The 68450-nt window shown below is 46.5% G+C and overlaps 4 protein-coding genes across 4 annotated transcripts in view; 2 read left to right on the forward strand and 2 right to left on the reverse strand.

Moving 5' to 3' along the window:
* The window catches only part of Pigt (phosphatidylinositol glycan anchor biosynthesis, class T), a 10717-nt gene extending 8082 nt beyond the window's left edge, over window positions 1-2635 (forward strand). Inside the window, exons 10-12 of the mRNA XM_013011002.1 lie at window positions 1013-1178; window positions 1291-1374; window positions 1992-2635. Coding sequence (XP_012866456.1) covers window positions 1013-1178; window positions 1291-1374; window positions 1992-2244 — 503 coding nt within the window. The 3' untranslated portion in view covers window positions 2245-2635. The remainder of the gene's footprint in view (window positions 1-1012; window positions 1179-1290; window positions 1375-1991) is intronic.
* Window positions 2636-36240: 33605 nt separating this feature from the next.
* Wfdc2 (WAP four-disulfide core domain 2) lies at window positions 36241-43004 on the forward strand. Its single transcript, XM_013010615.1, has 4 exons — window positions 36241-36388; window positions 36827-36964; window positions 40120-40266; window positions 42853-43004. The coding sequence occupies exons 1-3, from the start codon at window positions 36241-36243 to the stop codon at window positions 40263-40265; spliced, it is 432 nt and encodes a 143-aa protein (XP_012866069.1). The 3' UTR covers window position 40266; window positions 42853-43004.
* On the reverse strand, window positions 41521-59357 carry LOC105981531 (WAP four-disulfide core domain protein 6A-like). Its single transcript, XM_013010722.1, has 5 exons — window positions 59237-59357; window positions 58071-58202; window positions 57325-57492; window positions 48586-48604; window positions 41521-41629 (listed from the first exon to the last, which is right to left on the reverse strand). The coding sequence occupies exons 1-5, from the start codon at window positions 59355-59357 to the stop codon at window positions 41521-41523; spliced, it is 549 nt and encodes a 182-aa protein (XP_012866176.1).
* Window positions 59358-64163: 4806 nt separating this feature from the next.
* Window positions 64164-68450, reverse strand: part of LOC105981602 (eppin-like) — a 7158-nt gene continuing 2871 nt past the window's right edge. Inside the window, exons 2-4 of the mRNA XM_013010813.1 lie at window positions 67978-68109; window positions 64947-65114; window positions 64164-64217 (exon numbers count right to left, since the gene is read on the reverse strand). Of these exons, the coding sequence (XP_012866267.1) occupies window positions 64210-64217; window positions 64947-65114; window positions 67978-68109 (308 nt within the window). The 3' untranslated portion in view covers window positions 64164-64209. The remainder of the gene's footprint in view (window positions 64218-64946; window positions 65115-67977; window positions 68110-68450) is intronic.

Genomic DNA, 68450 nt, shown 5'->3' on the forward strand with positions numbered 1-68450 from the left:
TCCCTTCCTCCCCATCCCTTCCTTTCTCTTTTCTTCCCTGTTCTTATACTGGGGATTGAACCCAAGGCCTTTGCTAGGTACGTTTGCTATTCCATAACTATATCCTCAGTCAGAAGTCTCTTTTAATCTATAACAGTTCAGTTCACATGCTTTTTTTTTTAATGTGCTATTTTATTTGTTGAAGAAAATGGGTCATTTATTGCACAGAATGTTCTACTTTCTAGATTTGTCTTTGTGCTAGTGTTTAATATGTCCCTCATTCCCTTGTATTTCTTGTGTATTAGTGGTTAGATTTAGAAACTTGATTAGATTTATGTTCTTTATTTTTGGCAAGAATTCCCAAGTGATTCTGTGAACTTCGTCTTGTGTCACAACAAGCACTTGGTGACTGGTGCCCCAGTTTCAGCAATGTGAAGATCGATTAGGTAGCCTGCAGTGGTTTTTTGTTTTGTTTTGTTTTCTGTTCTGGGGTTTTGAACTCAGGGCTTTGTAATGCCAAGCAGGCACTCTTTCTGCCAAACCATGCCTCCAGTCCTGATTTTTGTTCATTTTCTAAATAGGGTCTCACTTCTTGCCAGGGCCTGCACGTGGGCTTGATCCACCTGTGTTAGGCTTCCTTATAGCTAGGATGACAGGTATGCACTGTCATGTCAAGCTCATCATTGAGAAGGGGTCTTACAAACGTTTTTCTACCCAGGCTGCCCTTGAACTCTGATTCCAATGGTCACATCCTGCCGAGTAGCTAGGATTACCGGTGTGAGCCACAAATCCCGAGTGTCTGTTGTATTCTTCACAAGTCTTTCTTTACCTGGGATTGCTGGTTCTGGGATTGCTGCCCTGGAAACATTCTCCCTTTTCTGAGACCCTGCTTCTTTCCCTAGCCAGCCCTACCTCCTATTGTCCAAAGTCTACCCTGGTAGACAGCCAGGTTGTGGCCTCCAAGGAAAGTGGTAGGAAATATTGGTTGTCTAGTCACAGAAACAAAGTCTGGGTGGCCCTTACCTGCTTCCAGGTTACATCCACTACCAGCCCGCTCAGGATCGGCAACAGCCCCATCTCCTGGAGATGCTAATTCAGCTGCCAGCCAACTCAGTTACCAAGGTCTCTATCCAGTTTGAGCGAGCTCTGCTCAAGTGGACCGAGTATACTCCAGACCCCAACCACGGCTTCTATGTCAGGTGGGATCCACCCCCAGATGCCCTCACCCTTGTGACCCACTCAAAATCTGCTTCTTGCCCTCTGGCTAGGAAGCCAGTGAAGAGCATAAGCCTTTTGTTTGCTTCTCTGCAGCCCTTCGGTCCTCAGCGCCCTTGTGCCCAGCGTGGTGGCAGCCAAGCCTGTAGACTGGGAAGAGAGCCCTCTCTTCAACACCCTGTAAGTGTGAGCACACCCTGCCTGCTGGGCATTACACAGATGACTGGGCCTCTGCAGGGTAGGTTGATGGAGGTGTTACCTCTTCCAGTCCTAATAGAGCTCCTGGTGACCTATAAAATTTGTGGTGATTTGCTAAAATGATTCTGAAGTGCTTCTAGAATAAGTAGGTGAGAATCACAGTATTGATGGCCTAAATTTACTCACGGATCCTCTTAACAAATAATCACGGAGTACTTAGTACATTGTGGGGACTGCAGAGAACACCAGACATAGTGTGTCCCTGATCTCTCTGTGCTAACTGTCCAGATATCAAACTGTTGTGGAGGGAAAGTTGTGAGTAATTGGGGATTGAACCAGTAGATTATTTAGGAAGGCTTCTTTGAGGACTGAGAAATAGGCAGCCAAGTGAAGGCTTCAGTTGGCCACAGCCCATTCTGTGGTCTGGCGTATGTGTGTATTGAGCTTTCCTGTAAGATGCCTTCTTTGAAAGGTTTCGAGGCTGGGAGAACTCTGGGAGCCCTTTGAGTGCAGCGTGGGTTCAATGCAGCTGTACAGCGAGGTTGGGGTGATGGGGTGAAGCAGCCCCCATGCCTCACCACAGGCTCTCCACTCACCAGGTTTCCAGTCTCCGATGGTTCCAGCTACTTTGTGCGGCTCTACACAGAGCCGCTGCTGGTGAACCTGCCCACGCCAGACTTCAGCATGCCCTACAACGTGATCTGCCTCACATGCACTGTGGTGGCCGTGTGCTACGGCTCCTTCTACAACCTCCTCACCCGAACCTTCCACATTGAGGAACCCAGCACAGGTGGCCTGGCCAAGAAGCTAGCCAATGTCATCCGGCGTCTCCGTGGTGTCCCCCCTCTCTGAGACACTCCCTCTTCAGCAGCTGCAGCTGGACCCCTCCCTGTAGAGGGGCGGTGATGACTCCCAGGGCTCTTCTGTCCATTTTCTCTCCAGAGTTGGCTTTCCAACCAGCTACCCCTGGACCGGACAAGGCCTAGAGTTGTGTGGTCCAGCCTGGTAGTCATGAGCCACATGTATTTAAATTTAAATTAACTTAAAAGTGTATTTCCTCTGCTGGCCACACTTGAAGCACTCAGTAGCTGCTTTGGATAGCCCAGAAGGATATTCTCATCGCTGCACGAAGTTCTCTGGGGAGCACTGAGCTGGGTAACTGGGTGTGTGGAAGAATTTGTATCACTGTGGTGGGTGAGATTTACTTGTGGAATAAAAAGTGGCTGTTGGGGCTGGGAAGGTGGCTCAGTGGTAGAGTGTTTGCCTTACATGCATGAGACCCTGGGTTCAGTTCCTCAGCACCACATAAGAAGAAAAAGCCGGAAGTGGTGCTGTGACTCAAGTGGTAGAGCACTAGCCTTGAGCTGAAGAGCTGAGGGACAGCGCCCAGGCCCAGAGTTCAGGCCCCATGACCAACAAAAGAAAAAAAAAAGTTGCTGTTTTCCTGGTTCTTTGCCTCTTTCCATTGAGGTCTTGGAAGTTAGGGACGAGGGCCTGTTTGCTGGGTGCCCCTCTGTTTTTTCTTCCTACCCATTAGAAATCCCTTCTCCTCATCTCCTGCTCGCCTTCTTGCCCCACCCTGCTCTAATCATAGTTCCCAGCACTCCCTGGGTTTGGCTGTAATCCTAATCCCTTACCTTGGAAGTGAATCCTGCTTTTGGAGGGCCCTGAAAACCAGTCCCCTTCCCCCAGGAGAAAAGGGAGAGGCAGACGTGGTTCTCTAATTGCAGTGTGTATCAGAATCACTTGGTCTCTACTGTGTGCTTGCATAAATAATGTGGCCTGGTCTTTGAATGTTTAACAGGCTCATCAGGAGCCTGGGTTGTGGGTGGTCTACCCACAGGACCACCCACAGGCTTCTAAGCCGGGCCTTTGGATCAAACCTGTCCCTACCCACCTTCCCTGCTTATTATATAACCCCAGATTCCTGTGAAATTGGTCTTCAGGCAGGCCTCCCCCGCTTTCATCTTGTCTTTTCCTGGCATGCTTGGCATCAACTGTGTAAGCTAACGATGGCTCCCCTCCACCATGGCGTCCCTCCCCCCACCTGCCTGGCTCACTCTTACTTACAAAGCCAGGTGGGATGTTGTGTCCTCTAGGAAGTCCTCCCTGACACCCTGGGCTGTTGGTGTCCCCTCTGCTCCCACAGCCCCTCTGCAACCCCCCTCCCCCCCCCACACACTACTTTTCCATGCTCCTTATTACCTGGTGTCACTGTACTTGCATTGACTTTGTGTTCCTACATGCTCGGGCTGTTTCATCAGGACCTGGCCCCGCTTCAGGATGTGCTGCCAGTGCCATCTACGGCGGCAGCCATTCTGCCTTAGGATCTGAGATCCAGGGTGGGAAGAGGGCAGGGGGCACCCCAGTGTGTGCACAGCAGTGTGACATAAGGTTGGAAGCGGTGTCTTTGTGGCCCCTGTTTGGGTCACTAAGGCAGTTTCTATGAGCCCTCAGAGCTGAGAGGATGTGTGTGCATGCCTGTAGGTGAAAGATCGTGAGCGAAAGCAATGTGGCCAAGATGCTTTTCTGTGAGCGTTCTCCCCAAGCAGTAAAGAACAGGCTGTGAGTGTGGCAAGAATGCAGTGGCTGGAAGAGAGGGCTTATCTAAGTCAGGTCCAGGATGGCTTTTATGCTCCCCAATTCCCCACTACCTCCCCTCCCCCACCACCTTAGCCCCTAGGATCCACCTCTACTATCACGTCCTAGGTATCCACACACTGACGGTACCTGTCTCTGTTCAGACCCCCTCTCTGATTTCTGCCAATGGCCTACTTGGCACCCACATTTGGGTAGCTATAGGCACCTCGGGGTTTAATGTCTCTAAAACTGAACTTTAGGCATTCTCCATCCCCACCGCAGCCACTCATCCTATCTTTCCATCGCCCTGAGCCCAAACCTTTGAGCATTCTTGATCCTTCTCTCCCACACCTTACCACCTCCTATCCGATTTTTAAATAGGTCTTCCCTGGCCCTACCTTGTTCCTAACTGTTCACAAACGGCTGCCTTTGCTGATTGTTTTCCTCTACAGCGCTTATCACCAAGGAACATACTGTGTACCTAAACTGTTAATAACTCCTCCTCCCTGAAACACAGCTCTGTGAGGGCAAGGATTTTTGCCTTTTGGAGCTGCAGTGTATGGAGCAGTCCCTGGCATATAGTTTGCATTCCAGTAGCTGAAGACGGAATGTGAATGGTGCATGAGTTCACACAGTAAGTTTGCTGCTAAGTAGGCCAGGCCACCAAACATGTAGGTTGTGAGCCCTGCAGTTCTTGGCTGTGTCGGTACTGGGGCAGTCTTTTATTCCTGCACCCAGGGCTAGGGTGCTTTTTATTTTTTTTAATGTTCATGGAGATTTTACCAAGTGAAAGCCTGGCCTGGGCCAGAACAGGGCTGGCACAAGGCAGTGGCCTTGGGAAAGGACCAGAGGAACAGGCTCAATTGCTCCTTGATGTGTCATGGGCTGGGCTGGGTTCCCCAGGTAGAATGTGGGTCCTGTCTTCATCTGGAGGCAAGGGGGCTGGGAGGGCCTGTGGAGGAGGGGGTGAGGCCTGCAGATTTGGTAGGCCATTTCGGGCTCCTGAGAGCCCCGGCTTCTTATAAGCAGTTCCGCAGGCCAGACCAAGGGCTCTTCTGGGAAGTTTTGGGTACACCAGCCTTGATGCCTTCCCAGGCCAGTCCTGGAAGGATGAAAACATCGGTTCAGAACAGGGCCTCAGAGCAGGTAGGGTAACAACCAGATTTCAGTTGCAAATCCAGGACGGTGTGAGCCTCATCCTTAGCCGCTCTTTACTTTGGTGTCCGTGGAGAGGATGGACAGTTAGCTTCCCCTTGATGGGCTTTTTGGTGTCCTGAAGCCAGAGCCATCAGGCTAGAATGTTCATACTGTGGGCTCCTCATCTCTATCTCCTGGTCACAGTGACTTTCACCATCTCTGCCCACATCACCGTCTTCTGTGAACACCACCTGGCAATCTCCACCTCTGCTGCCACCTGCACATTTCATTTTTGTTTTTGAGACAGGGTCTGGGTTCTATAATCCAGGCTGGCTTCCAGTTCTCCATCCTCCGGCACTGACCTCCAAAGTGCTGGGATTGTAAGTGTGCACCACCATGCCTAGATTCCACCACACATTTAAATGGCCTACTTAGCATAACCCATAATGCTTTCTTCCTTACCTCCATATCACCACCCAACCATGGTTTGCCACCACAGCCCTCACCCACCATCGCCACCTTCGTAATATAGCACCAGCTCCCAAAGGAGTACCACCTGCTTCACTACCACCACCTCAACAGCCTTCTGCCTTCACGCATCCACCAACCTGTCACCATGGCTACTCTTCCTGTTTCTATAAGAGAACTCGCTGGGAGGGGGGAGGCCTGCAAAACTGCTGGCATTGCCCTGACAACTACCCTACATGAAGCTTTTACACTCACTGGATGTCAAGTCACATTATCAGTGGAGAGAGCCTTGTAGGGCCTCGCTTAAGCAGCTGACACAGGCAGGGACCCCGTGATTTCTGGTGTGAGATTGGCTATGGGGTAAGGAAAGAGAGTATCACGGGACCTTTTTTCATTAACCGGTATTTTTTCCTGAACATCTCTTCTATACCAAGCCCTGAGTTAGGTGTTTGCCATACCTTCTCCACATACAAAGCTCAGAGAAGTGTGTTCATTTTCCAAAACATAAGTTGGGGACTGTGTGGTAATCCAGACACAAGTTCAAAATCCTAACCTCTCAGCTTATTTGAGGGCTTTTCCTAAGCTTTGTCACACACACCAGACCACGCACATGTTACCGCTAGCTCTGGGATGCCAGTGGCTCAAGTTTCCAAGCTAGGGCCTCTGCCTGCAGCAGAGAGCAGAGCCAATCCCCTGGGCTGAGGACATGAGCTCAGAGGAACTGGACTCCTTACATGGAGGTGGACCGGCGATCCTCAGCCTCATGGGGTCGTGAACATGTCCCCAAGTCAACACCGCTGCCTCTTCTGGAATACCAACCCGTATTCAGCCTTGTCTACCACAGACTTGAGTCTGGGCAAGCTTGCATTGGTGAGTGACCCCTGGGCCTCAGTTTCCCTATTTGTACAAATGAATGGGGTGGACAACATGGGCCCTCAGGAAGAACAAAATATCTGTTCTCCTTTTTGTTATTGTTGGTTCCCATCCAGAGCCACCCAGTTTGTTGTTTTAACATCCCAGGAGAGAAAACAGCCCTTTGTGTGTTGGTTTATTTATTTAATTTAGAAATACTGAGCCTCTTGTTTTAAATGAATAGTCACGCTTATTTTAAAAGGGCCGAGCTTATACTGGAGAGTACAAGCCAGACCACGAACTGTGCCGCAGCTCATACCTTCTTTTATTTTGCTCACGCTCAGTGTGAGCTTGGCCCTGTCCTTTCCTTCTTCCAATTAGTGTCCACATATTCTCTTTCATTTCCTGCTCACTGAGAGTTGTTATTGGAAGGACAAGCTCCTGGAAATGACTTTTAATTGTTTGGAGCCATCTGGGTTTTTATTGTTGTCAGTTTGGGTTTTGTTTTGTATGGTTCTGGGGATTGAACTCAGTGCCTTGAGTTTGGTAGGCAAGTGCTCTACCACTTGAGCCATACTCCTCATCCGTTGGTTTTTAGCCCGTTTTTCATATAGCCTTACACTGTTGCCCTTAGATCATGATCTTCCTACCTATGTCTCCAAGGTGGCTGGGATCACAGGCCTGAACTACCACACTCAGCTCGTTTTTGAGATAGCATCTTGTTAACTTTTTCCTGGGGTGGCCTCAAACCTATCTCCATGATAGGACATATGTACCATGTCAACATTTCTGCCAGAACCCCTGAGCTAACAAGCCAGGAAGTCCTACAAGCCAGAGGCTACTATGATTGGAGGAAGTCAACACTGGAAGGCGGTGGTCAGGTGTTCCTGGGAAAGGGCCTTCTAAGGACATTTATTTATTTTTGTGCTGGGGACTGAGCTAAGCATGGACGCCATCTCTGTGCGATACTCCAGCCCTCAGCTTACGATCCTAGAGCATGCTTTCTAGCCTCACTATTAACAACTAGATTTGGAAGGAATCACATGTATTCCTCCTCATGGAGGGCCCTAAAAAGAGATGTGCCAATCTCAGAGATTTTTGGTTGTGGTTTTTGCCTAACGGAATGAAATTCAATAAGATTCATAAAAACCCGCAGAGCTATTAGAACTATAGACATGAACTAAAAGAGCAAAGTCCGAAGAAAATGAAAGGAGGCTTTGGATCCTCCTATCCAGTTCTATAGAAACTGAAGAAGGGACATTTTGTGTGTGTGTGTGTGTGCGCGCATGTGTGCATGTGCACACGCACCCTAGGGCTTGACTCAGGGGCCTAGGCACTGTCCCTTAGCTTTTTGCTTAAGGATGGGGCTCTGTCATTTGAGCCATAGCCCCACTTCTGGCATTTTACTGGTTAGTTGGACAAAAAGAGTCTGAGTTTGTCTGTCTGGGCTAGTTTCAATCTAGGACCGTCAGGTCTCAGCCTTGTGAATAGCAAGGATTACAAGTGTGAGCCACAGCCACATGGCAGAAACATTCTATCATGAGACAATTCTGCTATGTGCATCTTTGTCCATAAATCTTTTTTTTAAATAAAAACTGCATTTTAGGAAATACAAACATTTTAACTTTTTTTCATTTTCCTAATCATAAAAAGAACTCAGGTAGCTGGGTGCCAGTGGCTCATGTCTATAATCCTAGCTACCACAGAGGCTGAGATCTGAGGATTACAGTTCAAAGCCAGCCCAGGCAGGAAAGTCCGTGAGACTCTGATCTCCAATAAACCACAAGAAAACTGGAAGTGGCATTATGGCTCAAGTGGTAGAGTGCTAGCCTTAACTGAAGAGCTCAGAGACAGTGCCCAGGCCCAGAGTTCAAGCCCCACGACTGACCAAAAAAACAAAAAAAAAAAACTTGGGTAATCAAATAAAGAAGTTTTATATATATATATATATATATATATATATATATATATATATATACACACACACACACACAAATACAATAACAAAACTTTTCCTTCCCCCAAAAATTTTTTTCCTCTGGTGAATTCCTCCTTCCCCGCAAATAAGGTTGTTTTTGGTTTTTTTTTTGTCAGTTGTGGGGCCTGAACTCTGGGCCTGGGTGCTGTCCCTCAGCTCTTCAGCTCAAGCCTAGCGCTCTACCACTTGAACGACAGCACCACACTTCCAGCCTTTTCTGTTTATGTGATGCTGAGGAATCAAACCCAGGGCCTTATGCATGCAAGGCAAGCACTCTACCACTGAGCTACCTCCCCAGCCCCCCAAATAAGTATTTTTTAATTAAGCCGAGCCACAAATAATTATTGTTTCTATAGGTGCTCTACCAAGTGCTAGGGATATACTATGGATGAGCAGGTATCCCCTAATTCTTTCTGATTGACAGTCTAGCTGGGGAGGTCATTTATCAATTGATGATGAATAATATGCATCTAAATACAAATGGCAGAGATACAAAGATAAAAAGAGGACCCTCGGGGGAGTGATTGGGTTATAATTTAGACCAGGGCTCAGGGACAACCCGTGAGAGGGTGTGAGCTCCCGGGTGGAGGGAGCTGGGCGGGGGCGGGGAGGAGGCTGCTGCTTTGTGGCCCAGGCCAGCATGGGGGAAGGTGGCACAGGGACCTCAGGAGGGCCAGGCTGGCCCCAAGTGGTAAGGAAACCAGGTTCACCCAGTGTGCAAATAACAGGAACATAGAGTTCACATGGCAACCCGGAGTGGCACAGGCCCAAAGCAATGTTTATTTCTTCAGAAACAGTGGGAGACTGACACCCCAGATACAGGCAAGCCAAGTCTTCAGCTATCTTGAAACAAAAGCTGCTGGCTACGAGGACTTGTGCAGGAGTTGTGTTTTCTCACTGGAGACAGCCATTCTTATACCTGTGTCCTGGTGCTCGGGGCCTGTCTGGGATCCTGCAAATGTCGTATCTGGAAGGCTCTGACTTTGAGGAGTTCTTGCATGCGTGGGTGAAGGCTTCTCCTTTCTGCCCTTCCAGCTCCATTTTGATAGGATTTTACATAGCGCATCTATTTTTATACTAATTTAACACAAGAAGCAGCCACCGAAAAAGAAACATTACCCTAATATGTAACATTTGCAATGCTCTATGCAGGGTGTAAAATGCCTTCATAACTGTTGTCCTCTTGGATCCACAGCTGCTGAGGGGCATGACATCAGGCCTTAGAACCGCCCCAGGTGCCATGACCCCTGCCCTCTGGGAAATAGAAGTCAGCTCTGCAGGCAAACGTTTGCTCTTCCCTAACCACCCCAGAGGAGAGGTCAAGGCTGTCCAGGTGAGCAATGTGACCCCGTCCCAAGCAGACGCTTTCAGTGTGTGACACCTCCAACAAGTCCCAGGCATCAGAACATATGGCTCTGTGGGATGGAGGCTGTCCAATCGGAGGGGCTTTTCCGCCCCCGTGTGGTCGGACTGGGAATGACAGCTGCCCAAACTGCCTGGTGCACCAGATGTATCTGCTTCAGTCCACTGGCTAGGATGGTCATGGGCTGGTCCCTTCTTCTCTGGACCTCAGTTTCCCCGTATATGACAGGAGCCCCACCCTTTCCATCCATGGGTGATTCATTGGCAATGACAAGGGATAGAATAAATAGGAAGAGGAACTTGGATCTGGGCCAGCGGTGGTGGGCTCAGGAGACAGGCATGGACAGGGTCTGAGTGCTCCCGTTCCTATGGGGGTCTGTAGAGAAAGGGTCCAACAGTGAGTTACGGAGTGTTTTCCATTTCCACCGCAGCCCTCGACATTCTTTAGCCTCCAGTGCCACTCCCCACATTCCTAAGAAATGGGTGTTGACTTTATAAACAACCTCATTTCACCAGTCTAGGGAACTGGGACCCCAAACACTAACCATGCAGACTTAACTATAACAGTCCTTTGCACACCCAGCTGAGAGTTTGTAGCATGACATAGGAATTAAGGTCTCTCTTTCTCTGTCTCTGTCTCTCTTTCTTTTTTTGTTTTGCTGGTCATGGGGCTTGAACTCTGGGTCTGGGCACTGTCCCTCAGCCCTTCAGCTCAAGGCTAGCACTTTACCACTTGAGCCACAGCATCACTTCTGGCTTTTTCTGCTTATGTGATACTGAGGAATCTAACCCAGGACCTCATACATGCAAGGCAAGCACTCTATCACTGAGCCACCTTGTCAGCCCCAAGCTGTTATCTTAGTGACTTGTTAGTGGATCTTGGCAATTTAGACACATCAAGGCTTGAAGAGGCCACGTGTAGAGACACACACTTGTGTCCCGGCTATTCAAGAGGTAGAGGCAGGGGGCACATTGTTAGACCTTGTCTCAGCACACATACACACACACACACACACACACACACACACACACACACACACACACACGAGGGTCTTGAAGGTAGCTGACTGGGTGACATTGTAGTGGCCACTGCCATTAACATGTGTACACAGTGTAGGGAGAGCTAAGTGCACTGGAATCCAGGCAACCACTTAATTCTCTAATGGGGGGCGGGCAGGGAGATCCTGTTTTGTCAGTCATGAGGCTTGAACTCTGGGTCTAGGCGCTGTCCTTCAGCTCTTCAGCTCAAGGCTAGCACTCTACCACTTGAGCCACAGCACCACTTCCAGTTTTCTGGTAGTTAATTGGAGATGAATCTCACAGACTTTCCTGCCTGGGCTGGCTTTGAACCGTGATCCTCAGATCTCAGCCTCCTGAGTAGCTAGGATTACAGGTGTGAGTCACCGATGCCCCACGATGCTCTCACTCTTCTAGAAGTCAATTGATTGAGGATTCAAGGAGGTGTAAAGATGGAAGTTCAGGCAGAGGGATGTAGCCGTGGGAAAGAACTCAGCTTGTGCTGATATTGCCTCCTCTGATGCTTTCCAGGTCCCACAACGCCCCCCCCCTTCCAGGTACCTTCTCTCTTTAACCTCCCAAATGAGGTTTCTTTCTGTCCTGCACCTAAGATATGGCTCTGGTCAAGTTTATGTGAGAGAAAACGGGCTGGGGAGGTACCTGCTGGAAGGGCTGAAGCTCTGTTCTCACTCACACCTGCCCGGCCCGAACCTGCATTTGAACAAGAAGGGCTGTTGCTCAGCCTTTTGGCTCCAGATAGGGGACACGCAGGGAGATCATGCAACAGATGGTTCTGATCCCAACTCTCCTGTACTTCCCTTCTCTCACGTCAGTTCCTACCTACCTCCCACCATCCCAGTTTAGATCTGGAAAGTTCCATCAGCCATCCTGATCTCCGAATCAGGAAAATTAACTGCCTCTGCTCTCTCTCTGCACAGAGTGGCCTCCTGGCCACCCTAGTGGCCTGTGTCTGACCAGATGACAGTGTCTAGGGGTTTGTCCACACGTCCTAATCAGAATTTTTTTTTATTATTCCTTGGCAATAGCCAAAATCTGCATGAGACTGAGTCTGGCTATGCAGCCCAGCTGTCCTGGAAGCCCCGGTCCTCCTGTCTCAGCCTCTCAAGTGATGGGTTACAGGCATATGTCACCATACCTGGCTTCTCTCTGAATTCCTCCTAGGAAATTAGGCAATTGTAACTCGAGGGACATTTTATGATTCTAAAGAGTTTATCAGCCGGACGCCGGTGGCTCATGCCGTCATCCTAGCTACTCAGGAGACTGAGATCTGAGGATCACGGTTCAAAGCCAGGTTGGGCAAGAAAGTCCATGAGACTCTTATCTCCAATAAACCACTAGAATACTGGAAGTGGTTCTGTAGCTGAAGTGGTAGAGCACTCGCCTTGAGCTGAAGAACTGAGGGACAGCGCCCAGGCCCAGAGTTCAAGCCCCATAACTGACAAAAAAAAAAAGTTTATTATATCAAATGCTCAGCAGACAGCATTGGGTCCTGATTCCCATCTTTAGGGAAATTCTTGGTTCTTGTCTATTCCTGGCCTTAACCCTTTTCCTCAACCTCCCTGAGATAATATAAAAAAGAAATGATTGGCCTTTATTGCCTATTCCTGGAATGGCAGCCTGGAATTCCCAGCATCTGCTGGCCTTCCTGTGCTAAGGAGCTGACGCAGTGTGGTGCTGAGAGCTTTGGCAGGTCCTGGCCCCTGGCCTTCAAGGAGAGGAGGGGGCCCCTCACCCCTCAGACTGAGTTCAATCACTCCGGTGGCCAGTGATCACCAGGCACGTCAAGGTGATGAGGCCTCAGTGGCCCCCGATGGATGGGTTTGGACAGCTTCATGGTTGGCGAGCCCAGCCCTGTGCTGGGAAGGAGCCATGCTTGGAGGTGAGTGCAAGTCCTTCTCCCCTTCACCCATGCATCTCTTGATTTGGGGTGTTCCTGGGTTGGGAATCCTTTCTAACACACTGCAAGCAAAGAACCTTCTTGAGTTCTGTGAATTGTTCTGTAGGATTAGTCAACCAGAGATAGGTTGCAGAGCGCCACAATTTAGGCAACCAGTCAGTCCATAGTACACGTAGACCCTGGAATGCATGACTGGTTTCTGGTAAGTCAGATGGCTCAGAGTGGTTAGTTCTTTCTACCTAAGGTCACACAGCCAGCGAATGGCACTGTAAAGACCTTAGACAACATGTAATATAGTGGTTTCCAGGGTGTTTTTGAGGTCCAGAGGTACAGGGTGGGAGCGCTGGGGGAGGGGCTCTGGACACCACATCCGAGGACCTACCAAAGCAACTTTCTTTTGTTAAGGCTGGGTGTGGCAGGCCCTGCATAACTGTAATCCTAGCCCTGGATGGGCGTCCAAAGTCAGTCCCAGGCCCCCCCCCCCAAAATCTTGAATCACTATCTAAGAAAATAACAAAAACACAAGAGAATTGGGAGTGTGGCTGAACTGATAAAGTTCCTTCCTAGTATTTTAAACACCACTACTCACTCTCTCTCTCTCTGTCTCATCTCTCTCTCTCTCACACACACACAGACTTAGAAGATTTTACTTAAAAGTGAAATCTGTAGCTAAAAATGATTGGCAGCCATACTCTTATCCCATGGATGTTATTCTTTACAAAAATGGATGCCGCTGGACAGAGTAACCTGCCTTTCTCTACATTGCAGCCATTTTCCAATGGCGATAACTATTCTTCTAGAATATTAAGTTGCAAACGTAGTGTGTCTTATAACAAATATTTATCCTTTGAGCTGTGAAAGCACTATATGTTTATTATAACGGCTGGGAGGCTGGAAAGATGTAGAAAGGAAGTTTAAAGGCAACCCTAGCCTCAACCTTCTACCTCTCCTCTTGAGTAACTGGGATTACAGGCATGTGCCACAACCTTTTATTGTTTGCTTTTAAAGAGAGACTCAGGCTGTGTAGCTCAGGCTAGTTTTGAACTCCTTGCCTCAGTCCATCCTCTGTCTCAGCCTACCTCCGAGACTATGAAGAAGGGGAGGATGCAGGTCTCTGGGCATGCTGGGAGATGAGGGGGATGTGTGTCTCTGGGCATGCTGGGAGATGAGGGGGATGTGTGTCTCTGGGCATGCTGGGAGGTGAGGGGGATGTGTGTCTCTGGGCATGCTGGGAGATGGGGAGCACACATGTCTCCTAGCCACAGATGTCATTCCTAATCAGTGCTGGTGTTAGTTCCAAGAAATCCACTGTCTTGGTTAGTTTTGAGAGCTGCATTGATTATGGCGCACAAGTGTGTTGCACAAGCACTTTCCTCAGAAGCTTTATATTCTTAGTTTGCTTGGCTCCTGTCTTCTCAATATCTTGTCTGTTGTTGTACTACATACAGAGCAAGTTCCGCCCCGCCATGTTTTTTTTGTTTCGCCTTCTGGTGGTCAGCCCTGGTCGGCTCCTGGTGCGCCAGCAGTGTCACAGGCGCTCTTCTATACGGCGAAGCTAAAGCCCTATTGCTTGAGCGACCCAGTCTCTGGGGAAATCCACAGGTCCTACCCTCTGCGATCCTCTGTCCTCTCAGAATTGTGGTAGGGAGGAGATTCTCTGGGGACCAATAGTACTTCTTCAGAACGTGTGTGTGTGTGTGTGTGTGTGTGTGTGTGTGTGTGTGTGTGTGTGTGTGTGTGTCCATGCTTGTATGCTAGTCCTGGGGAGCTGTCCCTGAGCTTTTTTTTTTTTTTTTTTACCCAAGACTAATGCTCTATCACTTGAGCCACATTTATACTTCTTCTTTTTTTGGGGGGGGTGGCTATTGGGAGTTAAGAATCTCATAGACTTTCTTGCCCTGGCTAGCTTTGAAATGTGACTCTCAGATCTCAGCTTCATAAGTAGTTAGGATTACAGGCATGAGCCATTGGCTCCTAGATATAAACCATTTTTTCTTTTTTTTTTCTTTGCCAATTCTGGGGCTTGAACTCTGGGCCTGGGCGCTGTCCCTGAGCCACTTTGTGCTCAAGACTAGCCTTCGACCACTTGAGTCACAATACCACTTCCAGCTTTTTCTGATTAATTTATTGGAGATAAGAGTCTCACAGATTTTGCCGCCCACACTGGCGTTAAACCACAATCCTCTGATCTCAGCCTCCACAGCAGCTGGGATTGCAGGTGTGAGCCACTGGAGCCTGGCTTTAAAAAAAAAAAGAAAAGAAAGTCTCTGTCTGCCCCCTGGTGGCAGTGTCAGGAAATGAATTTCTCCCTTCACCCATTACAAAATGCTTCCCATGACATTGAAATACTTGAATTTTGGGGTACTAGCTTTTTAAATCTCCCTTTCTCCTTTCACCCGCCTTTGCATTTCTCTCTTCCCCTTCCTGCTCCTCTTCAACTTCTCCCGCCCTCCCTCTGTTAGTGCTGGGGATTGATTTCAGGGCTTCATGCATGCTAGACAGGCACTCTGCCACTGAGATGTGTCCTCAACCTTTTTGTGTGTGTGTGCAAAAAGTGAGCTTAAAAGTTTCAAATTAGGAGGAATAGTTAATATAAATATGTATTCCATCTCTGCAGTAACAGGGCAGACACAGGCTCTGCTCTCCTGGAGTGCCCTTTCTTGCTGATAGAGACCATATGACTAACAGACACACTGACTGTGGCTGGAGAGGGCTGCAGGGGTGACAGGAGAGTTAGCAGCGGCCCTGGCTGCTGGGGGGGAGGGGGATAGGGCATCACAGAGAAAGAGATTCTGCCTGATACCTGCTGCTTGAGTAAGAGTTAACAAGACGATTGGGGGAGCAGGGGTGCTCTACATGTGCAGAAAAGTCAAAGAACTAGTTTAAGCAGGAGGAGAGGACATGTGGGAATGAATGGGGTGATGACACGGGATGTAGAAGTGGAGGGCAGCTATGCAGAGCCTTTCTGGACAAGCTGAGGATGTAGGCGTGGCCTAAGGGAAGCGCTTGGACATCTTCAGAGGATGTCTTTGGTAAGAGGTGGAGGGGAAGAGGTGGGGCTTGAGGCAGGGGTGGCCATGGCAACTGTCCAGATGTTGAGAAGTCACCATTTTTGACTGGGCAGGAAGCAGGGAGAGAGGTGAGAGGATAGAATGAACAGGCTTTGCTAATGTATTGAAGAAAAGAAGGATCGCTGGGGGCCGGTGGCTCACACCTGTCATCCTAACTACTCAGGAGGCTGAGCTATGGGGATCATGGTTCAAAGCCAGCCCAGGTAGGAAAGTCCATGAGACTCTTTACCTCCAATAAATCACTAGAAAACTGAAGTGGTGCTGTGGCTCAAGTGGTAGAGCACTAGTCTTGAGCTGAAGAGCTAAGGGACAGCGCCTAGGCCCAGAGTTCAAGCCCCATGATGGAAAAAAAAAAGAAAAGAAAAGAAGGCTCAAGGCAATGCAATGGGCTTTCTGGCCTAAGCAACTGGAAGGCAGGTGCAGAGGGAGGATCAAGTCTTGGAGGAAAGTTGATGCATTCGCGACTATCGATGTTGCGTCTGAAGCACCTGGGTGCCGAGGAGCATCTAGACAGAGCTGTTGAGTAGACTGACTCACACGCTCAACAGACCTGAGGGGAGTTTGGAAGCACAGCCGTGCTGGTGTGGTGGTGTGCGCCTCCCATCCCAGCTCCTGGGGAGGCTCACTTAATCCTAGGAGTTCAAGACCAGCTCAGACCAGAGACAGGAAACAAAAGCACGAGCTAGACACCAAGGATTCAGATCTGACCTGGCAAGCTACTGTCAACACAGGCAAGCCCCTTCATTTCTCATCTCCTGAGTCACCTGGAGAGTGGACGCAAGGATGACAGCGTCTGTCACGTTAGACATTCATGAGGACCAAAGGGTGAACACAGGTCGGGAAAGCCTGCACCAGCGAGGACACCAGCACTGTGCTATAGCTGTGAGAACTTATGTATGCACTAGGCACTGGTCTGTCCTGCTCCCCCCCCCCCCCATCCTGAGGCTGACAAGAGCCAAGACACAAAGGGCTATTTTAGGTAGGAAGCTCTGAATGGAGTGAGGATGACTCTGAAGGAGTCAGGTGAGGGTCTATGAGGTGTGGAAGGGAAGATGGATGCAAAGGCCCCTGGAAATCCTTTCCCTGCATGGTAGAAGATGAGCAGAGCTAGAACTTGAGCCACACTTGGTGTCTGATGATCATTCCAGATAACCAAGAAGCTACTGGGGACGTGGCAGTAGCATAGCCAGGAAGAGAGTGAAACACATCCAAACTGGAAAGAGGTTGGAAATGGAGCATGAACCAGGTGGTTTAGGTTTGGATTTCCCACTCCACAGTCCAAGGGCCCTAGGGAATCTGAGATTTCCCACCTGGATAGAAAATGGCACGTCCTATGCCGTGGATGACAGGACTTAGGGAATGAGATGACGCCAACAATAGGAAGAGGCAGCTGTCCTTGACTTACCTTGTGACCCTGGAGATGTCCACCTAGACTCTCCTTTGCAGAGGTGGTGCTGGTGTGGTAACTTTTTGTTTGTTTGTTTGTTTGGTTGGTCGTGGGGCTTGAACTTGTTCTGGGCGCTGTCCCTGAGCTCTTAGCTCAAGGCGAGCGCTCTACTTCTTGAACCACAGCGCCACTTCCGGTTTTCTGGTAGTTAATTGGAGATAAGAGTCTCATGGACTGTTTTTGCCTGGGCTGGCTTTGAACCTCAATTCTCAGATCTCAGCCTCTTGAGTAGCTAGGATTACAGGCGTGAGCCACTGGCACCCGGCTTGGTGTGATAACTTTCATTTTGTTGCACTTGTGTGATTGTCTTATAATGATGCCAATGAGTAAATGCCACCTTACAATCTGTTTTACTGGTGCACTCTGTAGACTCATGCCATTCCCCTGTACTGCTGTGAGTACAGACCGCCCCACGGGCTGTGTGAGATGTCTCATCTGGGGGTGTCACTCAGGCCTGTGTATCTCTGCAGTGTGGAAATGATATCTCTTCTCTTAGTGCTTAAAAATGCAGAGTGTGCCAGGCGCTGGTGGCTCACGCCTGTCTTCCTAGCTACTCAGGAGGCTGAGATCTGAGGATCACGGTTCAAAGCCAGCCTGGGCAGGAAAGTCCATGAAATTCTTATCTCCAATAAACTACTCAGAAAACTGGAAGTGTCGCTGTGGCTCAAGTGGTAGAGCGCTAGCCTTGAGCTGAAGAGCTGAGGGACAGTGCCCAGGCCCAGAGTTCAGGCCCCACAACCGGACCCCCCCCCAAAAAAGCTCCGGGACAGTACCCTGGCTCTGAGTTCAAGCCCCAGTAACAGCACAAAAGAAAAACTTTAAAACACATTGATATTATTATTATTGTTATTATTATTATTTACTGTCTCTTTGTCACTATTTTTTGCTACTTGTTCTTTGTCCTTCTTATTATCTGATTTCAGTTGAAATCATTTGCCTATCTACTCAAATTTCATGTCCGTTCTTACCTAGCTCCCTGTTCAAATGCAAAAAATTTCTTATCAATCCCCTACCTAGAGAGCTTCATGCTCAAATATTTCTCACATATAAAATCTAATTAATATTTGATGTCTTTTTAAAGTTTTCACTTTTACCAAAATGTACTTTAAATTTGTAAGGAGTCAACGAGCTCTGGAGGATTTCCTTTAAGAAAGCATAGATTTCTGGCTTGTCTCTTCCATTTCCTCTTCTTCCAAACTAGATTTGGTTTTTTTTCTTCTCAGCTGCACCTAAATTGCCAGCTTGATTTTCCAAAATGAAGACTCCACTTTCTTTCCTACCTGCCTCCCTCATTTTTACCCTTCCCAGCCTTCTTCCCCTATATGGTTCTGGCATAATATCAGTCCTCTTCCAACCCTGCCTTCCAATCCTGGACTTGCCCCGCCCCACACCTGTGAATCTGGCGTCAGGCACTAGAAACATCTGGAAGTGGAGAGGCAGCACACAGGCTGGGTCCCACCTCCTGGGGGGAGGGAATGCAGTTCTACAAGGCAGAGCAGGTGGGGAGCATGAGGCCCAGGTGTCACAGCAATTCCTGGCTTTTCTGGCGCTGGCTGAGAGGAAGGAAGATTGCTCCTCAGCTGCCATATTTTCCTCTTCCTGTAAGGAGTGGGGTTGCCTGGGTGGTTGTGTCTGAGCTTCTTAGGCAAGTGCCTGCCACACGGTGAGCATTTGATTAAAATCAGCTCTTACTTCCCGCCCCCATGCATCAAGGAAACTCTATTGAGAGAGAGGACTGAGTCAGTACAGGCCAGTCTCAGTCCGTGTTACACATTCCTGCAACACAGAAGGAAATTGAGCAATCACAGTGGTCCAGCAGCTTGCTGAGATCACACAGTGACCGAGGAGGGTGGATTCCTAGGAGCTGGAATCCAGGGAAGAGCAGCTCAAGGTCCTAGCCAGACGGCTCACAAACAGTGTCTTGGTTAGGGATGGGAGCTTTCTAGCTGGCTGAGCCTCCCAGGACAGAGACTCAATATCATGCTGAGCTGGGAGTACTCCTCACACCTCTGACCTTGAGCTGGTCTCCTGTGGGTTTTTTTCATTATTTAGAGAATACTTAATTAGTTTCTGTAAGCAAACCCAAGTAGATAAGATCTGACATATTTAATACAGTGCATTTAGCCTTGTACAAATGGAAAAAAAATCAAGTTTAACATTTCTAGGCCAATATGGCTATTAATCCTGTGGGTTTTGAGCTCCACTGCATACTAGAAATATGATTTGAAAAGCCTCACAGTGCAGATTCAGTTTAAAGAGGTCCTAGGTTGAGGTGTCTCTAGATAACTAGGCAGAAAGAAAGTATCTTTGGAGGAACCTGTCCTTTAGATTGCAAAGAAGTCATACAGAGAAAGATCAACAGAAGCCTGAGGCAGTCAAAGATTATTAAAGAAAGAAAGAAAAAAGAAAGAGAGAGAGAAAGAAAGAATGAGAGAGAGAGAAAGAAAGAAAGAAAGAAAGAAAGAAAGAAAGAAAGAAAGAAAGAAAGAAAGAAAAAGAAAGAAAGAAAGAAAGGTATTGCCAGTGTCTTGTGCCTACAACCTTAGCCACTCAGGAAGCTCAGAGCTGAGTGCTGCAGTTCAGGGCTGCTGACAGAAAAGTCTGTGAGACTCTTATCTCCAATTAACCACCAGAAAACCAGAAGTAGAGCTGTGGCTCAAGGATGGTGCCAAGGATCTGAGTTCAAGCCCCAGTACTGATGAATACACACACACACACACACACACACACACACACACACAATTATAAAAAGGGAAACAAGGCCTGATTGAGAGTCAGGTGAAATGACCAAGTGAAATGAAATCTACAAATACTTAAGATTTTGGAAGGATTAGACAAATGATTAAAAAAATCAGACTTTCAAACAAGCAGGTTAAATATTATGCAGGGATAAATATACAGGTAGTTAAACTATGAGGCCATGCAATGACCCAGCAAGCACAAAATTCAAGTTGTGTGCTCGTCTGAGAGGGAAGGAAGGGGAAACAGCAGGAGAGGCATGAGGAGGCTTCAGAGATCTTACTAATGTCCTTCCAGCAAACACTCATCCACCCACCTCCCACACTGGTTTCACAAGGCCTTACTGCATTGTTATTTTTATATTTTCAGCCTCTCTTTCCAAATGCTACTTTGCTGTCTAATATTTAAGAAAAGCAATAGCAACGCAGCATGAGGCTGCAATTGCATGAACAAGTCTCCTTAGTACATGGGATCCATGTTGGGTAAATACCTGCACAATCTCTCTTCTAAAACATTTTTTTAGCCGGGTGTTGGTGGCTCACACCTGTCATCCTAGCTACTCAGAAGGCTGAGATCTGAGGATCACCGTTCAAAGCCAGCCCAGGCAGGAAAGTAGTCCATGAAACTCTTATCTCCAATGAATCACCAGAAAACTGGAAGTGGCACTGTGGCTCAAGTGGTAGAGTGCTGGCCTTAAGCTGAAGAGCTGAGGGACAGGGCCCAGGCCCAGAGTTCAAGCCTCACAACCGACCAAAAAAACCTTTTGTCCCTTCTAATCTGTTAGAAAAATGTCTCCCCCTCTTGTCCCCAAGTATCTCCCTATTTTTCCAAGGAGTTCAGTTTTTATTTCCTGTCTGCACATCCCCAGGCATTGGGAAGAGTTCCCTCTGGTAGATACCTACAGCACTTCTACAAACCAATTTCACCTGGGCTGCTTTTCCTTATCTCCTTCTCTTCCTGGAGTCTTTGTGCTAGCAGGGCCAGGCCAGATTTTCTCCTGTATCACACCTGGGTGTTTAGCCTTTCTGTCAAAGGTGTTGAAAATAGATGGCTGATTGTTGTTTTGGTGGACCTGGGAACTCAGAACTCTTGCTAGGCAAGCACTCTACCACTTGATTCACACCCTGCAGTCCTTGTTGTTTTAGTTATTTTTCAAATAGGGCCTCCTGTGTCTACCCAAGGCTGGCCTTGACTGTGATCCTCCTATCAATGCCTCCTGAATAGCTGGGATTTATAGACATGAGCCACTATACCTGGCTTATTGGTTGAGACAGGGGTCACACATTTTGCCCAGGCTGTCTTCATCTTTAGCCAGTGATCATCCCCATCTACGCCCCTAAGAAGCTGAGAGGTGTAGGATAGCACTCCTGACGTAACAATTACTTTCTAAAATCTGTGGCAAAGACATCTTTCCTTGTATAATTCTTCCATATGACCTAGCTACTCCCCTATTGAAACTTAACCTCTCTATTCCAATCTGGGCACATCTTCTGACTGGAGTTATAGAATATGGAAGAGGTAACATTGACCAGTTTTGGAGTAACTCTGGTAGCTTCTATTTCTGCACTTGGAAGAGCAGTGCTCCCTCTCAGTGCCCAGCCACCATACCATTGGATGCCAAAGGTGCCCCCAAGGTCCCCTATTATTAGCTCTAAGGAGCCTGAGTTCACAGTCAAAAAATGGTAGCCGGGCCAGGCACCAGCGGTTCATGCCTATAATCTTAGCTACTCAGGAGCTGAGATCTGAGGTTCACGGTTCAAAGCCAGCCTGGGCAGGAAAGTCCATGAGACTCTTATCTCCAATTAATCACCAGAAAACCAGAAGTGGCACTGTGGCTCAAGTGGTAGAGCGCTAGCTTTGAGCTGATGAGCTCAGGGACAGTGCCCAGGCCTAGAGTTCAAGCCCACAACCGACAAAAAAATAAATAAATAAAGGTAGCTGGACATTGGTGCTCACGCCTGTAATCTTAGCTACTCAGGAGGCTGAGATCTGAGGATCTTGGTTCAAAACTAGCCTGAGCAGGAAAGTCCAATTTACCTCCAGAAAACCAGAAATAGCACTGTGGCTCAAAGTGGTAGAGTACTAACCTTGAGCAAAAGAGCTCAGGGGCTAGCGGGCCCAGGTAGCTCATGCCTGTAATCCTAGCTACTCAGGAGGCTGAGATCTGAGGATCATGATTCAAAGCCAGCCCAGGCAGGAAAAGTCCGTGAGACTCCTATCTCCAATAAACCACCACGGCTCAGGGTCCGTGCCTGAGTTCAAGCCTTACAACTCTCAACCCCACCTTTCTCTCTTTCTCTATTTTTCTCTTTCTCTCTAACTTTCTCTCTCTCTTTGCCTCTCTCTCTCTCACACACACACACACAAATTATAAAAAGGTGCCTCAATGTCTGCAATCCTAGCTACTCAGCAGGCTGAGGTTTGAGGATCACAATTGAGCTATGAGCTCACTGCCAGTCTTATGAGTCAACTTTTTGCTCAAACATAATCAAGCCCTCACAGGACAGCAGTCCCAGCCCCCCTCCGACTACAACCTCACAACAGAACACACACAAGCACCACCCAGCACTGCACCAGACCACTGTAAGTTCCAGGCTCCAGGGCCCTGCTAGGCTAGCTCAACAGTCCTTTCCCTGGAGCCACCGTCATATGACGATCTACCAGGACCTCACCAGCAGACACGTTCTCTGACATTTCCAACCAGCTGTGCCTGGAGATTCAGGAAGCAATGGTGGGTAGGACAGAGAGTAACCCACATACTAGAGGAAATGTTTCTGGGGAAAGCTCTGAGGGAGAAGATCCTAAAATACAGCCATCACAATTGTGGCTATCTCCATGAGCTATCACTTGAAGGAAATCAGCGTCACAAAGCAGGCTCACCAAGAAGCACAGCAGAGATCACGCACCATCGGCCAAGGCAAAACTTGAAGAACACAGGTTGGTTGGAAAGAGCAAAATCTTTTGACAGTAGCTATGGACCAAATCTTGCTAATTCCAAAAAGGAACAGATCTTTCCTGGTGAAAACACATCCAGATGGTACATCACAGTTGCTCTACTGGACAACTCTAAATAGGATTCTCTAACTAGGATTCTCTTTGATGGTTTCGGAGTGGAAAGGTGCTGACAGATCTGGAAATTGCATTGGACCTAACATCTGTTGTCTTAACTGCCGGGTGCTTGTCCTACACACCCTCAGGACTAAGACAGATTCTCTATTGTCACCTAGAAGTCTTCATTTATTTTTGTGGTGATTTGATGGGAGTGGAAGCATTTCATGGGGAAAAAGAATGTGCCTACAAAGAGAACACGTTTGATAGAATGCTTGGTAGTTTAGTGCATATGTGAACTCAGTCCATCCTATAGCATTCCTGGAGAAGCCTGAGCTTCTATCAGCAGAGCAGATGCTGTACTACCAGGATGCATACAATGGTTGTTCAACCATGTTCCCACACTCCTAGCTACTCAGGAAGCTGCGATCTGAGGGACAAGGTTCAAAACCAACTTGGACAGGGAAGTCCATGAGACTCTTAGCTCCAGTGAATCAAAAAGCCATAAGTAGAGCTGTGGCTCAAGTGACAAAGTGCCCTGAGTTCAAGCACTACTCCTGGCACAAAAAAGAGGAAAAAAAAAAAAAAGGCTGCTATCCTGCTAACTTCTTCTTTTTTTTTTTTTTTTTTGGTCCGGTCGTGGGGCCTGAACTCTGGGCCTGGGCGCTGTCCCTCAGCTCTTCAGCTCAAGGCTAGCACTCTACCACTTGAGCCACAGCACCACTTCCGGCTTTTTTCTTTTTGCTTATGTGGTGCTGAGGAATCGAATCCAGGGCCTCATGCATGCAAGGCAAGCGCTCTACCACGGAGCCAACTTCCCAGCCCCCCTGCTAACTTCTTCAGTGCAAACTACTTCTGGGACTAGAACATAATTAATTGCATTCTGAGCTTTAGTAAAAGGAAATACCAGCCGGGCCCACGCCTGTCATCCTAGCTACTCAGGAGGCTGAGATCTGAGGATCACGGTTCAAAGCCAGTCTGTGAGACTCAGTTACCTCCAATAAACCACTAGAAAATCAGAAGTGGTGCTGTGGCCCAAGTGGTAGAGCGCTTTCCTTGAGCTGAAGAGCACAGGGACAGCGCCCAAGCCCAGAGTTCAAGCCCCAGGATGACAAAAAAAAAAAAAAAAGAATTCACTTGGAAATACAACTAATAAATTGTTGTTTAGAGTCACTAAATTTTGAGATGCTTTTTTACTCAGCAATAGTTGACCAGAGAAGTGAGAAAGCAAATGAATACAATCTTGAATCTCATGTTCTAGGAAAGAAAATAAGCAAACAGACTGGTAAGTAGCAAATATCATTGCAGATGAGGATAAAGATCATGAAGAAAACCAAGGAAGTGGTGCCACTTGCTCAAAGTGGTAGAGCACTAGCCTTGAGCAAAAGAGCACAGGTACAGCTCCCAGGCCTGAGTTCAAGTCCCATGACCAAAAAGAAAAAAAAAAAAAAGGAGAGTGAACCAACCAAGGTCATATCATTATAAGCTGAGGGGGAAACAGGATCAAATTCTCAAATGTGCAACACTTATCCATACAACAATCTGGGGTCTGAATGCTTCAGGCATGAAAAGGTTAAAACCAGCCCAACAGCTTCAAGGCAAGAACAAGCCCGCAGAATGCCAAGAACAGTCAGAAAACCAGTGTAGTTGGAACAGAGCAAAAGGAGATGAAATCAAAGGCAGCCCGGATGTCAGGTCAGGCCTGCAGGCCAAGGTGAGCAACGCAGGTTGTCTCTTAAGTACAGTGGGAAGTCGTGGGCTCGTTATAGCTGGGAGGTTGATTTGTCTTTGTTGCAGGCTCCTCTGGCTGCTCCGACGAATGGATTTTACGAGGGCAGCTGCAGAAATTGGGACCACAGTAAGGGGATCTTTGTGGTTCTCATAGCAAAAGATTAATGGTAATGACCTCTTGTATTTGGCGAAGGATCATCAATAACTTGGTACTGGTTAGTCCATTACATTAGGAAAACAGCTTTGGTTTATCAGCCTTGCCAACAAGATAAAAGTCACAGCTATGTGCTCACCAAATTCCTCTGATAGCAGGAGGCCAGTTCCACAACTGTTGTCCTTCCTGTGATAGAAAGGAAAGGGACTCACAACGGCCATGAAATCTATGTCTACCCTGCTGGGAGCATAGGAGGGAATCCATGAGATTTTTACTGTTCTGAGGTTGAGTGATGTGGCAGGTTTTTTGTGCATTTTGTTTGTTTGTTTCCTTAATACTGGGGTTTGAACTTAGGACCTCATACTTGCTAAGCAGGTATTCTACCATTTGAGTCACTCTGTTGTTTTTGAGATAAGGCCTTGTTTTATGCCCAGCTGGCTTGGACGTGGATCACCTCCCTCTGTCACTGGGATATCAAATGTGAACCACTGTGACCAGCCATTGGTTGAGACAGAATCTGGTCAACTTTTATGCCTAGGCTGGTCTTGAACTGTCATCTTTTGATCTCCACCTCCCAAGCAGATGGGATTACAGCCCTGAGCCACTATGCCCTGCTCTGAGGTGCCAGTTTCAAAAAGATGACTACAAATGTCTTGACACTCCTCCTATTGAGAAGTGGAGTCTATGTCCCCTTCCCTTGACTCTAGGCAGGCTTGTGATGGCTTCAACTCTGAGTGTAGTGGAAATGATGCTGTGTGCCTCTCAAGCCAGCTTTTAAGAGGTCATTCAGGTCTACCCTTTCCTTTGGAGCATCAACTCCTGGAGCCCTATGCTAAGCTTTCCAAGCAAGAAGTTTGGCAATCCCAAAGCTGCCATGCTGTAAGGAAGCCCAAGGCACATGGAGAGGCCATGTCAAGGCTCCAGTCAACATCCCAGCGAAGCCCACACTTTCAATCTTCCCAGCCCCATTCTAGTCCCATCTACTGAGTCATTCCATGATGTCTGGGTCTTTCTAGCTTCAGAACAAGGCATCACACAAACAGTGACAAACTATCTGCATGTGCCCTGACCGAAATGCTGGCCCACAGAATCCATGAGCATAATAAACTGGTTTCTATTTCACACTAGCTTTAGGGTGACTTTCTATATTGCAATAGTAAGAACTCATGGAATATTGATGTGGTTTGGGTTTTTTCCTATTGGACTTCTGAGTAGACTGCAGAGAAGTAGATAAAGTTCTGTAAAGTTCTGATGTTGATCCTCAACAATTCTTCTGAAATAGAAATAAAGAAGAGACACTACCCAGCAAATAGTTTCATTATGTTATATTTTTCCCTACTGTCCATCTCAGGAGAATAGTGAAGGTCCTGAGGTTTGGAATGAAGAAAACCTTAGCGTCCCAGATCTACCACTCCCTAGGTCTGAGATGTGTGGCAAGTTATTTTACTTCCCTGAGCCTCAGTTTCTTCATTTCTAAAATGAAGAGAATACTTCTAGCTTGATAAGATCAATATAATTTGGGAGAATATTTTTTTTCACAAAGCAGTTAAGACTGTGCCGAATCCTTGATTAATATCTTCTGTCGAATTTCCCTGTAAAAGCCATAGATTCTCTTCCTGGCGGTGCTTCTTCCCTCGATGCTGTCATCTACCTGTGCTTTCTGCTAGCCTCAGGCCTGGCCCTGAGACATCCTGTGCCGTCACTCCTCATCGGTTTACGTTGCCCGAACTCATGTGGGTGCAGTCAGAGGAGAGCTTAATTGGGCTTGACTGATTCTGTCTCAAAAATCATATTGACCATTGGCCTGAAGTTCAATTGAGGCTGCCAAGGGGAACACACATATGGCTGGCGCATCTCACAGCATGGCGGCTGGGTTCTGAAAAGGAGCACTCCAAAACCTGTGGCTCCAAGATGCAGGAAATGGAAACTACCAGAGCCCTCCACAACTAGCTGGATTTTTGTTTTTTTTTTTCTCTCTCTTGGTCATAGGGTTTGAACTCAGAGCCTGAGTGCTATCCCTGAGCTGCTTTTTCTAAAGCCTAGTGCTCTACCACTTGAGCCATAGCTCCACTTTGGGCTTTTCTGGTGCTTTATTGAAGATAATAATAAGAGTCTCATAGACTTTCCTGTCCTGGCTGGCTTTGAACCATAATCCTCAGATCATGGGATCCTCAGATCACTGTTAAGTAGCTAGGATTACAGATGTGAGCCACCGGTGCCGGGCTTCCTTCTGCCATATTCTAATGGATCCAAACAGCTAGAAGACATAACCTCGACTGGAGAAGAAAGTCCCACTTGTTAAAGAGGAGTAGCAGGATCTCATGGCAGAAGAGCCCTGGGGTAGGAGTTGCCGTTGCCACACTTTTTAGAAACGTGGGTCTGCCACGTTGTAGTTTCAGCACCCTCAATGGGGTCAGAAGTGTCAAGGACACAATAAGTATTTGTTTAATGAGCAAATCAAATGGGAGGGGAAAATATTCCACAGAAGAAACTACCTAGTATACAAGTTGAGACTTTTACTTTCTTTTATCCTAAACTTCAGAGTCAGATTTAAAAAAAACAACCACAGAATTTAACCGTTGTACATTGCATGGATTTTGCTCCACAATGGACTTTTCTTATGTGCTGTGGGGAAACCTGACTCTAAGCTGCTGGGGACCTGAGGGGAAGTAGATTCCTGGGCCGGCTGTGGGATGGAAGGGTGAGAGGTCTGTGGGACACAGAGCAAAGATGTGGCTGAGAACAAGACCATCACACGACCACACTAAGGAGCCCCTCTGGTAACAGAGGGCCAAGAAAGTTCACACAGAGAGAATTCACACCTCGAGAACTATATTCTAGGGAGATTGCTTAGTTTAGGGGCTGGAGTCAACAGACGGCCTTTAGAACAGCTGAGAGAGCCGGAACTCCTTTTACATCTTAACACTGTCACCTTCAGGATCAAATCTTTCTGTTTCTCTGAACCTATTTTCTTGCCTTCGTGAAGCAGGGAAGAACGGTCACCTGGAGCTTTGCAGTGACATGATCTTCCCCAAGTGGCGAGTCAGAGGAGGAACTTGGTACAACGAGAGTTATTTTTAGAATGAGTTATTCCACTCATTCATTCCACAAATATTTACTGAGTGCTTATCACCAGGATGCACCAGACACAGTGAGGGATATAGCAGAGAATGAAAGGAACATTCCAGCTGCTATAGAGCTAAGGCAGAGACAGCCAACTCACCAATAAACCTACAAGATATAGAGATATGTTTATTTAGTTATTTATATAGCAACTGGTGGTAAGTGCTTTGGAGGAAGAAAAGCAGGTGTTGCTATTTTACATACAGCCATCACTGAAGGCTTTATTCTGGCTTCTGCCAGAATAAAAAATAGAGGTAAACTAGTGGTTGTCTGGTAGGAAAGAATTGAAGGCAGAGGGAGCAACAGATGCAAAAACCCTGTGGTGGCTAATGTCAAATAAGGGTGTGGAGATGTGCAGAGCTGTATGAAGGAAGCAAAGGTGAATGAACTTGGGAACAGAGTTCGAGAGGTAAACAGAAGACATGCTAGATGGGATCTGTGGGCTGAGATTGGGTGGGACTTGGGATCTTATTCTGAATGCAATGAGCAACCATCGAAGGGTTTGAGCAGAGAGGTAATGCAATCTGGTGGTAGCCTCCAGCCACCCTGTGCATCAGCCCTGGGATCGGGCTCTGTACAGTCTAGATAGGAGCGGCACTCGGTGGGAGATGGCTTATTCGCTTCTGCATCTCTGCTCTCTCTTTTTTTTGGGGAGTCTGGTTGTGGGGCCTGAACTCTGGGCCTGGGCGCTGTCCCTCAGCTCTTCAGCTCAAGGCTAGCGCTCTACCACTTGAGCCACAGCGCCACTTCCGGCTTTTTTCTTTTTGCTTATGTGGTGCTGAGGAAGCGAACCCAGGGCCTCATGCATGCAAGGCAAGCGCTCTACCACTGAGCCACCTTCCCGCCCTCTCTGCTCTCTTTCTAGGACCCAGGAATATACTCATGAACAAAACAAAATGAAACAGACCTCCTGCCTTGTGGACCTTTCATTCTGCAGTAGGATGCAGCCAAATGAGCGGATAAACCAATGCCTGCTACTTCACCATCAGATGGTTATAAGTGCTGAACCAAAGATAAGCATGGAAATATGTAGAATGAGGGGTGAGGAAAGCTATATTGTGTGTGTGAGGCCGTCCTGGGTCTTGAACACAGGGCCTGGGCGCTGTCTCTAAGCCTCTTTTGCTCAAGGCTATCACTCTACCATTTGAGCCACAACTCCACTTCTGGCTTTTTGGTAGCATATTGGAAATAAGAACCTCATGGGCCTTTCTAGCCTGGGCTGGCTTTGAGCTTTGAGCCTTCGCTCTCAGCTCTCAGTCTTCCTGCGTAGCTAGGATTACTGGCATGAGCCACTGGTGCCTGGCTTGAGGCTATACTTTTCAATTGATTTGTCACAAAAAGCTTTGCTGAGGATGTTTGAACAAGGATGCAGAGGAATAAGCCGTGACAGCTTTGTTTTGTTTTGTTTTGGTGGGAGGGGGTTGGAAGTATGTCAGACAGAGAGGAAAGAGCAGGTACAGAGGCACTGAGGAGGAGTTCTTAATGAATTTTGAGAAGGACAAGGCAGCGGGTTCAGCTAGACAGTGTTGTAGGGGGACCTGGCAGCAGATGAGGTGAGAGATGAGCAGAGGTCAATGGGAGGGGACATAGGGTGCTTACCGTGAGAGAGGTGGGAAGCCCCAGGACTTGGAAGGAACCTCATGGCTGCATGTGGAGAACAGATGGAAAGGGGTCATATTATAGTCCTTGAAGGGGATGGTGGAAGAGGTGAGAAGTGCATTCTGGGAGTATTTCTGCATCTGAAACCAGAGCCAACAGGGCTTCAGATAGATTACTGTGGGCCAAGAGAGAAAGAGAATAGGTGTGGATGGCTACACGGCTTTGGCCTGAGTGGGAGAGATAAGTTATGGCCGTGGTGGGAATCAAGAGCACCGTTTTGGAGCAGCATCCAGGATGCGTGTTGGACATTGCAGTGAGGATACACAATGGTGCATAGTAGGGAAGGAGGTGGGGACAGATAGGAAAGCAGAAGAGACGGGGATGGAAGGTTCAGACAGAAGATCAGACTTAGGGACGCTTGATGGGGAGCGAACAGAAGTCAGCAATGGCACAGTTATTATGGCCTACTTACTCTACAAGAAGAGGCAGGAGCTATAACCAGTCTCATGGGTGAAGGTGATGAGTACATGCAAGACCTGAGTGGAATAGTCTATCCCAGGTAATGAGCAAAGCCAACAACTGAGGATGGAGAATGGAAAGAGAGACTGAATGTTATGGACTCAGGGCAGTGGTTAGGGATGGAAATAGACATGGATTGAGCACCTACTGTGTGTCTGACACATTGCTAGTGCTTTATGTTCACCATCACAAAGAACTCCTCAAAGGTGCCCACTGCCAGATGAGGAAACAGGGATTGCAGGATACTTCAGACAGACAAAAAAGCATCCGAATGAGTTCCCTGCCCTGTCTGTAGCGGCGGGCAAAGTCAGAGTTGATGAGAATCTCAGAAGGGAAGAGAGGTATGATGTATCAATGGTCATCGTCACTTACTGAGCTTGTGCCACGTGCCAAGCATGAAACGTTTGTTTTCCTCTCAATATCTCAACCCCCTGGGAAGTTTTGTTTCCATATGAAAATCAAATGAGTTGCAGCTCAGAGGTTAATCTCTTCTTTGAGGTCACATTGCCAGTAATAGAGTTGGGATCCAAGCCTGAAGCTCTCTGACTCTAAAGTCTGTTATCTTAAATAAAAGGTTTTAGACTTGTGCTTTTGGGGTTGGTTGTTTTTATTTGTTAGTTTCTTTCCTTTCAGTTCCTTTTTTCTTTTTTGCCAGTACTAGGGCTTGAACTCAGGACCTGAGCACTGTCCCTTAGTTTTTTTGCTCAAGGCTGGCACTCTACCACTTGAGCCACATCTCCACTTCCAACTTTTTTGGTGGTAAGTTGGAGCTAAGAGTCTCAAAGACTTTCCTGCTCAGACTGGCTTTGAATGAAGATCCTCAGATCACAGTCTCCTGAGTAGCTAGGATTATAGGAGTGAGCCACCAGCTCCTGGCTCTAAACTTATGCTTTTAAAAGGCTTGGAGACTCATAAGAAAGGATGCAGGGAAGTAGAGGAGCTCTGTTTTTGTGGACTTTTACACTAAAACCATGTAGAAAAAAACTTTTTTTGTATAAAGAACTTAGTTTTATTATTTACTGTATTTATGCCATAAAGATCTTAATCGTGAGTTAGATGAGAATAAAGACTGTAAGGAAAACAACAACAACAACCTGAATTTAGAAGTTAGGAACTCAAAGATGAGCCCAGCATAGGGTGCTAGATCACTCTGGTTGCTAGCAACAGAAAACAATTCTAGCTCTCGTCAAAGAGAGAAGGTGTGAAAAAATAAAGGAAAATTCACAATGAAAACAACACTGAAGGAGCTTTTCAAACTACGGTTCAGAAGCCAAAAAGGAGTACAACCTAGGTACTTTTCAAAAGTCTCCCTAAGAATGTGAACTTTGGCCACCTTTCTCTTTTGACCACAGGCTTACACAGAACTGATGATTAAGCTGAGCCCAGCGGCTTAAGATGCATATCAGGAGATTCCAGGACTTCTGTTTTCTGGGCAGTTTTACCAACCACATTCTTTTCTTTATCGTCCATGGATTACAGAACACCTGTCATTCTGCACCTGTTCTCTCCCCCCCCCCATTTCAGTGGAAGTTTCCTACATAGGACTTTCTCTTTGTACCACTTCTCCAGGAAAGCCCCCACTTGTCTATGAAAGGCCCCACTTGAGTTCTCTTACCCTGGGTGTCCTGGATTGCAATTCCTCAGCCTCCTCCATCCTCTATAAAGTCCCTTTACTCTTGCAGGTTCTGAGTTTGGAATGGTTGACAAAGAAATATATGGAAATGGTCTCATGGGGGGTGGGGAATGTAGTGGGTCCATTCTCCCTTTAACTATTCAGGCTTAAAAACCCAGGGTCAGCTTCTAATTGGTCAGATACTTCGCAATCCTTCCACCCGACTTATCCTGGTGTAGGAGGAGCCATTCCCTCAAACCCAAATCAGAATGCTTTATCAGGGGTTGGAGGCGTGGCTTAGTTGTAGAGTGCTAGCCAATGAGTGAAAGCCTTAGGTACCAAGTTTGAGCTGGAGTCTCAGCCCTAAAAAAAAAAGAAAAAAGAAAAAGTGGATGCTATATCAGAAAAAGGATAAACAGATGGTTGGAAAGCCAAACAAAATAGCCAATATACTCAGAGAGAATGCCATAAAATGAAAAAAAGTTCAAGCAGATACAGCTCCAATAGATAGATAGCTAAAGTCATTGTTTCCTCACACATACCCTGGGGAATTTTCAGATCTTCACCATTATCTGGTTTACAGTCACTTCATAGAGAGCATGTCTACAGATGACTAACCTTTCCTTCCTTCTTTCCTTTCCCTTCTTCCTTGATAAACAGTAGTTCACACTCATATAGCCTGTCATGTCCAAATTTTTAGATGTGTCATCTATTTTTACCTCAGATGTGCGTGTGACAAAGAGAGATACTGAAATAACAGATCTCATGAGCAAACACTTTAATATTAGTGTTTTCCTTCTGACTTATTGGCTGCATTTCTTTGCCTAGCTAAGCCTGTTTCTTCATCTGTAAAATGACCCAATCTATAAGTCATATGACCTAATCTATAAAGTTGGTCAATAAAGTCAAGCTACTTTTCACTGAATACATCCTATATACCTATTCCACAAGTCACAAACTGCAATGCCCTCCAAAAGAAATGGACAGGTGAGTTGCTAGAGTGGAAGTCTTTGGGGGTGGGCATGTGGGACAATAAGAAATGGCAGGGATTGTGGGAAACTAGAACGAATATTTCCCCCATAAAAAGATAGTACCCAGGCACTGGTGACTTATGCCTGTGATCCTACTCAGGAGAGGGAAACTTGAGGATCCTGATTTGAAGCCAGCCCAGGTAGACAAATCAGAGACTCTTATTTCCACTTAACCAGCAAAAAAGCTGGAAGTGGAGGTGTGGCCCAGATGGTAGTGAACCAGCCTTGAGTACCAGCACAAAACATACATACATGCATACATACATACATGACAGATTATCTACTTAGCTCTAGGTCAAACTTTGATCTCCAGACCACAGTATCAGCATTACCTAGAATCCTGCTAGAGATGCACATTCTCAGGTCTCACCTTAGACCTAGTAAATCAAAACTCAGAGGATGAGCAACCCCACAGCCAGTGTTTAATAAGCCCTCCAAGTAATTCTGGTGCATACTCCATTCTGAGACCCTGTGCTCTAGCTGATGATTTCAGGACTGTCCTCGTCTGATTTTGCAAGAGAAGCTAAAAATTTCTTATATGACGTTCTCTCTGCTTTTAAATCTTGGCAAATACTTTACAATTTAAAAATATACTGCGTGAGCTAAAAATGCATGCTCTCCAGCTGGATTTTCAACCTCTGGCACATGCTCTTCCCTTTAATCTTGGAATAGAATCCCCCAGGATGTTATAGGGGTGCTCATTTTGTGGAGGAAGATGTAGATGAGGTCCTAAATAAGAAGTCCTACCCTAGGTTAGAGCCAGAAAATGACTGACTTCTGGCTTGTGCACTGAAGCATTTGGTTCTAAAGCCTCTCCTCCTCCTATTTATGCAGAAGAGAATATATATGACCACTTAGCCCAGAGCTTAGCACCACAAAAACAAAACGTTGATGTCACTGACCTATGAAATGTTTCCTCCATCCTTCTACACCACCCTACCCTGCCCCTCCTTCCTGAGCTCAGAATAATCCACATTCCAGGAAGAGAGAGCCAATAGCAGGGGAGTCCGGGAAGGGTTGGGAGGGGTAAGACTGACCAGAGAGAGCTGGATAAATCTGGAAGAAAGCTCTGGGTAACAGCACCCAGGGCTGAATGTCCAGTTGTGACCTGGTCTACAGGCTGAAGCCAGTTGCTCACCAGTGTCCCCTGTATGCCCTGGGTTTCCAGAGTCTGACTTGGGCTGTGTCCCTACCTGGCTCCTGTCTTCATTGCTGTTGACTTTCTCCGAGCTCAGAGTAAATAGCCTTGGTCCCTCCCAGCAACCGCATGTCTCCAGTCTGCAGGCTAGGCCTGAGATGGGAAGCAGGGGAGATATTTGCAGACTCTTCTCCAGCTTCTAGATGCTCCCACCTTACCAACCTCCACTCAACTGTCATCCAGGTTTTCACAGCCCCAGACCCCCTGTAGCCTCAAGCCACACCTACTTCCTGAGGCCTGCAGAACCTCACATCACCCAAGAGCCTGAGGAATGATTGGAGACATTTCTTGTCTAACTCCCTTGATAAATGTGTGGGCATTGATTCTACAGCTTGTGCATACAATTGTCCTCCAGTATCTGCAAGAGATTGGCTCCAGGACCTCTGTGGACCCAAATCCCCCCAAGTCCAAGTTCCTTATATAAATGGAGTGGCCTTTACATGTTAACGGTGACTATTCCTGTGCACTTTAAATTGTCTATGGATTACTTGTAATGCCTAGTACTACACAGCAAAATTTATGTAAACAATTGAATACATTGTTTAAGGAACAATAACAAGAAACTAAAATCTATACAGACTTACTACAGATACCAGGAAAGATTGGCTGAGCCCAAGAATATGAGATCGATAGAAATAGAAGGATGACTAGACTTATACATCTTCTTAAGATAGGTATAGTATGAGGCATTGCTTGGACATTCATAGCCATTTATGTATTAGTTATTATGCACTACGGCTGGGGTACCTGTATTAATCAGTGTAGTCCTGCCCACATTGAATGCATCCAAGACAGGCACTGTACACTTATATTCTCTTTGCTGTTTTATATAATCATCATTCTCACACAGACAAAATGGCATACAGAGGAGGAAAGTAAGTCATTCTGTCTCTCAGCAGGGAAGTGGTAGAGGTGAGAGTCAAACATAGGATCTGTTATCCCAAAACCAGAGCAAATCGGTTCCTTTTGATGACTTTCTCTATATCAAGTGTCTTCTCTTAAGTTCAGTCCAGTGGTTCATACCTTTAATCCTATATATTCTGAAGGCTGAGATCTGAGGAGGATCTGCATTCAAAGGTAGCCACAGCAGAGTGGAGTGAGTCTATGAGACTCTTTTTTTTTTTTTTTTTTGGGTCCGGTCCTGGGGCCTGAACTCTGGGCCTGGGCGCTGTTCCTCAGCTCTTCAGCTCAAGGCTAGCACTCTACCACTTGAGCCACAGCGCCACTTCCGGCTTTTTTCTTATGTGGTGCTGAGGAATCGAACCCAGGGCCTTGAGCATGCAAGGCAAGTGCTCTACCACTGAGCCACCTTCCCAGCCCTCTATGAGACTCTTAAAAGTCTGACACAGAGCTGTGACTCAAGAGGTAGAGAGCCAGCTTTAAACAAAAAAAGTAAGGGACAGTGCCCAGGTCCTGAGTTCAAGACCCAGTATAAGCACACACACACACAAGCACACACACACACATACAGAGGCACCAAGCAAATACTTATGGTGTAATGAAAACAGCCTGGACCAAGAGATGTGAGGTTCAAAACCCCAACTGTTTGTCTTCGCGTGTGCATGCACGTTTGTCTTCGCGTGTGCATGCATGTGTGTGTGGTCCCAACCTCTCAACGTCCATGTTGCTTGTCCTATACAGCAGGGATCGGGGCCAGAGGCCAGGACACAGCCCCTGGCACCCAGTCAGCCCTGACAGCTGTGGCGCCTAGGGTAACTGGCAGCTGTTCACAGGAGCGCCCCATAGGCTGCCTGGTCCTTGTCAATGGGTCCGTTTATCAATAACAGCTGCAATGTCCCTCGCCTCTCCTCCAGATTGCGCCGCCTCAGCAGCCTCCCCCCCCCCAGCATCCCACTGACCCCCCAAGTCCAGCCATTTGATCTCCGGGCTCTCCCGGCAGCCCTATTGGGCTTGTCCTTTCCATCTGAACCCCGGACCCCCAGGTGTTCCAGGGAGAGTCGTGGGCTCTGGACACCTGAGGCCCCCACCCCCACCCCCCAACTCAGAGGCCCCAGGAGGGACGGAGGGAGGGAGGGGTGGGCCAGGGTCCCCGGCTGCGCCGTGCGGGCTGGGCTGTGCCCAGGCTGCTGGCTGCTTGGGTTCCTGGTTCCCACCGGGGCCAAGAGTGACACCTGATCCCCGGGGATTGTGAAATGCCGTGAGGTGGCAGCGCGCCCGTGTTTCCCGCTGGGCTCTCCACCTCCTCCCCCTGCGCCCCTGCTCGGGCCCCGCCCCGCCTCCACGCCCCCCACCCCCACCCGCACATGGTTAAATCCCCCCACTGGGACTACGGCTCAGACCTGCACCCCGCCCGCCCGGCGCACACCATGCCGGTCCCCGTGTGTCCCCTCTGCCCGCTGGCCTCTGCCCTCCTCCTTGGGGCGCTGCTGCTGGGCCTCCCCCCAGCCACAGGTGAGCGGGGCGGGGAGAGGCCGAGTCGGGCGCAGCCGGGCCGGGGCGTAGCCTCTCCGGAGACTGGGCCGTGAAAGTTAAAAATCGGGGTCCCCTGGGGGGAGGGGAGGCTTACAGCTGGTTATCCTTGGAGCTGAGGGTGTGGGGGACGAAGGCCCTGGAGGTGGGGGACCCCTGCAGATGGGGGGGGACGGGGGCCCTAAGTGCGGCCGGCACGGTGCCAGCAAAGGGATCTGTGCAGAGCCCGGGGCAGCGCGCGAGCCCACGCCTGCCCGGGGGCCCCCCCGCGTTCCCTGGCCAGGAGATGCGCCCCCGGGGGCCTGGGGGGCCTAGGCCCAGCAAGTGCCCTGGGCACCCCAGGTGCGCATCCTCCTGGACCGGGGCTCAGCCCCTACCCCACTGACAGCCCCCCGCGCCCCTGTCCCCCCCCCCGCACAGAAGGGGGGAAATCGGGCGTGTGCCCCGAGCTGCAGGCCGACCTGAACTGCACCCGGGAGTGCCAGGAAGACCGAGACTGCGCCGACAACCGCAAGTGCTGCCCGGCCGGCTGCGGCGCCCTCTGCTCCATGCCCAATGGTAACCCGCGCCCGGCTCCGGGAGGAAGGGGACCCGGAGGGGCCCGGAAAGGCCGAGGGCAGCGAAACTAGATCCGCCTAGCCATCCCACCCCCCGGGGAGGGGGGCAAAGGCGTCACGGAGGCGCGGCCAGGGACAGGGCCCCCACCCCCGCCCACCCCTGCCCACCCCTGGCTGGCCTCGGGCTGTGGTGTAAGACCGTTTCCGGACTTGCACCGTGGGCCCTGGTTCCGGGCAGCCTGGGGATCCGGGTGCGGCCTCCTGCGGGGAATCCCAGGCCCAGGCCCCAGCTGGGGCCCAGGTAGGAGGGGCGCAGGCCTCTAGGAATCTGCCTCTCCTGCCACCCCTGGGAGCGCCCTGCCTGCCAAGACCTCAGAAGCCTCCCTCCCAGGAGCTTTCAGAGCCAGGAAGAGCACCTGTGTGCGTGTGCCAGGGAGGCGTGGCCAAGCCGCACCGCCATCCTGTGGCTGGCACTGGAGGGAGGTTCCACTTGTGGGAAGTCAGGACCACTCCTGGGCACCTGCCCTCTTTCCTTCTCTCTACAGCCATGGCGGAGAGAGATGGGGGAGAGGAAGGGGGAGCGAGAGAGACAGACACAGAGACAGAGAGAAAGACAGACAAACACAGAGACAGACAGGCAGGCAGGCAAGCAAATAGGCAAACAGAGAGAGAGAGAGAGAGACAGAGACAGAGAGCGCTGGAGGCTCTGATGTCACACCTGCTGGAAGTCTTGTCTTTTCCCCAGGCTGAGGACTCTGATCAGGGTAATGGCGCTTAGCATAGAATCTAAGTTTCTCTTTTCCAGAGAGGAACACTGCTAAGAGTAAATTAGATTTTGCCAGACAACCACACAGACATCTAGGTATAAAGAAGAAAGAAAAGGTTTCTTGCCAGTAAAGGGACCAGCAAGACCCCTCTCATGAGAGAGAAGTGTCAGCTATTGTACCCAGTGACCTTTTATAACCTCTGAGGTTTAGGAGGTGGAGATCCTGGTGTGGACATGAGGGCCAGGGGCTTCATCATGGATTTATGGCTGCTGCCCACGTTAGTAGATAAGGGGCTGCAGCTGCCCAGACCTGAAGGTCGCTCTAAGGGGATCTTGCTGTCCCAGAGGAGGGCCATCTCAAGGTAAAGGGGGGTTGGAGGCTGATTATTTACAGCCTTCATTAAATGGGCCTAGTGTTGCCTAGGAAGGGAGCATGCTAAGCCATGGGAAGGGGAAGGAGTGTGCTAAGCTATGGGGAGGGAGCTCATTGGACTAACAAAACTGAGGATGAGAGGAGACAGGGATATGGTGTGTGTGGCGGGGGGTGTATATGAAACACAGAGGTACTGTAATTAGATCCTCCATGATTTTTCCTCTTTATTTTTTCCTAGAGATGCCCACAGAGGCTGGGAAGTGGGAAGTAGAGGATCTGGAGAGGTGGAGCTGGGGAGAGAAAGCCAAAGCAGATTGCCAGACAGGAAACCAGAAGGACAAAGGGAGTCAGTTCTGTCAGATGGATGAAGATCCTATTTTCCTTGTCTCAGATGGCAGAATCAGGCAGGAAGAGAACAGGCCAGCAGGCCTCCTGAACCAGAGAGAGAGCCGACCCTTCTGTGAATCCGGCTCTGGAAGTTCCTTGGTGCCTGATCCTGAACTGGTTGCTTTATCTCTCTGAGTCTGTTTTCTTGTCTTAAAAAGAAAATAGGAATGATCATCTCAGACTGAGACGAACATGAAAGCTAATGCAATGGTACATGGGAAGTATCTCATGACTGAGTGGACGCTGTACCTGGTGGCTTGCTTTGTTAGTGGATGATTCCTTGTTTTTTCCCTTTTGCCCAAGGGTCACTCAGGTCAGGAGCTCCTGCCCCTTTCCAGGGATGGGATTTCTTCATCTTAGAAAGCTAGGTCTCTGTCAGCCACTCTTATGTTCCTCTATAGTAACTCATCCAGTTCTTGGTATCTGTTGTACACACACACACATATATACTATATATATTTATGTACATATATAATATATCTACACACACATATGGGCCTTATATCCCTCTCTTCAGAAAGCATAGTTTTGTTTGTGTGTGTGTGTGTGTTAGAAAGTATGCTTTCATCTGTGCATGGATAATAAAGACTGTATGGATTGCCATGGTGCTGAGTGATTCTAACTTGGAATGAGTCTCCAGGAGTGAATGAAGGGGAAAAGTCTGAGTCTGTATCCCCTCCCATGGCACTGCCCTTCACAGTTTCTGAAGCAGCATGGTGCATGGAGCCTGTGTACAGGCTCTAGAGCCAGATTTCCTGCAGTTCAGATTTTATTTTATTTTTATTTATTTAATTTATTTGTTACCTTTATCCTGAATGGCCTTAGACAAAGTGTTTGACTTCTCAGTGCCTCTGGTTTCCTTCTCTGAACCATGAGTAAGTGTTAATGGACCTTCTCTTCTTCTTTCCAGGTTAATGGGAGAATTAGGTGAACAAATGTATGACAAATGCTTAGAATAATGCCTGGCCATAGCAGGAACTAGGCATATGTTCACATTTACAATTACCCATTATTAAAAAAAAACTGCTAAGTACTTGGATCTTTGAGGGGAGAATAATACATGTCTGCTTCCATTGCTTTCCAGTGTCAGATGACACTGGTTCCATGTCACATCTAAAAGACTGGGACTCTGGGAGGTTTCAGGCTCTAAACCTCAAGGTCAGAAAATGGCAGAGCTAAGCCAGGCATCAGTGGTTCACGCCTGTAATCCTAGCTACTCAGAAGGCTGAGATCTGAAGATCATGGTTCAAAGCCAGCCCAGGCAGGAAAGGCTATGAAACTCTTACCTCCAAAAACCAGAAGTGGTGGTGTGGTTCAAATGGTAGAGCACTAGCCTTAAGCTGAAGAACTGAGGAACAGTGCCTAAGCCCCACGACCGGCCAAAAACAAAACAACAGAAAATTGCAAAGCTGGGGCTCAGACTGAGGTCCCAAAGTCATCTGAGAGCAGCAGGAGGAAGGACTTAGAGGCAGCCCTCCCTAAGACCCTGAGAGTAGCTCAGACCCCTGAGATAAAATGAGTCAGACAGCTCTGTTGGTGGTGAGCCAGCAAAGGGGAAGTGAGGCTCACGCTAACTCACTAAGTCCCTGTTCCCCTTTAACCTATCTCCCTTTACTCTTGTTATACCTAGAAAAGATAGGTACCTGCCCGAGTGTGGAGTTGCCCCAGCTTGGGATTTGCCAGGACCAGTGCCAGGTGGACAGTCAGTGTCCTGGCAGGATGAAATGCTGCCGCAATGGCTGTGGGAAAGTGTCCTGTGTCACACCCAACTTCTGAGGTAGGTGGGGGGCTCGGAGAAGGGTGCTCTTATGCCAAGGGGCCAGAGTATCTGCACTAGGTTGAAAAGGAAAAACGTTGTGCTTTTTTTGTCTTTTCTTTTTTTGGCACTGGGAATCGAACCCAGGATGTTGCACTTGGTAGGCAAGCGCTTTACCACTGAGCTATATCCTAGCCCCACCTTGGACACTTTATGGGCGCTTTTATATCTGTTTCTTTATTTTCATTATCTTGACAAATATTTCCCAAGCATCTGGTAGTATCATGGACCAGTCTGGATGCTGGGGATGCGCTGTGAATGGGCAGATCAGACAAAAACGTTTCTCTGGTGGGGTATTACATCTAATGGGTGGTGAGCAAAATAAATATGCAAGCAGATTGTGTGGGACATCGATGCCACAAGAGCAAGAACATAGAAAGGAGGTAGCAAGTACCTGGGGGAAGAGGAAAAAGGGGTGCTCTTCCAGTTTTCACGTGGGACAGTGGGTAGAGGCCTGGCCAAGAAGGTGGGAAATGAGGAAAGGAGAGCACTGGAGACAGAGTGGACAGCAGCAATGGAAGGCGGGACATCCCTTGGCACTTCCAGAAGAGCCAGATGGCTGGGGCCAAGTGAGCAGGGAAGAGTGATAAGAAGAGAGGGAATGATATGAGAAGGGCCTGAAAAGCTCATTTGGGGGTGTATGGGCCTCGGCTTAGACCCAGAGGTGTTGCTGTCGTAGGGTAGAACATGGCCTGGGTGACATTTTCAAAAGCTGTAGAGATGCAGGGCCGAGGCAGGGCTCCTGTGATGGGAAGGCGAGCAGCGAGGTGGATGGCTGTGATCTATGGGGAAGGCGGGTGGGGCGATGCTTGCTGCCGAAGCAGGCCGTGAAAGAAAGAGATGGCTTCTTGGTTTGTTATCTGGGATTATAGTAAACCAGGAGCTGCAGGGGAGTCACTGTGTTGTAGGAGAGAGGAGTGGTGGAAGGAAAAGAAGCAGTGGTTGAAAGGCCTGGCGAGAAGATAGGAAGCTCTTCTCATGACAGGCAGAAGAGCTGATCTTTCGCCAATTGTTTACCTTTATAGGACAAATGTGGTAGAAATCAGGTAACTTTGTGTTGGAAGTAGGTTAAGCCTAGGGATAACTTCAGGTCTTCTAGTGGCTCTGGGTGCGAAGAAAATAAAAAATGATGAAATCTCCCTCTCCCTCATCTAACATTAAAAATAAAACAATATTACATCATAAAGTAACTGCTTGGTTGGTCCATAGAGTGAGTCAATACTGAGGCTGTGACCGAAAAGTGACCATCACCCCCTCGCAGAGCTTGTAGTTCAGTGGGTAAAAGGTGGGTGACACTCCCTTGGCCTGCGGGCAGTGCCTGGTGCTGTGGGGAACAGAGGAACCATCACCCAGGCAGGGTTTGGCAGCATATAGAATGTTTTGAGTCCAAGAAGCCTTCCAAGAGGGGTGACCCAGAGCCAGCATAAAAATTGGGGTGTGTCTGTGTGGAAATGGTGACAGTGAACAAGATACAGTGTGCTCATAAATTGACATGTTCAATTGAAACCCCTTTGTACAAAACTACTTCAAGACAATTTAAAGATCTATATAAAAAGATGAGTGGAAGTTGGTAGGATGGTGAAGTGTGGCGGAGAGGCTGTTTCAGGCTAAGGGAGTAAAATGAGCAAGGACGTGGAAGGGCCCTTTGGTTGCAATCATGGTTGTCCTGTCCTACATTGAACTGACCAAGGAACATGAGGTTCACTGATGGAACCCACAGTGCACTGCTGAGAAAACCAAAGCCTGTGAGGGAGGGCATGCCCACGCTCCCAGGCTCGCCATTTCAAAGTGTGGCCTTTGGTGGCAAAGAGGGAGTGATGACTTTCCTAAGACCCAGAGCTCTCCCAGGATGCCCACCGCCTCTTAACTCCATGGTGACTTTTATTTTTTTTTTTTTGTTATGGGACTTGAACTCTAGGCCTGGGTGCTGTCCCTGAGCTCCTCAGCTCAAGGCTAGCACTCTACCACTTGCGCCACAGTGCCATTTCTGGCTTTTTCCGCTTATGTGGTGCTGAGGAATTGAACCCAGGGCTGCGAGGCAAGCACTGTACCGTGAGCCACCTTCCCAGCCCTGCATGGTGACTTTTGCTGACAGGAAGACTGTACACATTTCAGCTCTGACAATATACTGGCCTTTTCACCTTCCTGTGTTATAAGCATTTTGTAGAATCCAGACAGGTTATCTACCTGGTCGGCTGATCTCAGCTTCATTTAAGGAATGAAGGTATAAAAGGGTGGGGGTGGGGGAGGGAGATTACTGGGGAGATAGACATGTGCCGGTCCATATAGCCCATCCAGGAGACCGTAGAGGTCAAGTAGGACCAAGGCGTATTCCTAGAGGTGTCCCAGGGATGATCTGAAGCAGACAAGATGAATCTGGAAGCTAAAGAGAAATTTCAAACAGAACCCTAAGAAGGTGAAGTGGTGCTATGTGTGAGTGTGGGGAAGGGTAGAGTTTGGGCCTGATTCTCTCTGCCTGCTGTTGTTCCCTATGACAGATATATTGCTAATGCTATTATCATGATCTTCTTCCTCCTCCAACTTCAGCCACCATCAGCACAAGGAGCCGGGAGGTGATGCTTCTGCCTGGCCATGCATCCAGCCTCATCCCCGCTGTCTTCCCCACACTCTGGCCTCTCTCCTGATTCCTTCCTCCCTTTTCCATCCAATAAAATGACCACTTTCAGCATCGGTTCTTATCACTCTGTCTGTCTTTTTTGTTTCCACTGACATTGGTTGAGGTGGGGGTGGGGGACAAGTCATCCAGAGATGAATTTTTTTTTTGCCAGTGCTGGGGATTGAACTCAGGGCCTGGACACTGTCCCTGAGCTTCTTTTGCTCAAGGCCAGCACTCTACCACTTGAGAGTCACAGTGACACTTCCAACTTTTTCTGCTTATGTGGTTCTGCAGAATTGAACCCACGGCTTCATGCATGCCAGGCAAGCACTACTAGGCCATATTACCAGTCCCCCCAGAAATGAATTATTGACCTTTGAAAGAGTGAACAGTCATTCAAGACTTACACCCTGTGTGCTAGCACTTTGCTGGTGAAGTTTGTCCTGTGACATTGGTCATTAATATCTAAGGGTAATGGGTGTGAAATCAGGCTCAGAGAGGTGACGGAGTGCCTCAGATCACTCAGGTGCACGGTGGATATTCTCATAATGGCAGCAAGCATGTACTATGTGATAGACACAGTGCTGGAAGAGTCCCTGCAAATAGTCCCTAACAGTCCCAAGTTATAGTCTGGGACTCCAAGGGGTAAATTACGCAGGGCTGCGCAGAATCGACCTATCCTTCTTAACTTCTTAGACTTCATTCTTAGACTAGGCTTTCCCATGGCCGGGGCATGAACTGTTGTATCCATTCCCAAGTTCTCAGGGCTGTGGGGCTGCTGCGTTTTGTACCCCTCCTCTGAGTAGTTTTCAAAGCCACTGAGGTTGGTGGTGAGTGTGGATAAATATCTTAGTGCAGTGCTTTGGCAGAACGGACGATGCTCTCTTCCTTGGACAACAGAGGCTGCTGGTTTGGGCTGGAAGAGAACTCCAGGGCGAGTGTCCCTCACACTCAAGCTGCATTTCACTGTGTACCCTGTATCAGAGCGAAGAGAGAGAGGGAGCCTGGGAGGCCTTTGAAAGGGCATTTGGGGAGAGCAAAGATGCCCCTGTGTTCTTTCTACCTTGTGATTTTAGACAAGTTCGTGCTCATCTTTATTCCTCTGTTATAGTTCTTCAAGTCAAAGAACCAGCGGTCCCCATGTTTTCCTCCTCTCCCCCCATGTTGTAGTAATGGGTATTGCTTGAGGCAAACTAGGGGACACTAGGTCCAAGTTTCCTCAGTTCCTCCCATGTGTCAGGGATATGTGATACAGCCTTAGTAGATACAGCCTTTCGTAAACACTCATTTTTATTTAAGGTTGCCTTAAAACCCTTAGATCCCCTTTCCATTCCTCCTCTTCTTTCCCAGTTTCTCTTGTTCCCTCACCTCTCACTGTCATGATACCCCAGAAATCCTTTCCTCGTCCAATGGAGGACTTCCTACTATCATGCCACAGGTTTCTAGTTTACCTTGTTTATAAACCTTGATCTTCCTGTGGTCAGTAATTCATACTATGGAGTGAACGGTTCTTCTGAATGTTCCCATGTACTTCTGTGTGTTTTACACAGATGATCTGGATAGTAAAAACAGGAGGCTAACATGAATAATATTTCAGATACACAGATGAAGGATGTTCTGAACTCACTAGAAATAATACCATTGGGAGGGATGCATCTTTTTTTTTTTAATTTGCCCAAAAGAAATACATTCAAGACCTTTAGCAATCTTGACTCCATTGGGGAACTGTGTTCTGGATCCAAAATTAGGTAACTCTGTAGGTTCTCTTACATTCTTGTATTGTTAAGTTGTTTTTATTTCCTCTGCAGCCTCCATAGCCAAACAACTCACATTCACCAGTGTTGACATTGTAATACCATCATGGGAAGGAGGCCCAACAAGGGCCTATGGCCTTAGAAAGGCTGCATGGATTCTGGGTGGCTGCGCTGATAAAGAAAAGAGAAAGTGGGCTGGGAAGGTGGCTCAGTGGTAGAGCACTTGCCTTGCATGCATGAGGCCCTGGGTTCGATTCCTCAGCACCACATAAGCAGAAAAAAACGGAGTGCTAGCCTTGAGCTGAAAAGCTGAGGGACAGTGCCCAGGCCCAGAGTTCAAGCCCCACGACCAAAAAAAGAAAAAGAAAAGAAAAGAAAGAAGAAAAGAGAACGTGGTGGGAGAGCACCAAACCCATACCCTCAGCAGCCCTACTGTGCCTCTGGCCCTGGGACACAATGCCAAGACTGTCCACAGCAACTGCCCTCTCCCCACCCAGCCACCACCCTGCCTATCTCCACAGAAGCTGGAGTTTTCACTTCTAAAAGCAGCCCAGTGTCATGAAAATCCCATCTACCGACTGGGTAGATTCAAATCTCAACTCTTCTACTTACATTATAAACTTCTCCAAGTGTATATATCTCCAAGCCCTTCTTTCTTTTTTTTTTAAAGACTTTTTTTATTGTGAAAATACTTTACAGAGGGGTTACAATGACCTGGGCAAGATAATGAGTACATTTCTTATCAAGCATTGTAGCCTCCTCCTTTGCTGTATTACCAGGTTAAGCGTTACGACCTCCCATTCCATACCACCCTCCTTCTTGAAAGTGAAGGCTTGAGCAGGAGGTAAGGATCAGGAGAAATGAGAAAGTAGCCTGGAACTGCATGGAGTCGGCAGCAGTGACCAGCCCTGGGTTACCTTTATAGGGAGAAGAGGGAGGAGCTGGCCCCCATGCTGTTCACTAACCCCACTGGTGGCTACTCGGAGGACTGGCTATCTCTGGAATACAACATCCAGTCAAAGGACAGTTCCATCATTTTCCTCCTGGTCTTATCTGACCTGGCCACTTAGATCAATTGTTTACCACTAAAGAACAATAGGACATCAGTCAACAGTTGCCATATGTCTTTGCTTTTCTAGACAGCATGGCAAATACTCCTTGCACATTCTTCCTAGAACTTAGATGAGTACCCCACTAGACTTACAACCTGGTACTATAGTTAGAAACTAAACTAATCCATGTGAAACACCAGGATTCATGTCCTGAAAGCGCGGTGCCTAGCGTCACGGGGTTGAAAGGTGAGGGAATATTTAAATGAGTCTCTGAGACCCCAGTGAATTCCCTAGAGAGTGGGTTGTTATGCAAAGAGTAAGTCTGACCCTGAACCACTTTGGATTTATGTCTCACCATGTAATCTGTCCCTCTGCCATGATGCCGCCTGCTATGCTGTGACACAGCCAAGGAGGCTTCTCAGGGGTCAAGCGCATGGGGCTTTCAGACACTAACACGGCCAAGGGTCATCTGTGGTCCTCCTCACACAGCAATGCTCCCAGATAGGTCAGAAACTGTCACTTACAGGCAGAAGGTCAGACTCGTTATGTTTAAATATAAATGTCAAACACACACACACACACACACACACACACACACACACACACACACACACACACACACAGAGTACTGGGCTGGGAAGTGGCTCAGTGGTAGAGTGCTTGCCTTGCATGCATGAGGCTATGAGTTCGATTCCTCAGCACTCCATAAGCAGAAAAAGCTGGAAGTAGTGCTGTAGATCAAATGGTAAAGTGCTAGCCCAGTGCCCAGGCCCACAATTCAGACCTCATGACTCACAAAACAAAACACCTCAGTACAGATAGAAGACCCAGCCGTAGGCTACAGAGGGTCACTTTGTGTTGAGATGCAACCCAGCCTCCAGAATCCAGCCCATGTCCTACCAGCCTCCTTCCTGGGTCCATATTACTTTGAAAACCAAAATTGGTATATGTTTGTCCCATTTCTGCTTGAGTCCAGCTAAGCTTTTCAGTTAAAAAATCCTATCATATATTATATTTTTAATTGACAAAAGTTATGTACATTCATGGTAGACTTCATAGCATTCTGAAAGAGATACACTTCATGGTGTTCCAAAATTGACAAAATCAAATTGCCTTGTGTACTCATCAATTTGCTTGTGTTCACATGGAGATCAGGGACCCCAGGTCAACATTAAAGACAAGTTCTGAAGCCCAAAACCTCCTCTGGTACTCATAGAACTAATCTTGATATTTGGAAGAGACTATTCTGATTCTGTATCAAGTCCAGATTACTTCTAGGACCTTCCCTTGAGAAAGGAATCCAGCAAACAATTTCTGGGCTGCTCCCTCCTAGCCATTCATATGTGGCAGGACCTTTCCAAGGTAAAATAACCCAGTGGCTTATAGGGCCACAGTGTGAGTGAGGATAGGCTTCAGGAACATTCTAGAAAGGGTATACATTGGACTACAGCACATAATGGGAACACCTATTAAGCTAGGGGGGAAAAATCTCTTCTTTTGTGGATTTCTAGACCAAGAGTCCCTTCATATCGTGCTTTCTGAATCTTAGCAGACACAAATGCAATTCTTATTATTTTAAACAGAAAATAATTTTTTTTGGTACGTGATTATGTATGCCAGTCCTGAGGCTTAAACTCGGGGTGTAGGTTCTGTCCCTAAGCTTTTGCTCTCAAGGCTAGCACTCTGTCACTTGAGTACTTCTTGCTTTTTGGTGATTAATTGGAGATAAGAGTCTTATTTTCTTTTCCAGGCTGACTTTTGAACCATGATCTTCAGATCTCAGCTAAGTAGCTGAGTAGCTAAGATGAGAAACATGAGCCACCAGTATTGGCAGAAACACTTTTAAAGGATGTGGGGGGGTGAGGGGAGGAGGTCATGGGGCTTGAACTCTGGGCCGTGTGCTATCTCTGAGCTCTTCCTCTCAAGGTGAGTGCTCTACCACTTTGAGCCACAGTGCCACTTCCGGTTTTCTGTTTATGTGGCACTTAGGAATCAAACTCAGGACTTCCCAGCCCAGGAATGCATCTTTTGCTTGATAAAAAGAGAAATTCAGTGGTTCTTCACACTCTTGCCTCTATGGGGAGCCGTGTTCTGGTCTGGAAATTAGGTGACTTTGTGGCCAATCCCACACAGTATTTTGTTGCCACCGTTGTCATTGCCTCTGCAGCCAATGTAGATACATTTCTCACATTTACTGGTCTTCACATTGTAATTCCACCACACAAAGATGTGTCCACAACTGCCTTTGGCAGGAAGAAGTGTGGCCAAATGGAATGAGCTTGTTTGCATGATCAGAAGAGAGAAAATGGCTATGGGAAGCCAAACTCATCTTCTAAACCCATCATGGCTCATGGCCACATGGCAAAGTTGGCACATTTGTCCTCTCCCCACCCAACTATAAACTTAATCATCTCCATAGAAACTGAGAGTTTTACTTCTTATCTGGTGCTGTACCATTTGACCCATGCCTCCAACCCCAGGTTTTTACTTCTGAAAGTGGCCTAGTATAGTGGGAAAAAACCTATAGTTGAGAATCCAACTCAAGTGGATTCAAATCCCAACTCTGTCACTTAATTCTCTTCAACATTATACAAAGTTAGCATCTCTAGCTCTCTATTTCTTTTTTCTTTTCTTTTTGTCAGACTTGGGGCTTGAACTCAGGGCCTGGGCACTGTCCCTGAACTTCTTTTGCTCAAGGCTAGTGCTCTATAATTTGAGCCACAGCACCACTTCCGGCTTTTTACTGGGTAGTTTTTTGGAGATAAGAGTCTCACAAACTTTCCTGCCCCAGCTGGCTTCAAATTGTGATCCTCAGATGTCAGCCTCCTAAGTATCTAAGATTACAGGTGTGAGCCACCATATCCAACTGGATATACCTTTTAAGTCATTCAAAAAATCCTTCCTTCATTGATATTTTGAGGACTCAACACTAGAGAGCCATGTTTTATGGTTATAGGTAAGAGTTCCAGGTAAGGATTTTTTTTGGTGGGGGTCCGGTCGTGGGGCCTGAACTCTGGGCCTGGGCACTGTCCCTCAGCTCTTCAACTCAAGGCTAGCGCTCTACCACTTGAGCCACAGTGCCACTTCTGGCTTTTTTCTTTTTGCTTATGTGATGCTGAGGAATCAAACCCAGGGCCTCAGGCATGCAAGGCAAGCGCTCTACCACTGAACCACCTTCCCAGCCAGCAGGTAAGGATTTTAAATACTGATCTGGCCAGATTGTGTGAGTGAGTGTGAGAGGAAGTAGGCACTCTGTAGCTGTGGTGCCCTGGGGGATATTTGCTTATAACTCAGTGACTTAGCCTTGCTGAGATGATTTGTGTCGTAGTGTTTCAGTAATTCCAGAAGATGGAGACCAAGTATGAATTTTGCAGCAGGCAGCTCTTGCTAGTTAGTTATCATTTAAGACCATTCAAGGAGTCTTACCCTGTGTCAACCATACATGAGTGCATGTGGGTAAAGAATAGCTACGAATAGAAAATGGAAGACCTAAACCAAGAATCGTGGCCACTGAAGAAAGAGAACTTAAGGTATAGGTAACCTATTCTATAAAATTATCAAAGAAATCTTTCTTGAGGGCTGGGAAGGTGGCTCAGTGGTAGAGCACTTGCCTTGCCTGCATGAGGCCCTGGGTTCGATTCCTCAGCACCACATAAGCAAAAAGAAAAAAATCCGGAAGTGGCGCTGTGGCTTAAGTGGTAGAGCGCTAGCCTTGAGCTGAAGAGCTGAGGGACAGCGCCCAGGCCCAGAGTTCAGGCCCCACGACCAGACCCCCAAAAAAGAAGAAGGAATCTTCCTTGGCCCTAAGGAGAAGAGCGCCATCTAGATAAAGGAGGTTTGCAGAAAAATAAACTGGCAAGCTCAGAGAAGACATGGAGATAGATATATAATTAAAACCCTAAATGTGCAGAGCAAAGAAAGAATATTGAAAGCTGCAAAGAAGAGGAAAGAAGTCATGTACAAGATCAAACCTATTAGAATAACAGCAGCTTTCTCCCTAAAAAATTTAAATACAAGTAGGGCATGCTATCAAAGAAGACAACTGCCAAGACACTATGTTGGAAATGAGCTTTACAACTTGGGGTGAGGGGAGTCAGTGGGGGAGGGAAAATGGGAGAAAATGAGGGAGAGGGAAATAATGTTCAACAAGATATGCACCTCACCTATGTAACTGTAACCACTCTGACATTGCCCTTACAATAAAATTAAATTAAATTAAAAAAAAAAGACAAAGAAAACAACTGCCAAAATTAGTGTAGTGTATTTAGTGTATGTAGTGTAGTGTAACTGCCAAGATTAGGCTAGTGTCTAAACTTAAGGAGAAATAAAGATTTTCCCTGCTAAATGAAAAACTAAAGAAATTCCCACCGGGCTCTGGTGGCTACACCTGCAATCCTAGCTATTCAGGAGGCTGAGCTCTGAGGATCGCAGTTCAAAGCCAGCCTGGACAAGAAAGTCCATGAGAGTCTTATCTCTAATTAACTACCAAAAAACTGGAAGTGGCGCTGTGGCTCAGGTGGTAGAGTGCTAGCCTTGAGCTGAGGAGCTGAGAGACAGCGTCCAGGCCCAGAGTTCAAACCCCACAACTGTCAAAAAAAAAAAAAAAGGAATTCCTGATTACTAAACCAGCAAAGCAAAAGATACTTAAAAGAGTCAAACTGTCTGTGGCTACTACTCAGGAGGCTCACACCTGAAGATCTCAGTTCAAAGCCAGCCAAGGCAGAAAAGTTTGTAAGATTCCATCTCCAATTAACAGGCAAAACAAAACAAAAAAATCAGTCAAGCGAGAGTGCAAGGTTCTGGAGATTTTCCTGTTTCTTTGACTACATCCTTGGTACTTGTGGCCCAAGAATCTCTTCATCAGGATTCATCATAGCAATATGGATTTATAGACATTAATGTAACTCTGATTATCTTAGGCAGAAAATAATTTATTAAAAAAATTAGAGTCAAAAACAGACCCAGAAAAAACAATAAGGTTAGAATAACGAGTGGGAATCCAGGAGGCTGCAAAGTCACAACCAACAGAACCCTGGACCCTGGTTACCTATCTGGCACCGCTGATGCTGTCTCTGTCATCTCTGCTACCCCCTGGAAACAAGAGACGTGTGTCTGTTGTGGCTGCTGCTCTCATAATGAATTCTCCTTTGCCTCAGCTCCTTTGCTCACTAGATCCCAGCTCACTGTCTGTGTTGGTCAGCTTTTCAATGCTGTGACAAAATACTTGAGGCAAAAGACTTAGAGGAGAAAAGATTTCTTTTAGTTCATGGTTTTGGAGGTTTCATTCCATGATTGATGGACCCCATTGTGTCTAGACCTGTGGCAAGGCAGAAACATCATGGAAGGATGAGAGAGGGAGAAAGGTTCTCACTTAGTAGCAGACAGGAAACTTAGTGACACAGACAGAAAAGGGTCAAGGGCAAGGTACAACCTTCAAAGACGTACCCTCTGGTGGCCTACTTCTCCAATCATGTCCTACCTCCTAATCTCCCTCATTTCCCACCAATGCCATCAAGTTAGGAAGACATACCATGATGATCCTATGACTTCTCCTAAACCCTGTTATCTGCCCGACAAGCCTTTAATACCTGAACTTTTAGGGAACATTTTAGATTCAAACTATAACACAGTCTGAGGTGAGCATATCTGATTGGCCACTTACATTGAGCCCCCACTTCTTAGCTGCAAGAGAGGCTGGGAAAGCAAATGTGCTCATTAGTTTAGCTTCTGTCACCCAACCCCAAACTCATCCTTTGACAGACTTCTGCAATGCTGAGAATGAGATTGTGCCTAAGCAGTTTCCCTTTACTCTTCCAAGCCAGTTTGCATCTGGCTGTATTCGGGGAAATAAGTGGAGAAAGTTTTCTTTCCCATTTCTGGCTTTCAGTCAGCATGTGCCTAGAAGTAGTAAAGTGATTCCTCTCTGACCCAACAGCACTAAAGCTTCCCGGAAGTACTAGCATCAGCTAGCTATACCTTCCCACCTAGTGCTCCAAATATCATCTGAGCCTCTGGGGGTCTGACACCAACAGTAGCATACTTCTAGAAGACTGAGCTAGCCCTGAAACACAGCTTCCATCTCTCTGTTCCCCAAAGAGTTGGCTCCAGCTGCCAACCCCTTGTCTCAATAATAATGTTTTCTCCTCCCAAACCTATCAGTGATCGATGTCTCAGCATGTTCTCCTTTTTAATCCCAGGTCACCAATAAGTAATTCTTAGTGTTACATCATCTCTGTGTGGAATGCCCAATATGGTTTCTGTATTCTTCACTGTACCTGTCTAATACAGAGCGAGACCCTGATCAGCTCTGATACTGGAGCAGGGTCTCACCTTTCCAAGACTCCCCTGGTAGGGAATTCTTCAACTGGGAACATGTAATGTTCAAATGTAGCAAGATTTGTCAAATGTGATACATGCAAATGTAGGTACTGAATATTAAAAAATCCCCAAATGAAAAATAGTCACTCAATCTACCCTGATTGTCAGGAGTTTGTAGGATCTGGCAACTTCAGCCATCTCTTTTCTTACCTGAGTCTTAGCTCTGGTTTTGCTGTTAAGGTGTAAAGTTTCCCTTTGTTCAATATAGACAAAAAGATAGAGGATTAGGGGTAGGGATCAGACACTCTCTGTGCTTCCAAACCATACCAGCTTCCCCTCAACTTTTACAATTCTAGAGACAATTCCAAGGAGGGAGAATAGGACAAGAGGGAAAAGAGGAGTCCTGGGCCTAGATAACATCTTAGTAACACCTGAAGATTCCACTTGAGGTGTCTTCTAGCATCCAATAGGCAGATTAATGAGCAAACCATTGGTCATAACAAGATACAGGGTCATCAACCTCCTCTGAGTGCCTGCAAGGTAAAAGTTCCTGGTGCTTAGCTCTGAGTTCATTTCTGAGCAGAATAGGTAAACAGATGATATCAGCCACAGGGCACCCTCTGGCCATCTCAGGCCTTGTTGGTCCCTAGACTTCTGGAACAGAGCGATTTGTTCTAGTCATACACGAATGCCAACTCCAATCAGCGACCGAAGTATATCAAAAGGATTCTTGAGCACTGGGTATTTATTAGATTTGACAGGGTCTCTATACTGTCATATTCTCTTTAATGCACAAAGACATCATTAGTTCATCACTGATGAGAAAGAAATTCTGAGAGGAAAATCTCTCCACCCTATCCTGTCCCATGTAGGGCATTCATTCAACGAGGGTCAAAGTTGATTCAAATTTGAGTCTCCTTATACTTTATTCCTTCAACAGGATGCAGGCCACTGATGGCTTCTGGGCAATTTAGTCTGAGTCATACAGGTTGCGCAAAACTAGAACAAGCTGCTGCTCAAGATAATAGACTGGGGTCTGGGAAGGTGGCTCAGTGGTAGAGCGCTTGTCTTGCATGCATGAGGCCCTGGGTTCTATTCCTCAGCACCACATAAACAAAAAGAAAAAAGCCGGAAGTGGCACTGTGGCTCAAGTGGTAGAGCACTAGCCTTGAGCTGAAGAGCTGAGGGACAGCGCCCAGGCCCAGAGTTCAGGCCCCACAATCGGACCCCCCCCAAAGAAAAGATAATAGACTGACCCACAGAGATACAGAAGCAAGGAAAAACTAAAGTAAGCAAATGTCACGTACGGGAACAACTTAGTGAGGTAGATATTTTACAGTGGTTTCCTGCCCTGCTCCTCCTTTTAAGGCTTCTGTCTCCCCTCAATCTTTTCTACACCAGAAACAGATGGCAAACTACTTCTTTTTAAAAGTTTATTAGAGCCAGGTGCTGGTAGCTCACACCTGTAATCCTAGCTACTGAAAGCTGAGAATCACCGTTCAAAGCCGGCCCAGGCAGGAAAGTCTGTGAGACTCTTATCTCCAATTAACCACCAGAAAACCAGAAGTGGTGCTGTGGCACTAGCTTTGGGCACAAAAGCTCAGGGACAGTGCTTAGGCCCTAAGTTCAAGCCCTAGGACCAACAACAACAAACATAGTTTATTAGCATCAGTTAGTTATACCAAGATGTTTCTTTGGACATGTCCATATATGCATACAATGTGCCTTGATCAGACTCAACCCTCTTCCTCAACAGCTCCATTGTTCCATTTCAGACATGTACATAAAGTAATTTGACCATATTTACTTCTTCATCTTCTCCACTCATCCTTTGCCCACCCACTAGTACCCACACCCCAAACAAGATATGTTTCACCTTTCTAAGTTTCATTGGTGCTAAAAGACGTAGTGATTGTTCAAAGCAGCTTTACATATACCTGTACCATACTTCAATCAAGTTGTTCCTAAGGCATTTGGCACAGTTTAACGTGTAATCATTCAGAATTTTAGTATCCAGAGCCCACTCATCTGGCATAACTCAAACTAGCCCTTCATATGCTTTGAACAGCATCTTCCTAGAAATCGCCACTCAGTTCTGCTTCTAAGTTTGATTATTCTACCATATGTCATATGAGCATGTACATTTTTTCTTTCTGTGTTCTGCTTATTTTATTTAACATAACGTTCTTTGGATTCATCCCTAAGGTAGCAAATCACATGATTTCCCTCTTAAAAGGTATTACATTGTTTGTCTATGTTATATTTTCTTTCAGTGGAACTGAGATTTTTTTTTTGTCTTCAAAGAGCCCAAAGGTTCTTTTTTCTCTCTTTATTATTATTTTTTATTGTGAAAATACCATACAGAGGGGTTACAATTACAGGGGCAGGGTAATGAGTACATTTCTTATCAAGCATTGTTGCCTCCTCCTTTGTTTCCCCTTCCCATCTTTTCCCATCTCCCCCCCACCCCCTACCCCTACCCCACTTCCCACGGTATAACCCCTGCTTTCACTGTATTTGATATTGGTATAATTTGTGGAGGGGAAGGGGAAAAAACAAATGGTTTAAATAGGGATACAGGTGGACCCATTGCAACAATGAGATGTACAACAATGAGATGTCGTTTTGTTGGAACTAAGGTTTTTTTTGGGGGGGGTCCAGTCATGGGGCCTGAACTCCGGGCCTGGGCGCTGTCCCTCAGCTCTTCAGCTCAAGGCTAGCACTCTACTGCTTGAGCCACAGCGCCACTTCTGGCTTTTTTTTTTCTTTTTGCTTATGTGGTGCTGAGGAATTGAACCCAGGGCCTCATGCATGCAAGGCAAGTGCTCTACCACTGAGCCACCTCCCCAGCCTGGAACTAAGATTTTTAACTCATGCTTTCTAGGTAACCTCCCTTACCAGTGAACCATGCCTTCAGCCCTGACTTTTGCTGGTTATGTTTCAGATAGGATCTCATTTCTTGCCAGGGCATAAGAATATCATTAACAACTCAATATTTGCTGCTTTACATGCATGAGGAATATTTTCTTTTAGACAGAATTATATAAAAGATTTTTTTTATCATTCTTGTGGTTCGAGGGCACAGATCTTCAAACATCAAGGATGGCTTTGCATGTGGGTATATCTTTAACACACCCTAACTATAAACAAAATCAAATTTTACTCAGGGTTTAATGAGTAAGGTTACATGAAAAACTAAACTATCCTTCTATTCTTTGCATAAAAATTAAGTCTTACAGAGTCAGGAGCTGGTGGTTCACACCTGTAACCCTAGCTACTCAGGAAGACGATATCTGAGGCTTGAGGTTTGAAGCCAGTTCAGGCAGAAAAGCTATGAGAATTTTATCTCCCATTAACCAACAAAAAGCCAGAAGTAGAGCCATTCTTTAGTGAAAAAGCCAAGTAAGAGCACCAGGCTCTGAGTTCAAGCCCCAGTTTTCTCTCTGTTTCTCCCTCTCTCTGTCTCTGTCTGTCTCCCTCTCTTTCTTTTTCTCTGTCTCTCTCCCTCTCTCATACATACACACACACACAATCCTTACAGAATTGATATGATGAATGCAACACACTAATTAATAATTTCTGTGGATTTTGTGGTATTCGTCTACTTTTAAAAGTTTGCAGTTGGTGTTTTGTAGAAGGGGAACTTCTTTGTATAACTAAAGATAATAATAATAAATGTTAAATTAAAAAATGCTGAAGAAAAAAAGTTTGCAGTTGGTTGTGAATTTCTGTTTGGCATTTCATTCGCACTGAGGTTTTCAAGAAGCCTATAATTTTTGTAAGGTTTAGCTCATGCAAAGTCTGATCTGTTCTGGCTGCATTTTTAACATCTTTTGACAATGCTGCCAGGGTGCAGTATCACCATAGTTGTGAAGCGTTAGAATGTTCACATTCTTCTCTCTTTCTTTTGTCAGTATGGGGAAGCCTAAACACTTCTTGTTCTCTATAACCAGCATATAGGGAGATGTGAATATATGTGTCTTTCTGCATGTTGTAGATGGAAATTATTCAGACTCAGAGATAGCAGACCTCACAGAGCACTTCATTGAGTCTTACAGAAAGTTTTATAGAAATAAATGGGGATCCTGATTAAGGGGGTCAAAGGGTGAAGTGCAAACATGATTGAAGAGAAGCTTAATTGGAGGGAAGGAAGAAAATTCTGTGTATATATATTTTTAATACCAAAGTCTTAATTGGCTGAAATCTGGCCAGTGAAAGCCAATAGGAAGCCTCAGTTGAGCATACATGGAGAGAGTTCTGGAGTATGAGCCAATCCTATGGTTTGTTCCATCTCTGCTTTACCCTATCCAGGAAGTCGCATCTGTAAGATAGCAAAATAAGGGTTGAAACACTTAAGGAACCAAATTCAGAAGTTAATCCAGAAGAGAGCTGAAAGCATTTTGACATCTTTGGGAGGAAGTGAAAACCAACGTGAGATGGGGGGGGGGGGGACTCACAAGGAGATTGACATTCTATTTTGTCCAGTATAGTCCCCGCTGATACCTGTTGCTCCAGCTTAATAAACAGTCACACCTTTTTAACTTTGGCCAGTTAAGTATGTGGCTTCCCTGGCTTTAAGTGACCTTTCAAAGTCTGGGTGAGAAGTAAAGCCTGTCAGGAAGGCAGGTGAACGGAGCCAGTGCAGGGCCCCTACTGGTCTGATCTGGCACACTGCACCGTCTTCTCTCTGCACTGACACTTGCCAATTTTCCTTCCTCTATGTCCTTTACTGTCCTCTCTTTCCCCAGAGGCCCTCCTACCGACACCAGCACAAGGTACATTCTTTCCTTTTTCTTTTTTAGATCCAAGACACGGACTCAAACTCAGTACCTGCCTGATGGCCAGTGCTCTACCAACTGAGCCATGCCTCCAACCCCACAAGGTACATCCTTTATTTGTTTTTTTTTTTTTTTTGGTCGGTCGTGGGGCTTGAACTCTGGGATTGGGCGCTGTCCTTACACTCTTTCAGCTCAAGGCAAGGGCTCTACCACTTGAACCACAGAGGCACTTCCGGTTTTCTAGTGGTTTATTGGAGATAAGAGTCTCACGGACTTTTCTGCCCCGGCTGGCTTTGAACCATGATCCTCAGATCTCAGCCTCCTGAGTAGCTAGTATCACAGGCATGAACCAACCGGCGCCTGGCAAGGTACATCCTTATCTCGTAATTTGTACTACTTCTGTCAGCCCCAGAGCAACCAAGGTCTTGAAATAAACCAATTCCTAGATCTCTCAATGTAGGCCTGGTGAGCATGGGTGTCTGAGACCTCATGGAACTTACGTTTTCTTTTGCAGGTGACAGAGCAGACAGCTTGGGATTGGAAATTGTTAAGGTTCCCTTGGCAACCGCCATAGATGAACTTGGTGCAGAGTTCAGTTTCTTTATTATACCACCAGCGCGGAAGGTAGGCCAAGCAAGGGCCAACTTTCTTTGGCATACTGCATACGTCTAGGAAGATCACAGAGCAGAACCATTTGGATGTCTGTCTCCCTGGAGGACATTCACCCTACCCGCTTGCTCTTTCTTCTGCTCTTTTGGTCTCCACTGAAGCATATACAATAAATGTGATATGATTATTATATTATAAATGATTATTGTACTGGCATGCGATTATTATATGATGTGATCTATAATATGATTATATTTAATATCCCTTGTCTTATATAGTATATTATTTTACATTTTGTCTATTTATATTTTATATTTACAGCACATATTCTGACTCTAATAGCTATTATATGCGTGGGAATGATGCTTGCATCAGGTAGAATTTAAGTGGCTACTTGACTTTAATTGCAGACAATCACTGAAGAAGGGCCAGGCAACTCTATGGTCCAGCTTCCACATCAGTCTATGGGAAGGAATGCCAAGATCCAGAAAGAAAAAGAAAACCCACACTGCTAGTGTGACAGGGGCAAACAGGCAAAAGGAGCTACAGCCACATCTCCGTGATCCAGGAGGAGGGGTGGGACTGCAGAAGGGGCAGGGAAGAGGGCATCCCCTGGCTCCGGGGACCTGGGAGGTACCTTCTGAGATGTCTATACATTTCTTTCCACAGCTGAACCAGCAACACTTCATTCTGTCCGGGCACTGGGTGCTCTTCCGACATTGGTCCAGTTCTTGGATTTCACACTTTACTCTGATATGAGGACATGACCCTGAGGGAGGAGAAATGTGCTCCCTGAGGCCTGGAAGAAACCATTGCTCTTGCTTCCAAGACCCAGACCCCAGAAGGTGTTTTAGCCCTCAGAGAGTTCAAGGGTTCTCATACTAGGAACACTCTCAGCCCCATAACAACTTAGCGTCTAACTCCTAACACCCACCCCGCACCCCATCGCCTGCTAGGTTCCTGGGGAAAGGATGTGATCTTCTAGGACTGGTCAGGTAAGTTGTCCTTGCTGTGTTGGGCAGGAGGTTTGAGATCTTCTTTTCTGACATCAGGTCTGGGTTTTAGAGTTCAGTTAAATTTTTGGTATGGAAGGTACTCTCTTGATTGGTTTGTTGCCAGTCCTGGACTCTGGTCCTGGGCACTGTCCCTGAGCTTTTATGCTCATGGCTAGAGCTCTACCTCTTGAGCCACAGTTCCACTTCTGGATTTTTTTTGGTGGTTAATTGGAGATAAGAGCCTCAGAGACTTTCCTGCCTGAGCTGGCTTTGAACCATGATTCTCAGCTCTCAGTCTCCTGAGTAACCAGAATCACAGGGTGAGCCACTGGCATCTGGCTTAACCATGACTTTTTAAAGTGCCCAGTATATTCTAGTTGCCAATTGTACAGTCTCCATATTTCAGCATTCCAAGGGACCTCTGGAAAGTTCTTTACTACGACGGCATGGGCCCTAAGTGGCTGTGGGGAACACAGGAACCAATATGGGTAGTGCTAGGGAAAGATCTACCCTTAAGGGGACACCTTTTTGACTAGTCAGCTTTCAGAGTCGATTCCATGGCTCTAGATCCAAGCATCTCCTGGAAGAACTCCTTGGAATGCCAATAAGGATTCCGTTGGCATAGATCTAGCTCCTTGCATTTACCAGGAGCATCTTACCAGGAGGAAAGGGACGACATACAGCTTCCAAAGATCTCCTCTCTCCTGCCCCAGGGTCCCAAGCTGAACTGTGGAAACTATTCTTCATTTATTCTCTCCTCCCCATCAAGGTCCCTCTCCCTGGACAGGCCTGTGTCCCCAGTACTTACTTAAGAAGAATCCCTCAACCAGCCCAGGGTCTCGGACACCTCTCAAGAGGATGGATGGTACCATGAATGGTAGAAGTCCCAAGAGTTCCATTTGAGGAAGTAGTGGCCTAACGGGTAGCATCAAAACCAGGAGTAATAGCTCAGAAGCTCCTGCCTCTATGCTGTGGCTACCCTGGCCTGATACGCCGGGAGAGGAGGTTGGACACAAGCCAGCCACTCTCCCTCCGCAGAGAACATCAAGTCCCCAAGGCGATTGGTGAAACCAGCTGGTATCCACAGTGCCGGCCCTGGGGAAGGGGCTCTTGATCGGCTGCTCTTGGGCCTCAGCTGCTGAGGCTGTCTGCTTCTCATGTCGACCCTTGGCCAGGACATTGCTTAGTAGAAGGGTTGCTCAACTCAAGATTTCCTTTTCCCAGAGGCAGTTTGGAAAACAAGAGTATCCTAGTTCTCGTCTTTTTCATTTCCCTCTTCTCCTAGCATGACTGTTTCTCACTATTTTTCTTCCTTGTACCTCCTTATGATTTTTTTGTTTTGTTTTGTTTTGGGTTTTGTTTTTTTTTTTGTCAGTCATGGCACTTGAACTCAGGGCCTGGGCACTGTCTTTGAGCTAGCTCAAGGCTAGCACTCTGCCACTTGAGCCACAGCACCACTTCTGGCTTTTTCTGAGTTGTTTATTGGAGATAAGAATTTCATGGACTTTTATGGCTGGGTTGTCTTTGAACCATGATTTTCGGCTCTCAGCCTCCTGATTAGCTAGGACTACAGGTGTGAATAACTGGTGCCCGGCTTCTGTGTGTGTGTGTGTGTGTGTGTGTGTGTGTGTGTGTGTGTTTTGTTTTGTTTTGTTGGGGGTCCGGTAGTGGGGCCTGAACTCTGGGCCTGGGCGCTGTCCCTCAGCTCTTCAGCTCCAGGCTAGCGCTCTACCACTTGAGCCACAGCGCCAGTTCTGGCTTTTTTCTTTTTGCTTATGTGGTACTGAGGAATCGAACCCAGGGCCTCCTGACACATGCAAGGCAAGCGCTCTACCACTGAGCCACCTTCCCAGCCCCTGTTTTTGTTTTTATCTTATGCTTGTTTCTGGTTTCTATTCCTTCTAAGTCTCTCTGTCTCTCCCTCTCTGTCTGTCTGTCTGTCTGTCTCTCCCTCCTTCCATTCCTCCCTCCTTTTTTCTGTGCCTCTTTCTCTCTGTTCTTTACTTCCTCTCCATTTTCTTTCATCTATCCATTTTCTTTACCTATTGTCAGGGTAAAGATATTGTTGGGACCAGAATGGAAGGAAAACAAATGGACTCCAGGTTGCACTCAATCTTCAGAGTGTCTGACACTGTTAAACTATTTTGAAAGCAGGAAAGAATAGTAGAATGGACAGAGTATCTTGCATAAGGTGCAATTTAACATAAGCTGTGCAGAAGAGGAGTAGCAATATCAGTAACAGCTTTAGCTGCTACAGCAGAGCTGAAGAATGCTCCACTGATTGCTCCCGAATATTTCCACAAATATCAATAGTAGAGGGTAGAGTGTGGATATAGTGTAATCTGAGCAATGAGAGGGCTAGACTGTAGTAGGAACTGCTATTGCTAACGCATTAAGTTCACTTTGATTTCACCAGCAACTTCACAAGACAGTTCTTTATTATTTAGCCATTTTTCTTAAGTTGAGATAGAACTTATATCACCTTAAAGCAATAATTTTGTAGTTCTTGATGGCATATATCTGTAATCTAGCACTCAGGTGGTTGAGACAGGAAAAACAGAGTTCAAAGCCAGCCTGGGATACATAGTGAGAACTTGGAGAGAATTTATTTTTTTTTGGGTCCAGTCGTAGGGCCTGAACTCTAGGCCTGGGCACTGGCCCTCAGCTCTTCAGCTCAAGGCTAGCGCTCTACCACTTGAGCCACAGTGCCACTTCCGTCTTTTTTCTTTTTGCTTATGTGGTGCTGAGGAATCGAACCCAGGGCCTCGAGCATGCAAGGCAAACGCTCTACCACTGATCCACCTTCCCAGCCCCTTGGGCCACCTTCCCAGCCCCTTGGAGAGAATTTAAACTCGCATAACCACATTGCAAATCAGCACAGAGGTTCTTCAAAAATCTAAAAGTAGACATGCCTGCTATACTCCTTGGGTATATACAAAGTAATATAAATTAATACCAACAGAGACAATTATACTTCTATGTGTTTGGGTCTTTTGTTGTTGTTGTTTTTTGTGCTGTTCCTGGGGTTTGAACTCAGGGCCTGGGTTCTGTCCCTGAGTTTCTTAAGGATAGTGTTCTACTACTTGAACCACAGCACCACTTCTGGCTTTTTCTGAGTAGTTTATTGGAGATAAGAATCTCAAAGACGGGGCTGGGAAGGTGGCTCAGTGGTAGAGCGCTCGCCTTGCATGCTCGAGGCCCTGGGTTCGATTCCTCAGCCCCACATAAGCAAAAAGAAAAAAGCCAGAAGTGGCGCTGTGGCTCAAGTGGTAGAGTGCTAGCCTTGAGCTGAAGAGCTGAGGGACAGCACCCAGGCCCAGAGTTCAGGCCCCACGACTGGAAAAAAAAAAAAAAAAAGAATCTCAAAGACTGGGCTGGGAAGGTGGCTCAGTGGTAGAGCACTTGCCTTGCATGCCGGAGGCCCTGGGTTTGATTCCTCAGCACCACATAAGCAAAAAGGAAAAAGCCAGAAGTAGCGCTGTGGCTCAAGTGGTAGAGCACTAGCCTTGAGCTGAAGAGCTGAGGGACAGCGCCCGGGCCCAGAGTTCAAGCCCCACGACCAGACCCTCCCCCCCAAAAAAAAGAATCTCAAAAACTTCCCTGCCCAAGCTGGCTTTGAATTCTGATCCCCAGACCCATACCTCTGCTTCCTGAATAGCTAGAATTATAGGCATGAGCCACCAACACACAGCTTATACAACTTTGTTTATTGAATCATTGTTCACAACAGCCAAATGGTGGAATCACCCCAGTAACAGATGAATGTATAAAGAATTTGTGGTGTATATACACCATGGAGTATAACTCAAAAGTATGAAGTTATCCCTACAGCAGTAACAAAGTTCTTGTTGTAAAGTTCTTGCTGAAAAAAAAGAAGAAAGAAGTTATGCCATTTGCAGGAAAATGGATGAAACTGGTAGCTGCTGTGTTGACAGGACCTAGATATAAAAATCTTTAAAAATAACAATAATGGGACTTGAGTGTAAAAGGAGCAGTGTTGGGTGGTGGAATCAACAGGAGGGGGAGGCGAAATGGGGAGGATTAGGGGTGGCTAAAGATGATCAAAGTATATTACATATAGGTATTACGAAGACAGCATAAACAAAACCACAGAATATTGTTTTTCTTGGCTGGGGGAGAGAAGATTGAGAGTATAATAGAAAAGGTGAACTTGCTCAGAATTCACTGTATACATCTGTAGAATTTTCATGTGATCCTCCCAAATAATTAAATAAATCATAAATAAAAATAAACAAGGCAGACACTGGTGGCTTACACCTATAATCCTAGCTACTCAAGAGGCTGAGATCTGAGGATCGCAGTTCAAAGCCAGCCTGTGCAGGAAAATCTGTGAGAATCTTATCTCCAATAAACCACTCAGAAAAAGCCAGAAGTGGTGCTATGGCTCAAGTGGTAGAGCGCTAGCCTTGAAAACAAGAAGCTGAAGGACAGTGCTCAGGCTCAGAGTTCAAGCCCCAGGACAAGCAAAACTTAATTAATTAAAATAAACAAGTTCATTTGTAGGTGAACCATTCAGTGATTCTTTTTCATCTATTCATGATGGTATGTCACCTCACTTCAATTAGTTCAAAAACATTTTTCTTACTCCAAATTAAAGCCTCCTACCCATGAGCAGTCACTCTGGGTTTTTTCCCCCTTAATCCATAACTATTAATCTACTTTCTGTCTGTATAGATGTATCTAGTCAGATATTTTATATCAATAGAATCACACATGTTTTTCAGTGCAGTGTGTATTAATGAATCCTTTTCACTATGGATAAGCAACTTGCAGCGTACCTGCTTCTCTACAGTGGGTGTTCTCTGGCTTCCTAAGGGCTTGCTCAGCTTGTGTGTGGAACAATCTGGAAGAGTGAGAGATTTAATGTCCCAGGCATCTGGTGAGGAGTAATATTCAGTGATCAATACCTCAGCCTCCCCAACACTTGAGGCATGTTTTACATGGTGTCCCTGACACATAGTTAATTCCTCTCCTTCCCCCCCCCCTGCCCACACCTATGCTCCTTGGAAAAACTTACAGGTAAGCTACTTGTGCCCAGGCCCAAAGTTCATTTGTGTGGCTTCCAAACTAAAGTGATGCCTGTGGGTCTCCATTTTAAGAGTTTTACCACTTTTTTTTTTTTTTTTTTGTTTTTGGGTCCGGTTGTGGGGCCTGAACTCTGGGCCTGGGCGCTGTCCCTCTGCTCTTCAGCTCAAGGCTAGCGCTCTACCACTTGAGCCACAGCGCCACTTCTGGCTTTTTTCGTTTTGCTTATGTGGTGCTGAGGAATCGAACCCAGGGCCTCAGGCATGCAAGGCAAGCGCTCTACCACTGAGCCACCTTCCCAGCCCCACAGTTTCACCACTTTTTGAAGAGAACTCTCCACTCTCTAGGTTCCCATGGCCCTCACACCCTTGAATGGTGTCACCAGAAACTTCAGTGAGGACTTACTCTCTACAGAGAATAACATCCCCCACGGATGTGAATTACTCAGACGCAGAAGGCACGGGATTAAACCAAACATTTTATTTTGAGAATTAGTTTCTACCCAGAGATTAAGCAGCAAGCCTTGGAAGTTGGGGATGGAGGGGTGAGGCTTTCCCAATGGAAAGCATGAGGCATGGAAAGAGATAGAGATGGAGGGAATGGCGGCAGATCTTCTGTCCTCTGTTGGGAAGAGCTAAGACTTTGGAGAGCTGAGTGGAACAGTGGAAGCCAGTCTGGAGTGTCAGTCAAGTGGGGGCCAAACCATGGTGGTTATTCCAGTGAATGCTTCTCTATTCAGGTACCTGTTGACAGGGAAAGTATAAGATATGGCATCTTGAACTCAGCTTCTCTTTGGAGCTTGAAGCTACACAACTTCCAAAAATGTTTATGTACCTTTTAACATAAAAGGAAGTCCTGGAATCCTAGCTACTCAGGAGGTTGAGATCTGAGGGTCACAGTTCAAAGCCAGCCTGGGCAGGAAAGTCCGTGAGACTCTTATCTCATGGCTATGGTTCAAGTGGTAGAGTGCTACCTTAAACAAAAGAGCTCAGGGACAGTCTCTAGACCCTGAATTCAAGTCTCAGGACTGGCCTATATGTGCACACACGCTCGCGCGCTCACACACACACACACACACACACACACACACACACACACAGAGTTTAAAGAAAGAGGTTTAAAGTGGATGTTTAACCCTTTTAAGGGAAAGTAATGAAATCGGATGGCTGACAATGAGGAAGTTGGTGGGCAACTTGGTTGGTTGATCAATGTGTCCAGTGCTAAGCTGGATATTTTATGATTATTCTGTGATGGGTCTCTGAGATTCCACCTCCTTTATCGCTACTAATTCTCCCCATATTCCTACCTCTCCATACCCTCCTTCCATTCCTGATTCCCAGAAGACCCTTGTGTCCCTTCTTCAAGGTACATTTTTGGGGCTCCTGATTGGAGCTGGCTCTGTTCTGGAACAAGCCAGCCAACACCCAAAGGGCCATAGTGAGAGAATAGGAGCCAAGGGCTCTGAGACTCACGTTTTTTTTGGCAGGCATTCTGGCAGATGTTTTTTGTTTGGAAGTTGTTATTGTTTCCCTGGCAACCACCATAGATGAAGCTGTAGCAGGTATTATTTTCATTACTATACCACCAGCGATGAAATAAAGCCATGCAGGGGCCAGAGTCCTTTGGAAGTTGGCACACATCTGTAGAAAGATACCCTCACCCAAGTTAAGAACTCAGAATACTCAGCTAAGGGGAAAAAAGTGTTACTGCAACTAACAAATCATTTTTATAAAAATAAGCACTAGGAAGCTGAAAGCTGCTTTTTTGGTGGGGACCACAAGAGGGTGAGGACACAGGAAGGGAGAAAGGAAGGGTGAGCAGATGCAGTCATTGTATTCAATGTACATTGTGTAAAAAATTGAGCTATGTAACTTGAGGGTAGGGATGGGATGGGGAAAGATGGATGGGGTGCATTGAGCAAGATGCATTGTACTCCTAACCTGACTTCTGGGGTTGAAACCCATTTGTACAACTACCTAGTAAAAGTAAATATTTTTAAATGTTATTATTTTTCCTGGAAAACATCATGAATACCATGACCAAAACTGAAAGCAGATTCTTTTCTCTATCACATTGTGTGAGTCCAGCTTCATGGATATGTTACATACATTTGCAAGGAAACCCCAGAGTGAGTATCTGTATCCCTGAATATGGAATTGTTCCACATGATATCTTTCTTTCCTACTTTCTTCCTTCCTTCCTTTTTTTCGTTCCTTCGTTCTTCCTTCCTTTCTTTTTTCTGTCCTCCTTCCTTCCTTCCTTCCTTCTCCCTCTCTCAACTCCTCTGTGATGTACCCCCAACTCCATTCTATGTCCCATACAATCACAGTTGCCTGAATCAAGCCTGCATTCCCTACCTTGCTTCTGATCTTTACATGTACATTTATCATTTACTTATATCTTCAGTCTTGTTACTGAGATTCTAAGTCTCCAGATTGCACTCTTCTCCACAAGTGAATTATATAACTACACAGGGATATTCTGTATGCATGTGGTTCCCCCTTTCTTCATCTTCTTTCTTCCTTATCTATTCCTTCACCCTAATTATTATTAACACCCTAGTTACAACCCCTACATATATTATTTTTTATACTTTTAGCCCCCTAAAATACCATAAAAAATGTAACTCCCTTGAATATACAATGTAATTGGTTGTGTAGCTTATGTTATCAATGGAATTTTACAGTCTGTAAATATCTAGATGGGTATACTGAATTGGATGCCTTTGTTGGGGCTGAGGCACGGTGAGAAATCACATATCAACCCAGCTAATACACAGAGTAAGCCAGTAGAAAGACTTCAGGCAAATAAAATCTCAAACCAAAAATTGTAAATCTTGGTTTGAGATGAGTAAATCTCAGCATAGAAATACAAGAAGTGTGAGAAATCAGGGAAATATAATCCTTACAGAAAGTGACATCACACAACAAAAGATTAAAACAACAATGATTCAGCTCAAAGGAATAAGAATGCTCAAGAAAATGCAAGGGGATATTTATAAACAGCTCAATGAAATAAAAGATAATGCTAAAAATATATTTGAGTGAATTCAAAAAGAATTCCAAAAGCTCGATGGCTATTAAGTAAAAGTAAATGAATAGCTAACTGAGATCAATGATAATACAGCTAAGGAGATACAAGATTCTGAAGAGACAACTTTTCAATTTTCCTTTTTCTTTTTCATTTTTTTGGTCAGTAGTGGGGCTTGAACTCTGGGCTTGAGAACTGTTCCTCAGCTCTTCAGCTCAAGCCTAGCACTCTACCGTTTGAGCCACAGAGCCACTTCTGGTTTTCTGAGTGGTTTATTGGAGACAAGAGTCTTACAGCCTTTCCTGCCCAGGCTGGCTTGGAACCATGATCCTCAGATCTCAGCCTCCTGAGTATCTAGAATTACAAGCATAAGCCACCAGCACCTGTTCAACTTCTCAATTTTCAAAACAACTAAATGAAATAAAGAAATCCATGCAAGACATGAAAACTACTATCAATAAAGACAATGAAGTCCACTCCAAAAAAAGATGAAGCAGGAGTCCTGAATATGAAGAATACAATGAAAACCCTCTCCAGCAAAGCAGATGAAATGGGAGACAGAATAAGAAAATACAGAAAGATCAGAGAAACATGAAAGGAATTTTCAAGAACTTTAGGCCTCTATTAAAAGATTAAATACCTGAATGATAGGCATAGAGGAAGAGGAGGAGGTGACTGCTGAAGATGTAGAAAACATTTGGAAGCAAACGTCTCAAATCTTGTCTTTTTTTTTTTTTTAGGTCTGAAACCAAGAATCAAACTCAGTTCCTGACACTTTTGCTCATTGGCTAGCGTTCTACCAACTGATTCACGTCTCCACCCCCAATTTCTCAAATCTTGAAAAAGAGAAACCCATCCTTATACAAGAGGCTTTTAGAATAGCCAATAGACTAGGAAGCCCATCAGAATGAGAGCAGGTATTGGAATAAAACCAGGGTTTGACAGTTAAAGATACAATCAAAAATAAGGAGACTTGACAACACACTATTGAGTAGTGAATGGGCCATAAAATAAATAAGAAAGGAAATTCTAAAGTTCCTAGAATTGATGAATATGAAAAGTTGGATTTGTACAGGTGGAGAGGCAATGAACCAGGAGCCAAAGCTAGGGGAAATTGATTTCATTCACTTGCAGCAACAACGTTGGTGTATGTTAGGACAACAATGGCTTCCTGGTGACTCAGAAAATCATGAGTGACAAATAGCCAATAAGCCATTTGATTCAATCCCATTCCTGTTAGTGTCATTTTTTTTCTTTTTAGAAATAGTCCTAGATATTATCAGATGGGATAAGAACATAACCAGTGTCACCTACCATATTAGCCACAGTAATGCATCTAAATCCCAGATCTTTCAAATCCAGAAATCTTGCCCAGAGACCAGCCCTCTGTGAACTAAAGGACAACGCCACTCCAGTTGGCCAAAAGGGAAGGACATGGGTAGAGGAGGTGGTTATTCCAGCACTGAATACTACCTTGTCGGACATCCAAACATTTCTTCCCACAGCTGAAGACGCAACACTTCTTGTTGTCTCGGCATTGCCTGTCCTTAGTACACATGTCCCTTTCTTGGAATTCACAGTTCTCTCTGACTCTGGGGCATTTCTCTAGGAAAAGAGAGATTTTTTTTCTTTTTTATCAGTTTCATGTTTTTTTTTAAATTTATACACATTGTTACAGGTAATTTTTTCAATATGTCACAATAATACTGTGTCAATAACAATATCTCTTCTTGTTAGATGCTTATTGAAGCTTTCATATTTATTCTAAGTATTATTTATTTTAATCTTCACTACTGCTATGATTTTTGGGGGGGTCCGGTCGTGGGGCCTGAACTCTGGGCCTGGGCGCTGTCCCTCAGCTCTTCAGCTCAAGGCTAGCGCTCTACCACTTGAGCCCCAGCGCCACTTCTGGCTTTTTTCTTTTTGGTTATGTGGTGCTGAGGAAT

This window comes from Dipodomys ordii, unplaced genomic scaffold (genome assembly GCF_000151885.1).
Source record: "Dipodomys ordii isolate 6190 unplaced genomic scaffold, Dord_2.0 Scaffold13, whole genome shotgun sequence".
NCBI lineage: Eukaryota > Metazoa > Chordata > Mammalia > Rodentia > Heteromyidae > Dipodomys > Dipodomys ordii.

Excerpts from the sequence above, each read along its gene's own strand:
- LOC105981531 (XM_013010722.1), bottom strand. The coding sequence starts at position 59,357 with ATGCTACCCGTTAGGCCACTACTTCCTCAAATGGAACTCTTGGGACTT. Across the intron at positions 58,203-59,236 it reads GGTTGAGGGATTCTTCTTAA|GGTCATGTCCTCATATCAGA; the intron begins GTAAGTACTGGG and ends CTCCTCCCTCAG. Across the intron at positions 57,493-58,070 it reads ATGTATAGACATCTCAGAAG|ACGTATGCAGTATGCCAAAG; the intron begins GTACCTCCCAGG and ends TGATCTTCCTAG.
- Wfdc2 (XM_013010615.1), top strand. The coding sequence starts at position 36,241 with ATGGTTAAATCCCCCCACTGGGACTACGGCTCAGACCTGCACCCCGCC. Across the intron at positions 36,389-36,826 it reads GGGCCTCCCCCCAGCCACAG|AAGGGGGGAAATCGGGCGTG; the intron begins GTGAGCGGGGCG and ends CCCCCCGCACAG. Across the intron at positions 36,965-40,119 it reads CCTCTGCTCCATGCCCAATG|AAAAGATAGGTACCTGCCCG; the intron begins GTAACCCGCGCC and ends TGTTATACCTAG.